Source organism: Gossypium hirsutum, chromosome D03 (assembly GCF_007990345.1).
Source record: "Gossypium hirsutum isolate 1008001.06 chromosome D03, Gossypium_hirsutum_v2.1, whole genome shotgun sequence".
Classification (NCBI taxonomy): Eukaryota; Viridiplantae; Streptophyta; class Magnoliopsida; order Malvales; family Malvaceae; genus Gossypium; species Gossypium hirsutum.
In genome coordinates, this window is record NC_053439.1 from 12,298,951 (window position 1) to 12,371,039 (window position 72,089).

The window sequence follows — 72,089 nt, forward strand, 5'->3', positions numbered from 1 at the left end:
TTACGGTTTCCTGAGAGGATTAATTTGTTGATTATGCGTTCCTAAACCCTAGGCTTGACAACCGTAGTAAGTAATCATAGGTTAGATAATGTCAAGAGATAAGTCTAACCAAGTAAATTGTAGTTTATCCTGGTTGAGAAAGTGAGGTCGGGAGATCAGTAAGTATCAACCAATCGAGTTATTAGTTAGAGGCTGGAAGGTAATAATTTGTTAATCGGTAGTTAATCCAACATAAAACCCTAATTCAAAGTTAATTACAAACCTTGAAACAAGCTAATCTTCCTGATTGGTTTTATCAATTTAGTCATTTTTTTATTTTCTTGTTTATTTATTTTAGTTATTTAATTTCTCTTATTAATCCCTTTTATGATTTGTCATAATATATGATTTAATTATTACTATCTAGACTTATTATTGTAAAGAGATTTTCTATAGGTTTATTCCATCCTCCCTTGAGTACGATTCTCGAATTACTTATCATTTTCCATTGTAAACACATATACTATATTACAATTTGACCTGTATACTTGCAGACACCACTGCTTTAATTTCTTATATTTTTGGTGTGATCTTTTTACTATAAACAATAACACATTTATAGGCGGTCAGCCTCAAGTGAAAGAGATAGAAGATAATGATAAGAATTGGATAGGATTGTCAATCCTTCCTCTTCCACCTCTCTTAAGTTCGATCAACAACATTAAGAAGAGATAAAAACATAACTTGAGGATCATTTGTCGACTAAGTAACATATCATGGAGATCAAAGTAAAGAATGCTAGCCTTAAACTGCACATAGGTTGTCCTGAACAGATGTTCAAACTATTGTCGCAATTCTAATTCCGTTAAAGTCATGACAAGTTTATCATAAAAGAATCTATGAGAAAATATATTTAATTTCTACATTCAACGGATTCATAATTAATGATTAATTTAATTTTAGTTTTAAATTTCAATTATTTAATTAAATAATAATTCAAAAAATTTAAATTAATTCTCAAGTCATTTTCATACTTAGTGAGAAACCACATTCATTTCTGAATGTAACCCATTTCTCTAACTTTATAATTTCTATCCAATTATGTTCATTTGATTCAACATGCAATTCATTTATGGTTTCAACGAGCTAGCTGAGGGACTGATTGGACATATGTAAATAAGGTTCAAATGATTTAAAATTAAGTTTAAGCTTTTCGCCTATTAATTATAAACTAATTTAGACACAAAGTCATTTCACTATTGTATCGTGACTGAGCTCTCCCTAATAACATACCCTTACAAAAACTACTCGATCAGTGTTCATCCAATGACCTTGTCATAAGTGTGTTACCCTCATAGGATATCCTTAATCTCTTTGGGATAAATACATTCTCCTAAAATGATATGATTTTATCTCAAGGTAACCATTACATCTTCCTTCATGAAAAGTTAATTACTATCAAATAATAATTAAGTCATTCATCACAAATACAAACGATCCATGACCACGTTTACTTTTCATATATCATGTAATGCTAATGAAAGGATATCATTTACCCATGTCTTGGGCTATGAATTCCACTATTGTGAATGATGCTACATACTGCAGAAGTTGTATACATAAGCACCAGCTTTCAATTTCTTACCTATTTGAACTCAAGCTTTTACTTACATCAAAGTATACTAGTCACGCATACATTGAAGAACTATTCTACTTGGGTCCTGTCCGATCTACTGTCAGTCCAGTCAGTCACATCTATGTTACTATCTTTTGGGAGTCATCCACTATGATACTCAAGATAAAGCCTCTCCCCAATTGGACTTGATAGACAATATATTATTTTTTCAATCGGTTTGTTCATTTCCAATTAAACTAAGGATATGTTTAGGTTTATCTACTAATATAAGTTATCTTTTTGTATTACAATTCGACCACATAATATTACTTAGTATTAGTTAAACATTAGATAACTGAGCTAATATTTGTTTTCATTTTGCTTTTCATGCGAAAACCATTAAGGACAACATATAAAGTGTATTAATGTAATTCATGAATAATTTTATTCAACCAATCTGTTCACGAAAATACAAGTTTACAAACAAATATACTACACTTAGAGCACCAAATCCAACAGTCTCCCACTTGCACTAGGAAAGTAGATGAGTCATATTTTGCATTCCTATGCTTTCCACATGCTTCTCAAAACTCCCAGCTAGTAGAGTCTTGGTAAACGGGTCCACAAGGTTTTCTTCTGATGCGATTTTAACTACATCCACGATTTTATCTGCAATTTCCTCCCTTATGATATGATACTTTTGATCAATATGTTTTGTCCTCTTATAGTTTCTTGTCTCCTTGGTATTAGCTATTGCCGTACAATTTTCACAATACAGTGTGATAGCTTTTTCCATAATAGAAATGACTCCAAGATCTGTAAGGAATTTTTGAAGCCATATTGCTTCTTTTGTAGCCTCAAAAGTAGCCACATATCGGCCTCTATTGTGGATTTAGTAGTACAGCTCTACTTGACACTACACACGATGGACCTACCACCTAGGACAAAGCCACAACCTGATGTCAATTTCCTCGAATCCCAACACGTTTGGAAATCTTAATTGGTATAGTCGATAGAAGTAAGATTTCCTTCGAAATACGAAAGCATATAATCCCTCATTCTCCGTAAATACTTGAGTATAAGCTTAACTGCTTGCTAGTCTCTTAGATTGGGATTCGCCTAATATCAAGTCACCAACCCTACTTTGAAATAGATATATCAACGTGTGCATAACATAGCATACATGAAACTTCCTACTATAGAAGCATAAGAAACATTCTGATGTTTTCTCTTTCTTTTGTTGTTTTAGGAAAATCCTCTAAAGAAAGATGAAGTCACGATATAGAAGGTTGAGTTCCCTTCTTAAAATCAATCATTGCATAATGTTCCAATATCTTTTCTATGTATGAAACTTGTGATAATGCTATCACTTTTTTCTCTCGATCCCTTAGGATTCAAATAATTAGAACAAAATTAGCTTCCCCAAGTCCTGCATGCTAAATTATTGAGTTAACCATAGTTTAACCAATGAAAATGTCTCTACTTATTTCCAATTAGTAGAATGTCATCGATATATAGAACTAGAAAGACCACATTTCTATCCCCAATAAAATTATAAACACAAGGTTCATCTACAATTTTCTCAAATCTGAAATTTTTGATTGCTTGATCAAATCTTTGATTCCATAAGCGAGATGATTACTTAAGTCCATTGGATCTAAGTAGTTTTCAAACTTTATGCTCTTTTTCTTTAGCTATATATCTAGTGGGTTGCATCATACAGATGTTCTCTTCAAGATAGTCGTTCAAGAATGATGTCTTGACATTTATTTGCCAGATCTTGTAATCGAGAGTCGTCGTAATGGATAATAATATGTGGATTGACTTGAGCATGGATATCAAAGAGAAGGTTTCTTTGTAAGTGATACATTTTTTCTAAATATAACCTTAAACTACAAGTCTGGTCTTATAATTTTCCACTTTTCCATCCACATTTATTTTCATCTTATAGATATACTTACACCCTATTGGTTTTATCCCTTCTGGTAACCCTACAAGTTCCCATAGTGAGTTTAATTGCATAAAATTTATCTCAACTTTCATAGTTATTTCCCAAAGCTTGGAATCAGCACCCTGCATCACTTCATCAAATATGAGTGGGTCATCATTTTCTTGTTCGACAGACTCAATGTTTAAAACACTTCCGCCGGGTTGGTAGAACTAAGGCCTGCAAGAGACCCTCCCCCTACAACAAAGCTCCCAATGTTGTTGGTTGTTTGAAGGCCTACTATTAGGAGTTGGTTCTTGAACCATTTCAATAAGACTTTTTGTATTTCCTGAAAGTTCCTTGAGTACTTATTTACTTCAAGGTTTAAAGTTTTTATGTAACTTTTCTCAAGAAAAGTTGCATTAGTCGACACTATCACTATTTTTGGGGGGTTATAAAACAAACCACCTTTTGTTCCCTTAGGATATCTCACAAACATGTACGATTATGTCTATGAATCCAACTTCCTCGCATCTTTATCCAATATGTGGGCTAGGCATCCCCAAATCTTTTAATGATTTATATTTGGCTTCCTATCGTGCCAAAATTTGTGAGTTTTAGTTGCAACCTTAGTTGATACATCATTTAGAATATAGCAAGTTGTTTGCAAGGCATATCCCCAAAAGGAAATTGGTAGCTTCAAATAACTTAACATCGATCGAACCATGTCTAACAAGGTTTAATTTCTTCTTTCTACCATGCCATTTGTAGAGTTTTCGATGTGATTAATTCGGATAATATCTTATTCTCTATGAGATGCCCTAATAACTTGTCCAATAAATATTCCCCTCCTCGATTAGACCGAAGTGCCTTTACGGGTAAACCTAGTTGTTTCTCCACTTCCACGAAACTCTTTGAATTTATTAAAGGTTTCACTTTTGTGGTGCATACACATAGCCATATCTGGAATAATCATAAATAAAGGTTATGAAATAATCATAACCACCTCTTGCATTAACATTCATGAGGCCACATACGTCAATGTGCACAAGTTCTAATAGTTTCATGACTCTCGTTCCTTTTTCATTAAAAGATCGCTTGTTCATCTTATCTTCTAAGCAAGATTCACATTGTGAAAGATCAACTTCTTTAATCAAAGTTAAAGTGTTATCTTTTACAAGTCTAGTGATTCTTTCTTGGTTAATATTTCTAAGTCTCAAATGCCAAAGGTACACCTTATTAGAGTGAGAAGATTTAAAACTTTTATTCACTAATTCAGCTTCAAGTAGTGTGTACATATTTAGTTTAATAAAATAGAGATTATTAGACATCCATTCATTATAGATAAGATTACAATTTCTAAATATTGCAACACTATTATTAAAAGTCACGGTCAAGTCGTTTTTAAATAAACATGCAATAGTCACTAAGTTTTTGTTGAAACTTGATACATATAAAACATTTTTCAAAGTAATATTCCTAAAATTATCAAAATAAAGGCATACATGTCCCACTACTTCAGTCACCACACTTGTCCCATTTTCGATCTGAGCAGTAGGCTCTTATCTCTAAGATTTTTCGTTTCCTAACACTCTTGTAGATAAACACGTACATGATTAGTGGCTCCAAAGTCATTAACACAATGGTCTATTGAATATTCCACTAAACAACTTCTAGCATAAAAAGTTTTATACATTTTCCCTTATTGGCTAGGTAACCCTTCCACTCTTTGTAGTTGGCCTTGAAGTGTTCTTTCTTGTTGCAGAAGAAACAATTAGACTTATATACGTATTTAGGCTTCTTGTTTCTCTTCCTTTCCACTTTAGGTGGCTCAATGGACTTAGTCTTGTTTCTTTTAGCAATTTTCCATTCCCTTTAATGAAAGAAGCAACTGCTAAGTTTGCTTCTACTTTTTAAATCGATTGACCGATTCAACACCAACTTAAAGGATTGTAATTCCTTCATGCGTTGTGTAAGCATCAAATTATTATTTCCAAGGTTATATGCGACCCTAAAGCCTACAAAGTCCTTGGAAAAGATTTTGAAAACCATCTCTCTCCGAGGCTTAGGAAAAGTACCCCATAAGAGTAATCATATGGTCTTTGACTGGAGTGTTAGACTTTTGCTGGGAATTCATCAAACTAGTTATAGCTAACTATTGAGCCAAGGTAGCTTGGGCTCTGAACATGTCCTTTAGTTTTTCTAGAATTACTTTGGATGTCTTACAGCTCTCCAGTTGCTTATAAAAGGCATTGGTCGCACTCGTCATCATATAACAATGAGCTTGTAATACCCCTAAAATTATTACAGTAAGAGAGTGAGATATTATCCTTGATATAATAAAATAAGGAAATAAAGTGATAAAAAGGGAAATTTTGAGTTATGTCAACATTGGGAAGTATATTATGATATATTAATTCAAGAAAGGACTAAATCGCAAAAGTGAGAAAATTTTTTGTTGCCTAAGAGTAAACACTCAAAATTTAGGGGTTAAAGTATAAATATGAAAATTTTGAAGGACTAATAGTGTAAATATTTTAAGGGTGGAACGGTCTAAAAACTAAGGAAAGTGGATGAATTAGGACCAAATTGAATAGGTGAAGAATTATGAGGGACTAAATCATAATTTTACCAAATTAAGTGATGACTCAAGGATGGAATTTTAAAAGATCATAAAGGGCAAAATGGTCAATTAGAAAGAGAGAGAACTTTAGAAGGCAATGGTGATGTTGGTGATATTTTAGATTAATTAAATAAATAAATATTAGTTTATTAATATTTTAATTTGATTTTTAATTATATTTTATTATTTTATTTAGTATATAAGGAAAGAAAGATGAAAAATTCTCTTCATCTTTCCATGCACCCACGTGAGACGAAGAGAAAGAACAGAAATTTTCTTTTCTTTACAATTTGGTCATTTTACCAAAAATTTACCATTTTCACTTAGAAACCAAAAGAAATTACATAGCTACCAAGAGAGAAAAATAATAATGAGACTATGGGGAGCTAGAATATCAAGTTAGATTCAAGAAATAGAAGCTGAAGGAGAGAGAAAATCAAGTTAAAGATTGAAATCGATGGGATAAGGTAAGAACATCAAGATTTCAATATAATTTGTAAGTTTGATATTATTGAAAAAGCATGAAAATGATGTTAAAGTAGAGTTTTATTATATAAGGTTCTATGTTCTTAATATGTTACTGAAGGGAAATAATAGGAAGTGATGAGTTTTATTGTAGAGAAAGGAAATGAGGGTGTTATAAACTTAGTTATCAACATTTTACACTAAAACAGTTTTGGATAGCAGTATCAGTCTGACTTTGAAAATTTACCAAAAATTTTAGAAATTGAATTAGAGGTTAATTAAAGTATTAAATTAAATCTTATTGATTCTAGTTTCACATAGAAGAAATGGTGTAAGCAAAAGAATTTTATATTATGAGATATATGAATTTTTGTGAGATAAGGTCAGATTGATTTCGGGTTCCCCTGTTCTTACTTTGAAAAATCATCAAAAATTTTAAAAATAAATTATGGGTTTAAATTTATATGTTTAAATTCTTAATGAGTCTATTTTCAAGAGAAACAAATGGAAAAATAATAAAAACCTTGTACTAAGAGATAATTAATTTTTAGTAACGAAAGGTCGAAGCTGTCAAACAGCTTTGATATGAACATAAGTAAATAGTGAAATTATAGATAATATTACATATAAGCATGTTATATACATTAAGAATGTGGAATGGAGAGGAGGAGGAGAAAAATATATGAATATTCAGTTGGCATGGGTTTACATTAAAAATGGCTAATTTGCATGTTTTAGGCTCTAGGACTAAATTGAATAAAAGTAAAATTTTAGGGGCAATTTTGTAAAATGTCAAAAATGACCAAATTGCATGAAATGAATTGTTTTATTGTCTAAATTAATACATATTGAAAGAAATTATTAATATCAAGTGGGATTAGAGCTTTAATTTTTTTTGTATGATGATATTATAAAGTGATTTTGTTAAATATTAATGTTAGTATCTAATTGTGAAAATAGTTAAAATATTAGGTTTTGGTATTAAATTTATGTTTTATTAAGGGTCGTATGATAGCCTAAAATATTTGGACAAATTATTAATTGAGAAAAAATAGTTGATTTGATAGATTAATTAGTTAAGGGACTAAATTGTAAAAGTTGTAAAAGTTGGGGCAATTGTGTAAATTTGAAAATTTGAAGGGTATAAATTGTGAAATTAATTAGAACTGAAATATATGCTAATAAATGAGTAATTTTATATTTTAGATCAAGATTCCGTAGATACTTGTGAAAAAGGAAAAATAGTGGAATAGTCCTTGAACTCCTGCAATTATTACAATTCAATTCAAGTTCATATGGTTAAAGTTTAATAATTATATTGAATTGACGAATGATGTTAGGTATTTAATATATTGTTGAAAAATGGAATGTTGTTAAATTATTATGTATTTAGCATATTGTTAAAAAATGAAATATTGTTAAATTATGAATTGAAAAGAATATCCGGTTAAAGTGGAACGCGGGATTGAGTAAAACCGTTCAATGGCAAAGGATGAATTGACAACAAATACAAAATATGAATTGACGGCAAATTACCCAAGTAAACCGACGTTCAACATTTGTTGCCAACTTTTGTGTTTACTTTCTGTTTAGCTATCATGAGCTTCTGTTAACTCATATGAGTTTCAGTTTAACCCTTATGGGTTTCCGTTCAGCTCTTTTGAGCTTCAGTTTAACCCTTATGGGTTTCCATTCAGCTCTTACGAGTTTTCCTTCAACCCTTATGGGTTTCTGTTTAGCACTTATATGCTTTTGTGCAGCCTTTGAGCTTCTGAATACAATGTACTCATATTCGTAAGCCGTTCCCCGATTCGGTAAGATTTGATAAGTGACATATGAAATTAATGTTTGAAGACTTAACGTTATTATTGGTCTTGATCTGATATAAGTGTATTCATCGATTGAAATTGTGATAAGTAATAAACTCAAGTGTGATATGTTGATAAAATAAGTTTATCAATGTTGAATTTATATAAAATATGTTCAAGTATGCTCACAAATGTTGTTTTTGATGCTTAGAAAACTGCCAAGCTATTGGTTAAATTTATTTATATGATGCGTTGAAAGGGAAAGTGCTCAAATGAAAATATACTTGTGCTCATGAAAGAGTGGTAAGTTTTAAGTTATGCAATTTATTATGAAATGGTTTATCATGTGATTAATTTTAAAAAGGGTTATGTTCAAATGCATTAGCTTGTGGTTATGGTGGTATGGTATGTATATGACTAGTGAGTTATGCATATGGAATGAGTGAGGAAAGTAAAGAAATGCAAATGAAAATTTAGAAATTTGGAATACTTAAAGTTATTGAATATACTTTATGAATATTGGGGTATCAATATTGGATTTTTCTAGATATGTATAAAATTCTTATTTAAAATGAATTGATATGATTAAAGTTTATATGAGCCTACTAAGCATTCATTACTTACGTAATTTTTTTCCTTTACTTTTCAGATTATCAGAAGCTCGATTAGGTTGGAAGCTTGTCAGAGATATATCACACTATCCATCGGTTCTATTGGTATTTTCGAATGTTTTAATTTTAGTCATAATGGCATGTATAGGTATTTTGTTTAATGTTGGTCTATATGTAAATTGTTGAGATTAGCCACTTATTTTAGCTTGTGTTGAATGCCATGTTATAGTTTGTAGATTTGTGAATTGGTGGAGCTAAGTTAGTAACAAATTGGGTGAGAAATATGGCTTGTAAAATGGTCTATTTTCATCCACACGGGCAGAGACACGGGCATGTGTCCCCTGTATCTTAAATTTGCACAAAATAGAATGCTCACACGGCCAGCACACGAGCGCGTGACTTGGCCATATGACCCAAGTCAGTATACTCACACGGGCACGGACACGAGCTGAGACACGGCCATGTGTCCCTATTTTCAATGCCCATACGGCCTGAGACATAGGCGTGTCTCCAAACTGTGTGAGTCACACAACCTAGCCACACGACCGTGTGACCTCGACAATGTTGAAAATTTTAAATATTTCCAAAAAAATTTCTGAGTTTTCGACTTAGTCCCTATTTGTTTGGGCCTCGAGGGCTCATTTAAGGGACAATATGTATAACTTTGATTGGTTTCAAATATGAATGCTAGATGAAATGAAATGTCTAATAATTAATTTTGTAAACTCTAGTAATGCTCCATAACCCTATTCTGGCGACAAATTTAGGTTAGGGGTGTTATAGAGCTATATCATCAAACTTGACCTAGTGTTTTCTAGCCTCAACTTCAATAGTCGGAGGGCATTTTTTATCAAGGACTGATTTTAGTATCTCACAACTCAAGACAATTATGAGGTTTCTTTTTCATTCCTTATAGTTATTTTCATTCAGTTAATTCTCAGTAAGAATGTTTAGTAAGGGAGTAGATGCCATTTTTCGAACTAAAAAATAAGTTTTTCATTAATATTATCTTTGTACTTAAAAAATTAAGAAAACATTTTGCAACATTTGATATGCATTAAGATCATGCATGTGTCTTACATTAAACCTTGAAAACATTTGTAATTGCAATAATAAATCCCACACCCATTGAATTAAGTTACTATGGGGGAAATCTTAATTAAGTAGTAAGAACATGAATTTCCATCCAATTAATACATGAACCAAAGTCCTTAGGCATAAACACGTACTAATAATCATTTAACATTTTACTATAATTCTAACTTAAGTAGAGTTTTAGGGAAGTTACTTAACTAGAAGATCCTGAGTGTATAACCATCAACTTAACACCTATCAGATCATGTACCACGAATGAGTCATCGTGGGACAATCTCATCGAGTGACATGCTATTACTAGTTCTCATCTTTAAAAAGCTTCTTGTTATATCACAGAATAATACCTACAACATGGTCGGCCAACTATCATATGATTACAAGATAATTCTTCTTTCTTTTTGAAAATCTCCTCAGTGAAATTCACATAAAATCTTACCGTGGGGTAGTTAAATTGTCATGTTATCACAAGAGACAATTGATGGAGGCCATAGGTCTTGTTTAGAGACTTTGTCCCACTCAATCTTTTAAAAATATATAAGGCCTTTAATGTCCAATTTCAATAATGAATGATTAATAAATGCATGGCAAGTACATGTGACATTTTTTTCTTAAACAATATGGCATGCTTATCATAAATATCCATGAACATACTTTTGTAGTGAATTTAAATATCATCATGCTATCATATAGAAGCATAGAATTAAATGACTCTGACCAGCCAAAGCTTCCATGATTCCATCCTAGAAAAAAAAATTACAATGTTTACCCCAAAGCATACTTTAGGTCTTTTGGTTGAAAGCCAAATATCTTGATCTCTAGAGTTTCTTCCCAAAACCACTGATGACTTGTAAAACACCAAAGGGATCTATTTTCAAATTGTTATGGCCACCACGAACTTTTGTTGTCACCAAATTTGAATTCATTGTCATTGGGACATCGTCATTGCCACCTTTAACCACCGCCAGACCACCAAATAGCTTCGCAGTCGAACCACCATCGACCTTTTACTGGTTAGCTGGATCAGGTTTTCATTGTCTTGATCAGTCTTGGATGTGTCTCAATTTTTTGAGATTCATCAAGAAATTCAATTAAATAATACTTATGTTCGTTTTCGGCTCACATGAATTATTCTAAAGAAAACAAATAAAATAATTCTTACATAAAGATGATAGTCTACAATTTTGGCAAAATTACTTTATCATATAACTAATAAAATAATAAAAGTACATTGATTCACATACATAATCAAAAACATGCTAATAATTACAAGAATGCCACATCTTAAAAACAATTAACCAAACATGAAGAAGAGAGAAAATTGGTATAGAATTATACTATAAACAAAGTACAACCTGGCTTTGATACCAATTGTTTGAAAAAGTTCAAGTTGAAAATGCTTCTCTTGCACAGCAAAAAAATAAAAAATTTTGAAAACCTAGCCGATTTGTGATATTTATAGCAATAAACTTTTTCCCGAAACAATACTTGTGTTTTGAGCAAGATAGATCCTTGACATTCTCGGCTTTCAACCAAATAACCTTCTCCGCTATTATCGTACCACGAATTGCCTCGAGTGTGGGCTATAACATCCTGTCCGACAAAGTGTAGTGATCAAGTATTGTTAATTGAACTAATGCTTATAGTGTGACCCTTGAGTAAGGAAAGGGTTACAAATTTATTAAGTACTTAAGGTCTGCGAATGCGCCATTGGGTGAAGCCTTGATTAAGGCGAGCCCTGAGGTTTGGCAGACTCTTCGATAGAGTATATGCCGCCCTAGTGGATAGATGAAAATAATAAGTCCTAATGTTAAACCCCTAGTCTGATAGGAATGATAAATATGTTGTTATATTATTCTCTGATTAAATTATTTAGTTGAGCGAATGATGACTAATCAGGATTGGAAAAAGTTTCTAAAAATGAAAGGGCATGCATTTAAGATGAGAGAAAACTATTAGTCATTACTACTGAAGTAAAGTTAGTAGAAGGAAATAAGCTTGTCCACTAAGTTTTCCTTCCGTGTGCACCTGCATAAAGCCAACCTTAACTTCCTAAACAAGTTATATACTTTCTTTGACAATTCATATTTCCTTTCAAAATTCTCACTACGTTTTTTGGGAAAGTGTTAGAGCCAAAACCTATTTGAAGAATTAGAGTTCTTTGTAATAAGTTAACTTCACTTTTGTGAAACCTAGTAAATAACGATTAAACTCTAGTTATTTTCGTGATTATTTACGGGAGCTTAGGGTTTCATGCTTTAGGAATAGACTAAATATTTAGGGAAGGAAACTTCTAGATTTTAGGTTTCCTGATTAAGTGTTCTTGAAAGGTCTCGACACAAGGGTAAGGGACCTGTTGTTTAGTCTCTACTGCATGTTTTGGTGAGTTCTTTCATACCCCATGTGTGTGTTATACATGTATGGTTCAAGGTAAGTTTGTCTATCTGGTGAAAAGTCTGGCTTTACATGTTTTTGTAAGAAAAGATAAGATTTTACTTCGTGTTGAGTCATTACCCACTCTACTTTGAAAAAGGAACCATATGGTCAAAACAAAAGAAGTGAATTCATGGCATTACTTTCATTACAAAGAGTAATAAATTGGTAGGTTGCAATCCATGAATGATGTTATATAGTGTCTAGTAAGGCAAGTGTAATGGAAACAAGATTGGAAAATTTTAACAGAGGAAAAATAAATGAACAAACGATACAATCTCTGAACACAGACTAGGGTTTTTGGCTAGCACAAAGAAGGTTGTCTACAAGAATGCATGGGCATAGTGTATGCGCCAAAATGAGTCATATGATATTAAAGTCTATGTAAGTTTGGTATTTACCAATAGACGAGCTACATAAAGTTAGTTTGTGTGGTGTATTCGCCAATGGGCGAACTGTATGTTCCACTGAGTTGGGAAGAGTGCTTATGTCTGTGTGACGTATAGATATCCTAATGTTTGCTCCAGAACTCACTAAGTTCTATGAACTTACTCCATTTATCCTCATTTTTTACGACCACCGAAGAAATAAAGGAACATTCAAGGACTATGCCAGAGGATACATTCAATGTGAGACTTCTAGTAATTTTGTATTATGCATGATAAATGTGGGTGGTGTCAAGGCTTCAAATTTGAAGAATAATATTTTGTAACTAAAATTGTATTCCCCAAACTGTGCTTTTTCCTTAAGTTTAAATGTTTCATATATTACTACTATAACATATTGTCGCATGTGAAATGATATGCAATTTGTCCAAGTGTACACGTCAGTTCAAGGAATAAAGTAATGAGTGAGTATCATTCCCAAGAGGATCAGATTAAGGCACAAAATTGGTCAAGTTATTGTAATATGGTTAATGTTATGGCAAGATTGATGAATAAGATGCTATGGTAAACTAAGGTAAGTATGCAGTGTTAATTCAAAGGAATGATGATGTATGTGATAGATGAAATTGATGAATTGGAAATGCTATAGCAAAAGTGAGAGCAAAAATGTAACGGTAATAACGAGAGTGTTTATCCGAATAGAAGGTAAACAAAGAAATAAACAACTATATATGTTGTGGAAAACTTACTACGACAGAGAATAAGGATAGAGTGATGTTGATTTAGAAGGTCGGGATTACCCAGAATCGACCCTTACTATCAATAATGCCTTGGAAAATTTGTATCTACTTTATTGTACAAAAGAGTTCTAAAATGGCCTGCCTCTCATGAAAGCAAAACCTCAAGTTACCTTGCCCGTGTTTAAAGGCTTTTTAGATATCTTGTATTGGTTCCTTCTGTATGATCGTGACTCCATGTCTAGGGTTGACTACAAGTGTCTATTGAATACTTGCTCATTTCATTAAATTTTAATCCAACCAACCCAATCCTTTCAGAATTAGAATCAGTTTATAAGTGTGCGAATAGTGTTCTATGTCTAGAGATCATTTTGCATTTTAATTAAGAAATAAGAACAATGACATGAAACAGTAAAGTAAATTGGATATATATTGCATCCATAAAAATAGTTTAAAGTTTCATCAAAAGTAATCCCAACCCTATTAGATTTAGCTCATGAGCTGGGAAATAAAATTCCAAACCAAAATATTATCCGACATTGTGTTCAACTACTTCAATTCAATATTTCAAAGGAACATTAATGGAAATAATGGAAGAACTTCGAGAAACAGCTTTTGCTTTCCTAGCCTACACTTCGATAGCACAGTGTCCCGTGATGGCTAAGAAGGACTACCTTCGACTTTCTTTCCTTTGCGCAGCCAAACCCTTATTCACGCCTAAGGATCTCCCCTAGTTTTTTTTTCCACCAGTTGTGAGATCGCCTTCATTGGCTTTTATAAATAGATTAGGCTAGGGTCGACTAACAGCTTGTGACTATCTTCTCCTTTTTTTTAGGGGGATTTATCTGGTACAAGTTTGAATTTGAACTGGGACTGTTGCGCGAAAAATTTTGACTTGGTCTTTTTGGCATTGCCACGACATCCATACTAGCAAACTGTCTGCACTTTTGCCCTGACAAAACTTCACTCCTTTATTTCCTCGTTCTAAAACATGTTCCTACCACGCCAACATACAAAAAACTTTACCACAGTCCAAGTATTAATGCAATATTAAAAATGCTAACTAAAACATCTTAAAATGCAATAAATGTACTTAAGTACAAGTAATTAGCTAGGTCTAAAGGCATGAAATATAAATCTTTTCAAGAGTTATCACACCCCCAAACCTGAGTTATTGCTTGTCCTCAAGTAAAATACACCTGAATGCATGAATACACCCATTTTCCCTTGGAAAAAATGTTCTACTACCTAACTATTCGAAAAACAATTTATACATTTATTCTCAACAATATTCTCTTTTCCTAAAACTGATTTGAATGTCAAAGATTTGTTCAGCAAAGGCAGTGCAAAAATTTCTCCCTAAAAACAAAATTTCCCAAGAACTCATGCATTCTTTCTTTCGTCCTATAGCAAATATCTATTTATTCACTTAGTTTAACCGTTACCTAAACAGAAGTCACTTGCTTTAAGCCCATATCAAAATATATTATTCACATTTTCATATATTTATTCTCTTTTTTCCTTTCTTTTTTTCTTTTTTTTCTTTATTTTTTAATGGAAACCATATTAGGGGATTTAGTCATGTCACAAAAATGTTTTCCACTTGACAATCGCAATAGAGCTTACACCGAATTGCCGAGTACCTTATCATGTCGCAATTTAAACCAAAAGTTACTCATGAAGCTAAGGCCTTTAACTAAAAAGTTGGATGGAGCATACAACTACCTCCTTAGCTACTCAGTCCTTTTCTACAGTGAAATGCCCCCAAAATTATATCACACACTCTTACGCAACCCCTATTTTCTAATCAACAGCATGATGGAGCAAACAAAGTAATGCTAACCTATTTAGCAACTCTAAGCATTGGAGTGCATACTTATTTAAGCAAAATACCGTAGCAATTTAGCTAATGTTTGGTTTCAAAAATCCCTAAGGGCATAAAAAGATACTTACTATATTTTGAAAAACCAAAAAATAGAGTATATGACATCCCATTTTTAGAAATTAATTTCCAAGCACTTAGCCTAAGCTAACTTCACCCAATCCATTGTTACCAGTTCTAGATATATCGAAAAAAATTAAGCTCATCATCGTACATTATAAAGAAAAACTGTACTTCTTATAGACAAAGCAGTATTTCAATAGTTATTATGCCATGACAAAATATCCTACATCCAAAAATGAACATACTAAATACAAAATGCAACCTAGATGCACAATACACCCCCAAACCTATGGGATGCATTGACCTCAATGTATGTAAAATCATGAACAGTATATAACAAGTATGAATATTCATACAAACGATAAACAAGAAAAAAATATGCAATGCATGAGAGAAAAATTGTAACAACTCATTTTTTAGTGGTGACGGAAAAGTGGTTTTGGGACCAAAAATTTATGTCGTGTCGACTTGTAGATATTACTTTTAGAATATTTATGGAGTTACTAGAGTCATATTAAAATTTGGTTAAGAAATTTTAACGTTTAGATAGTTAATTTAAGAAAAAGGACTAAATTGTAAAAGGTGAAAAACTTATTAATTAATGCACTAGGATGATTTAATGGCCTAATTAATAAAGGTGGAAGGACCAACAGGGAAATTAGTCCTTATTTTAGATAGTGGACAGTAATGATGTTTAATTTAAAGAAAACAATTGAATAAAGATTAAGTATAATGGTAATTTTGTAATTAAAACAAAATCAAAACAAAATTAAGTGAGAAATTAAGTCTTTATTCTTCATTTTTTGTTTCTTCCATAGTCGAAAACACTAAAAACCTAGCTTGGAGAATCAGCCAAACTTATTGCTTTGCATGTGAGTGATTTCTATACTCGTTTCTTGTAATTTTTATGTTTTTGATATCGCTGCAACTAGGTCTAGCTAGCCCGTACCTTCGTTTTTTAATCTTTTAAAAATTTTAGAAGTTGCCATTGATGAATCTTGAATTTTTTATGATAACTATGTATTTGAAGCTTTGATTGTGTTATTTGGTGATTTTGTGAAATGATTTTTGTTAAATTTTGATTTCGAGGTTAAATTGTGAAAATGTCAAAATTTTAGGGTTTGATAGTGAATTTGATGTTTAGTAGGGACTGTTTAAGGGCCTAGTATATTTAGCTAAAATGTTGACTTGAGAAAAATGGTTAATTTGATGATTTTCTGGTTAAAAGACTAAATTGCAAAAGTTGTAAAAGTTAGGGGTAATTGTGTAATTTTGAAAATAAAAGGGTATAAAATGTAAAGTGGACTAGAGGGTGGAATGTAAGCTGATAATTGATAAATTTTATATTTTAGATCAAGACCCTATTAATATTCGTGGAAAAGGAAAAATTATAGATTTGTCCCTAAACTTCTACAACTACTACAATTCAATCCAGGTAAGCTCGTACGGATTATAATTTTATATCTATATGAAATTCTTGATGATATAATATGATATAATATATAATTATTTTGCTATTAATGTTAAGTTGTTTGAAAAATATTGAAGAATTTCAATACTTAAATCGGATGAATGCAGGATAGAGTACGATCAATTGACGGCGTGTTATGTGGGGGATTGGAGGGGAGATTGATGGGGTGTGAAATATAAATTTTTATCGAGTAGGCCAAGGTTCAGTATTTGTTGCGAACTCCCTATTTTGGCATGTTTTCGGTTGGACTAGCTTTTATGAGCATCTGGCGTGTTATCGGGTGGATTAACTCTTATGAGCATTTGGTGTGTTATTGGGTGGATTAGCTCTTATGAGCATCTAGAGTGTTATTGGTTGTATTAGCTCTTATGAGAGATTGGCGTGTTTCGGTTGGATTATCTATGTACTCATATCCGTAAGTCGTTCATCAAATTGTAAACCTCGGTGTTTTAACTTGTTTGGTGATTTTGATGGTAATGACATGTATTTGAACTTTGAATTGAACTATGCAATTCACCTGATTGGGTTTTTGGATGACAGGGAACACATATAGTTGTATTATTATTGAACGATTTGTTGTATTTACGTCGGTAAGATTTATCGTTTTAGTAAGTCGAACTTACTAAGCTTCAATGAGCTTACTTGTGTTATTTTCTGTTCTTGTAGATACTTTGAAGGTTGGATGGTCGAATCGAAACTCAAATCATACTATCCACCTATTTTCGGTAGTTTTTGGAACGTTCATTTTGGATTATATGGCATGTAATAGGCTTATTTCTCATTTCCATTGTTTTAATATGTAAAACTTTAAAGTATGATCTTATATACAAGTGTTTAACCTAATATGATATATGCGAACTAAGAAAGATGTTGTAGATATAAGTTTCTGGTAGGAGTTAATGAAATGTTGTGATTGGCGTACCTATGATAGGCATATTGGATGAACGTTAAATTATACGAATTAACATGCTTAGGGTGATAGTTCATTTGTTGTGAAATTGAATATACTTGTAGTACCAATGAGGGTACATTGGTTAGACACTTAGAATGATTGATTTAGCATGTTTTAAGCTTGTTTAATGTCATTTTAAGTAGGTCTTTTGGTTGGTAAATGGATTACTTAGGGTTCAAGTAAACTTGAAATGGTAAACTTGTCACTTAAGGTTCATTTGGATCCACACGGACTGACACACGGGCGTGTGACTAAACCGTGTGAGACACACAGCCTAGTGACATGGCCATGTGTCATATGATGATTCTTTTATGGTACAAGTCAGTGAGTTACACAGCCTAACACATGGCCTGGCACACGGGCGTGTGACACGAGCATGTGGCCCTACTCAAAGAGTTACATGGGTGAGGACACGGGTTGGGACACGATCTTGTGTCCCTAGTTCAATTGTTACACATCCTGAGACACGAGCGTGTGTCTCAGTCATGTGAGGCAAACGGCCATGTGACCCCTGTTATACAAATTTTGCATCTTTTTCCTTAACTTTCCAAATTATATCAAGTTGGTCCCAAATTGTTTCTAGGTTATTTTTAAGCCGCGAGGGCTCGATTTAGGGACAATATGCATGCATATGAATGGTTTATGATGTGATTAAAATATTAAATGGTATAATGTAAAAATGTTTGTGATTCTTTAGTAATACTCCATAACCTTAATCCAACAACGAAAACGGGTAGCGGTTGTTACAAAAATAAAAACAAAAACTTAACTTTCTTGGACTTGAACTTTGACGCTTCATTCAATTCTTTTTTTGTACTTGCGAGCACTAACTTTGTATCACGTCGCCCTTTTTCGTAGGTCAACTTCCTCACCTTCTTTGTCGGTCTCCGTTAGTTCATCGATCAATTGATCGATTGTTTGATCCTATACAATCATGGAGGTGGGTGAAGATGTCGATACAGTAGTTTTACCTTTTTCAATGACAGTGGCTGGGACATTTGTTTCTTCATTTCCTTCTTCTACATCCTTCTCTAGTTCGGCAGAGGTTCACTTTTCTAGCTCCTCTCCAACAACTTTTCCTTTATCTATAGCGGCACCTTCAGTCACAGAGTCAGTTCTAGCAGCAGATGGAACTGGCTCTTCTCCGCACTCATTAGACGAGAGCAAAGTAGCTGGGAAAGCAGGAAATTCTGGCATGGGTCTCAAAAAAAATTTCTAGATGAATCTTCTTAATGCCAAATCCCTATCTTTCACATACGACCAATATTGAGCCTGGCGTTTGTTGCTTTGTTCCAACTCTTCCATCATTTAGTATTTTTACACCTCAAACAAAGAAAACCTTTGCTCTAACTACTTTAGGGAAGTCAAGATTTTTTGTTCATGAGAGGTCGGAGATGTTGTTTTGGGAACATGTGTGGTAGGGGAAGCTTGAATGTGCTAGGAAGGCAAACTCAGTTCCTCGTAGCTTGGCAAAAGTTACTTACGTTATCCCACCCTTATTTGGGGTAACATCCTTAGCGTCAACTAAAGGCACATTTGCTGTCTTACATAGGGTAGAAATAAGAGAAGGAAAATTCACACTCTTGGCATTCTTATCAGCACACCTATGGACCTCTTAGAAGATAATCTTCCCTATATTTATTTGTCTTCCTTGTAAAATAGAATGCAACAACAACTTTCTTTCTTTTGAAATATTCGTGTTATGCATAGATGGCATAAGAAGACTCTTTAAAAAGTGGTACCGTACCTTCTCAATTGGTTTTAATACAGCTCTTTCAACCGTGTAACACTCCTGGCTTGAAATTATCCACTGCGCTCCTTCAACGCATAAATCTTCCAATACTTTTGCCAACCCCTCCAATGTAATATTCTCGTCAAATTCAGAATGCTCATTTCTAACCTTCTCGATGCTGAACTGGGTATTAATATGGTCTTTGTCGAATGGCACAAATTTACCCCTCACATAAATGGAGAATCTGGGGTATTTACATGAGCGTAAAACTCTCTTACCACTTTACCCACAACATCCCCTGGGTGTAGACAAAATCTGCTCCAGTTGTGCTTTTCTACAATCGAGGATATTAATTCATTGTACCTCTTATGGCTGTAGCAGCCTTAAAGAATATCTTCAGTTGTGGGGAGCCAGCACGCGAAAATTCTACTATTTTAGAAATACTATTTACACGAGTCATGAAGAGAAAGTCAGGGAAACAAAAAAGAATAATGGAGAAACAAAAAATAGTAGAGAGGTTGAATATGAGAAAACCATAAAAATGTGAACTTTGTGAGAAGTGGGAAACGTGAATAGTTTGAAGAAAAAAAAGGGATAATGATGAGAATTTTTAGGGAATAGGAAACGTGAGGAAGAAGGGTTATGACATAGAGGAAAAGTTAAAAATGGAAAAGAATTTTGGAGGGGAAAAATGAAATAATCGAGCCCTATATTGTGGGCTTCATACTTTGGGTTTCCCAATATTCACTTTATACAACTACCTAAAAATCTTTCCTTTGGAATTTTCTAACCGGTTAACTCTTTTATTCTCACCTCATCATTCAGTTTTTCACGGCATAACGTTTTTTTGTAATTTTGTGACGAACTGCTGCTCAGTACACACTAACAAATCCTGCTTCTTGTATTCTACTCCTGTTCATAATAATAATAATAACACAGAAATGAAATTGTATTAAAAATAAATAGAATGAAAATTAAAATGGGAAATGAAACGCAAAAAGTACTTATTAATGAAAACAAAAAATTCAAACATCATGAAAGCTAACGCTTTGCTTGTCACGCTCTGTAGGAGCACCACAGTAATGCTTCAAGTGTTGTCCATTACCCTTGAATGTAGCCTTTGTTCTTAGGTCTTTAACAACAACAAAACCATGCGAATACAATTGAATTACTTCATAAGGACCTGACCATCTAGATTTTAACTTACCAAGAAATAATTTGAGCCTAAAATTGAACAATAATACCTATTGTCTAGGTTTAAATTGCCTAAGCAAAATTTTGGCATCATGCCATCGCTTTGTCTTTTCCTTATACAAACAAGCATTCTCATATGCTTGTGTTTGAAACTCTTCCGTCTCATTCAATTATAGCAATCTCTTGCCACCAACAACAGCCCAATCCATGCTCAGCTTCTTAATTGCCCAAACCGCTTTATGCTCAAGTTTAACAGGTAAATGACAAGGCTTACCGTAAACAAGTTTAAAAGGTGACATCCCTAATGGTGTTTTAAACGCAGTTCGGTATGCCAATAGAGCTTCATCCAATCTAGTAGACCAGTCCTTTTGAGATGGACTCACCACTTTTTCCAGAATTTTTTTAATTTTTCTACTAGAGATTTCAGCTTGGCCATTCGTCTGAGGGTGATATTCTGTGGCAATTCTATGTTTCACCCCATAACTACGTAAGGCATTGGCCATTATTTTGCAGTCAAAATAGGATCCCTTGTCACTCATAATGGCTCTCAGTTTACCAAATCGTGTGAAAATGTTCTTATGTAAAAATTTCAATACCGACTTAGCATCATGAGAGGCTAAGGCTATTGTTCTACCCACTTAGAAACATAGTCTACTGCTGAAAGTATGTATAGCTTGCCCACAAATGGTGGAAACGGGCCCATAAATTCTATTCCCCATACATCAAACATTTCAATCTCTAATATACTTTGCAACGACATTTCCTATCTCCTAGACACATTTCCTGTTCTCTAACAATGGTCACACAACTTATAAAATTCATGAGCATCTTTAAATAAACTTGGCCAATAGAATCCTGACTAGAGTACCTTGGAAGCTATTTTCATTCCTCAAAAATGTCCTCCATATGGGGCTGAATGTCAATGTTGTAAGATACTATGCATCTCATCGTTGGGGATGCACTTCTGAATTTTTTGATTTGTATAATGCTTGAATAGGAATGGTTCATCCCAATAGTACTATTTGGCATCGTGAAGATATTTTCGTCTTTTATGATAATTGAAGTCGAGTTGTATTACACCACATACTAAGAAGTTTACTATGTCGGCATACCAAGGTAATGCCTTGGTAATGAGCAACTATTCATCTGGGAATTCTTCCTTAATAATTTTCTTGCTTTCATCTTCATTTCTCGATTTTATTCTTGACAAATGGTCAGCCACTTGATTTTCGGTTCTCTTTCGATCTCTAATTTCCAAATCAAAATCTTGTAACAAAAGTATCCACCTAATGAATCTTAGCTTGGCATCTTTCTTCCGTACCAAGTACTTGATGGCCGAGTGATCTCTGTAGACTGTGACCATTGTTCCTACTAAATAAGAACGAAATTTGTTGAATGCAAAGACCACTGCTAGTAATTCCTTCTCCTTAATGGTATAATTAATTTGAGCCTCTGTCAACGTCCTACTAGCATAATATATTACATGTAGTACCTTGTTTCTCCTTTGCCTCAACACTGCTCCCATAGCATAGTCATTGGCGTCGCACATGAGCTCAAAAGGCAAGGTTTAAGATTTTTGTAATTTTTCCCTTTTTATATTTATTATAGCCCTCCTAAAAATATAAGTAGGCCCTTCCAATATTTTTATAGGATTAAAAATAATTTTAAAAAAATTATTCTTGATAAAAACAAAGAGAAAATCTTCTTGAAGAAGCTAAATTATCCATGATGACTTTTGAATGATATTTTTATTAAATAATAAATTAATGTTTATTTAATAGTTTCCTTAAAATAATAATATTTTATGAGTAATATAATAATATATATAAAAAGAAAGAAAAGATGAAGAGACTTTTATCATATTTCTTCTTCATATTGGTGCTTAGTAAGAAAAGAAGAAAAAATATCTTTTATCATTTTTCCTCCAAATTTGAAGTATAAGGCATGTTTTTTTTCAAACTTTTCATAGATGTTGAATATTTGAAACTTGTTTTACATATATGTACCTATATCTTTTTGTTTTATCAAATATATGAAAAGTTGCCATTAAAGGATATTGATAGAACTTGGAAGCTTATAAAATTAAATTAAATGTGTATGTTTTTGGATGGAAAATGATTAGGAGATGGTTTCTAACTTGTTAAAATTGTAAAAATGAACAAAAATAGTTAGATAATGTTATAGTAAGTTTCAGCCAAAGTGAATGGGAGGAAGAAAACCTTGGTTACTTTATTTAAAATTATGTCAAATGATAGCTTGTGAAGTAGTGAGCATTCCTATGAAAACAAAATAAAAAATGGTTAATCGAGTCAAATGATAGTTATTTTGTTTTAATTGTTGGAATACTACTTCTTTTGAATATATTTTTTATATGTTTAAATCAATTGTCATGTAAGAATACTACTTCTTTTGAATCGATTAATTATATGTTTAAATCGACTGTAACATAGCACTTCTAATTTTACCTTGGCTCCCCAAGATTAATATCCTAGCTCTGTCGCTGCCAATACCTCTTGAGAAGTGTTGATACCTAGGCATGAGATTCTGATACCTCATCCCAAAACCTAGAAATCTGAAAAAATTTGATAGAATCCACTTTACCAAGTCCCAAATTAGTACCAAAAATGCTCTAACATACACAAAACTATTCACACACATTTGGCATATCAAATCAAATCTAAAACACATAAACACATGCACTAACATATTAAATCAAAATTTAGATATCTAAGTAAAATTCATGCATTAACGACTTACTCAACATTAAATTTAAAATCCAAAATTCACATATCTTAATAAAATTTTAAGGTTTTCACTTTGACCACATTTTATTAAGATATATTATTACACCATATACTTAGTGGAATATTATTACAGTCAGTTCTTTACAATTCATATAAAAATACCTTTTTAATACGTACTATTACAGGTACTCAACACTTTTTTTTCATGGCCATTCTCATTAATCAAATTTTAGTTCATTACACCTTTAGTAAGCTTAGAGACATAAAGGTCGGATGCACAGGACCAACCAACCAAACACACTATAATAACATGTAGAAGCGCTCATGTAACATCTCGCCCGACGAGGCCCTAGTGTTTGAATACTGTTTATGGAAGAAAGGCATGTAGAGTAAGTTTTGAATGTGTATAGTATTGGAAGCTAACTAAGTATAAGAATTCCTTGAGCACGCCCATGATGCCCCAGTTCTGGTGAATATAAAATTTGGCGCATAGTTTTAAAGAAGTGTGATTGGTGAAATAGTATTCGCCCAAATGCAATTGTGGCATGTAAAGAGGGCAGACTCCAATATGAAAATAAGCAAATGAGGGTTCCATGTTAGGTTACTATAATTTGCGCAATAAGATTTGCGGTCAAGTAAAACAATTTTGAGGGGATAAGTTACATCAGTGGTATAGTGCACCCTGTAATTGTTGTCTCGTGCCAGTTAGGTTACAAGATAAGCTGGTTAGGAACTAACTAAACGTGAACTAGAAAAGTTAAAAGCTAAGGAGATAATCTAGTAGTTTTCTTGATAGTAGTGGATTTTTTATAAGACAACTCAATATGGATGTGACATTTATGAAGTTCCAATAAAGACTTGGGTTAAGTTAAAAAGAATACTTAGGTTTTGGTTAAGGGGAGTTATCTTCTTCCCTCTTTCCTTAAAAATATTAAGATCTAGGATTGGAGGAAAATTGAAGCACTTCTTTGAGCTGGACTTGAAATTCTGGATTCTACTAGTGATTTCTCCGTGTTGAGGTTAGTTTTTATGGCTCTGAAAAGTAGATTTGCATGAATGCCTGAAAAAGCAAGTAAGACTTTGTTTATGAGTTATTTGTGTTTAAGATGATGGAAAGGTTATTTGAATGGTTTTTATGGTGTTCTTTTATCTTAAGAGGTAGTGGTTGCTGCAATTCTTGAGAGAATCTTGGATTTGGAGCTCAAGCTACTATACATTCCTGTTAGGTGAGTCCCTAAGCCGACTCTTATATGTGTGATGGTGCATTTTAAAATCTCTGTGAAAAGTGAATAAACTATGGAACTAAAGTTAGAGAAGCATGGTGTGACGATTCTTTGTAGAATGAATGTTAATATATTGTGTATGTATCAGTGGCATGAGATATGATAACCTAAGTATATGATGTGAATCTTGAAATCAAAGGATGTTTGTATGTGAACGATTGGAATGTATAAGTGTTGAGAGCATGTTTTGAGTTATATCTTCTATATGTGAATCAAAGCATGGATAAGTCCATGTTTGTCTCCGCGGAGTCATCTAAAGGGGTTTATCGATACTGTAAACATGATTCTCTAAAAGAAAAAGTCCATGGCACCATACTGAGTAAGACTATAGCTGGTAGGCTATGACATCACCATATCATGTAAGACCATAACTAGTGGGTTAGGGCATCATATGGAAAGAACTAAAGGAAAGATATTACCAAAAAAAGATTCTCTCTATGACCCAAGATGATAAGGGGCAAACCTCAAAACGTTTGAGTTTAGAGAAATCCCTATCATGAACACTCCAGTAAATGGAAAGCCTTTATGGCATAATGAGAAAGAAAAGCCTCTATGGTGGTTCTTAAATGAAATGACTTTGTGGCATAATGGGAAAAAAACTTCTGTGGTGATTCTTGAATGGACAACCTTTGTGGCATAATATGAAGGAAAGCCTTTGTAGCGTAACATGAAGGAAAAGCCTTGTGGCGTATCATGAAGTGAAAGACCCTTATGGCGAAGCATGAAAGAAAAACCTCTATGGCGAACTCTGAAGAAATTACATGTAAGGCAAAATTTTAAGGAATGACAAGTATAGTGAAATTTATAGAAATAGTTCCCATGGAGACCTCAAAAGAGGGTGACCCCTGGGGCACACTCTATTGGCCCTACTTTTGGTGGAGAACTTAGAAGGAGTGCACCCCTAAAATGAAAAAAAAAGGGAGACTCTAAATGGTGCATAGTAAGGAACGTCTCTTATGGCGAGCTCTATAACAAAAGGTATATGGCACGACCAGTAAGAATTCGTAAATGTAACAAGTATAAATTTTATGACTCAAGATCTCAATGGACTTCGGTAAAACAGGGTAACAATTTTTGGTCTGAAGTGGATAATGGATTGATTGTAGATAGAAAAATCATATGTTAGCTTATGTAAGCATATTTCCAAGAAATAATTTACATGGTGTAATTGGAAGGAATATTAACTAACTGTGTATAACATTTTATGAGTTCTGATGAAATGATGAACTAGGGGTTATGAATGATAAGAAGGTATAGCTCTGGGCAAATAGATCACTGGGCAAGGAGAAAATAAGAAAAGGTAAGAAAGTATTCACTAGAATATGTGGCAAAGTCAAAGAATGATTTGAATAAATCTAAAAGACAAAATCCTAGTAAAGGCTATGTCTGGTAAGACGAGGACTGAAAGCTTTATTTGTGTATGTGATCTTCATGACTAGTTAAAGGAAAGATAACTTAGAACATGGACGCAAGAATGTCAGTACTCTGTCTGTATGGACTTCAAAAATAAGAATTGTAAAGGAAATTTGAAAGGGTCAAGTGAGGAGTGTAAGTAATGAACCGAAGGTGAAAAGGGCAAGGTATGATATCCGAATAAGACACGATGTTTATGGTATAAAGAATGACATCTCAGATAGATTTTTTCCAAAGACGAGTTGAAGAGTAAGAACAATGAGATGGAGAATTAAGTTACCAGACACAATGTATAAGTACGAATCAGGTGATTGATGGGTTATGTCACTAGGTTCTCATGAACTTACTTTTATGCCTTATGTTTTCAGGAAAACTAGATTGGAACTGTGCTTAGAGGGACAACGCCAAGACTTCACCAAAAGAGTGGCAAGATAGGACTATTATGCATACATAGCAAGTTATGCAGCGTGTTCAAACTTAAATACATGGTTGTAAATTAGGTTCTTAAGGTACTTATGTTAGATTTGAGATTTAACCATAGGTATCACTAAAATTTAGCTATCATACGTCTTACTAGAAATTATGCATTTTATATAGGTAATTCCATTCGAAGTTTTCATAACTATGTAATAGTAATAAATATAAATTTATTTAAGTAAAAATTCAAGTTATTATCATACTAGGGCATGACACCCAATATTCGGATCTGGTTCATCGGATCAGGTTTGGGGTGTAACATCCTGATTTTGGGCCTAGTCAAAATAGTGGTTTCGGGACAACAAATTCGATGTGATAAAATTTATTTTATTATATTTTTGTGGTCTACGATTTCATGGAATGATTTTATGAAAATTTCGTTCAAAAATTTTGACGTTTGGGCACTCAATTTAGGAAAAAAGGACTAAATTGTAAAAAGTGAAAAAGTTGAGTTCTATATGTTAGAGGTGTCCAATTGTTATGAAATTTTAAATTGGAGGCCCTTATATGGTAATTAGACCATTGGTTAAGTTGGTGGACAAAAATGGACATGGTTAGGCATGTTTCCAAAGTTTTTCATTAAAGGCATTTTGGTCATTTAGTTATTAAAATGAATTAAAAACAAAATTAAAAGCCAATTTTTGTCCATCTTCAAGCTTTGGCCGAATTTCACAAGGGGGGAAGCCATACTTAGGGTTTTCAAGCTTCCAAGCTCCATAGTAAGTGATTCCAAGCCCCGTTTTTAATGTTCTTTACGTTTTTAGAGTCCCGATAACTTGATTTAGCTTATTCTAGCAATAATTTAACCTAAGGTTTATATTTGGAAAAATACCCATAGGTGAAATGTGTTTATTTTGATGTTTTATGATAGAATATGAATCTACAAATTATGTTAAACAACTTTTACTAAGCGATTTTAGTGAAAACGAGTAAAACGACATAATTGGTAAAAATACCTAATGTTCATAAGTAAGCGTTAGAGTGGGAATTTGATGTTTCCATAGAAGGGAAAAATGTTAAGCATGTCATAAACCATAAGAATAAGAGATGAAGTTTAATTTCTGAGCTTTGGGGAAAAAGTGTAAATATGCAAAAGTTTAGGGGCAAAATCATAATTTTTCCAAAGTTCGAGTCAAGGAATGTTTTGATGAATGTGAGTATTAAATAAGTTAAATTTACTGTTATAGATCAAGAAAGATGTGGAATCGACCTTGATCGGAGAAAAGAAAAGATTGTGGACTGAACTGCAAAATTACTATATTTCGTAAGTTTGTATGTGATTAATACCTTGTTTTTACTTATGTTTTAACATTTTTATAAGATATGATTGAATATGGGTAATTACTTGAGGTGAATTATGAATTTTGGTTGAATATGGAAGAGTTGGAAAAATGTTAAAAAAAAGTGAGAATTCATGGTTGAACCTTCGGAATGGGTCGGATATCGTTGGAAATATAGGTGGATGCTATGTGTTGATTCCACTTGATATTAATTAAAATAAAGGTGGTTGCTATGTGCTGATTTCATCGGATACCAATGGTTATATAGGTGGTTGCTATGTGCTGATTTCACCGAGTACTATTGACTATAAGGGTGGTGTTGTGTGCTGATCCACCGTGTAATTGAGATTATTTCGAAGTGTTTATCAAAAACTAATTAAGTGAAAATATATGTGATGAACAATGTGTTTGATCTTTAATCGACCCTTTGGTACGATGAAATGAAGTAATGAAATTAAGAAAGAGTAAATTTAACGACAAATAGTTTACGACAGAAACAGTTGTGTGATTTTGAAAAAATCACCAAAAATGGTGTAAATTGAATTAGAGGTTTGATGAATTATTAAATTAAATATGAATGAGTCTATTTTCACATAAAGGAAACAAAGTAAGCAAAAGAGTTAAATATTTTGAGATATTCGAATTTTAGTGAGACAGGGTCAGAATGATTTCGAAATCCCCTGTTCAGACATTTGAAAATCATTAAAAATTGTACAAAAACAATTATGGTTTTTAATTTACATGATGAAATTTCTCAATCAGTATATTTTCAATATAAACAAACGGGAACATCATTTGAATTCTGTACAAAGAGATAATTAATTTTTAGTGAAGAGGGGTTAGAGCTATCGAGCAGTGAAATAAGGGAAATTTAAAGAATAAACTGTACTAATTGGCTAAACCAAAAATCCTAAAAATTTTATGTTAAAAAGATATATGAGTCTAGTTTTAGGAAAAATTTACAGATCTTATTTTTGAGTTCCGTAGCTCCAGCGAAAAATAATTTAGTGACTATGATGCGAATAAACAGCTTGCTAGAACTTGAATAAATAGTGAATTTATGTGTGATTATGATTATATTATTTATGGAAACATGCTAGAAACTTATTTATTAATTACATGCTTACTTACTAGGCTATATGCTTACTCTCCTCTCTTTTCCCTTGTTTTATAGAATCACCAAGCTAGCTCAGGATTTGGCGATCGTTAGAGATCCATCTACACTATCAACTTTCTTTTGGTATTTTGAAAACATTATTTTGAAATTATGGCATGTATAAAGGACTTGGTCATTTTGTTATGTGTCATAACTGGTTTAACCCATATTATTTGATAGTCCATTTTTTATAAAGCTGTCAATGTTGGCGAATATTGTATGGGTTGTACGTGTTTCATAATGCCATGTTGAGTTGATAAATCTAATATAAAAAAAAGAAAATTTTAATTTGGACGAAATTTCAAGTCTCGATTTTGTATGATTGATTATGTTAAAGTCTAGTAATGCCTCGTACCCTATCCTGGCGTCTGACACGGGTAAGGTTTTGATTGATTATATTATGCTCGTTTCTTTTTCTTGTTTTGAGCATATTTATAATTTGTTTGTTCTTTTCTCTCATAATGCTTTTGATCCTCACTTTTCTTTCTTTCATGTTTTTCTTTTCTTTTTATGCACAATTTTTAGCTAGAATCGCTTATAAGCTAATTCAACCCCTCTTCATTAATCACTCTACACTTTGTAAGAAACCTCCATAATGTTCCAACCTAACCCTCGATGTCCATGGCCTGACGTCTATTCGATAATGCATTACAAAGTTTAGGGACTATGAAGGGCTGAGTTTCAAACTCAACTTGGGCTCAAGGTTTCAAACACAGAGGCTCATTAAGAAGGGGCAATGTAAGGCTCAAATTCGAGAACTAGGGATAATATAGTATTTAAGGTTGGTCCTTTAGGCTCAAGGCTACACAAACAATGCCTAAGGTCTTTCCCGAATTAGTCACCTAGCAACAATTCTATTAAGCATACATCTATTTAAACAGATAATTAGTAATTCGAATTATTTATCTTCAAGGATCCATATAGTTTATTCGTCCTATGGTACATTTTATACCTTTTTCATTTTGGTTATTACCTTTAGCCTATTATACATATTAACTAAGTGAACTAATTAATCTACACTTAAGAGTAATAAATTATATAGTATTATTCAAAATTTAAAAGTTTGACAATTCTATATACTCATTTGATATGTACAACTACTAAATTCTTACCTAATTACAGTCCATGCACTATACATTAAAAAAATAAAAATGAGAACAAGAAATATTTTTAAATTTTTGGAAAATTAAGAAAAAACAGAAAATATTTTTGGGATTTTTTGAATTTCTTTTAAAAATGTATAAAAACTAAAATAAACACACGAATAAACATAAAAACAAGAAAAAAATAAACACATATAAAGCTTATGTGCACCTCCCCACACTCAGACTACACATTGACCCCAATGTGTTCAAAACAAAAGATAGGAGGTTACCAGACTTCCCTAGAATGAAGCATCAAACTAGCTCTGGCGTCCACCTTTTCGTTGAAGCTCTAATTGTAGTGTAGTTTTCCAGGGTACTTGCTACACATAAGACAAATAAATAAAGAAAAACAAAAACAAACAACAACCACACACAAAATAAAAATATCGAAAAACAAAATAAAAAAAAGTGTTTAATAGTTTACATGCTGCATAAAAAGTAAATAAAATGCTAAGACATTAACTACTTAGAGTCTTCCTCGACACCTTCGCTTGGTGACACAATTTCTTTACCCTTTTCGCTCACGACGGACCTTGAGAATTGTATCCAAGGTTGGTTACTTGGCTCACGTGTGATGAGTCCCTCTCTTTGTTGCCTTGCGGATGCGAAGGCATTGTCGAAGTTTCCTTGATAGGATGCGAAGTCGTCATCCTCTATGGCCTTGTAATCTATTTCCTTATCATCCTCCTCTTGTTGTTCTATCTCGCCTTCATTGCCCTTGGATGAATCTCTCAACCATTCGGGCCATTCCATACCTTGCGCCCCTTGACTCCTCATGAAACTTTCCATGAATGACTTCATGGACTCTAGGGGTCGTATGTTGTAGTGCTCGTCCCTACCCAACCTATGTTCCCACCGCGTAGGTTCATCGTTGGTTTTCTTTTTGGCGTTTTTTTTGCCATGGCTGAAGGCACCTCCATTTTCTATTTCGCAGCTTATTCCGTTCCTGTATTTATTTTCTATGAATCTCTTGGAATTGATGCATCAGGGTATCTCCAATAATGCTAGTGGTTGGATGATGAAATTGTTCCGTAGTCCCCATCACCATTCCAACTCGACGACAAAAATCAATAATCAAGTGAGGAAAATATATTCCAACCTTAACGCCCAATACACATTTCTGGATCTTTTTGATGACTCACTTCTCGAGGCTAATTCGCTTACGTTACAAAATACAATATAACAAAGCAACTTGAAAAACATTAATTGTATTAGTGTTTAGCAGTAGTAAGATGCGAGTACAAATAAACTGCATCCACATCTTAGTGATGGGAAACATTGTAGCCTATTTAAAAGATAGGGGTAATTATTATACCCTTATCGTTTCCATTCCCCCCCCATTCCCTCGGCTAAAAATGATAATATAGCATCCATATTGACATTTTCAAATTTATCAAGATCCATAGCAGATAATAGCAAGGGACACCATAATATTCACTAATAGCTCTAGGGGATACATTGACCTTCTTATGTCTGTAATGGGATTTGTGCAAGTGTGCACAGCCGTTCAAGTAATAAGTAAGTAAAAATGACTTAATGTCTCCATCGGGACTGTGTATGTTAATCGATTAATTGCAAAATTATAAGTTCACAATTTGATATAAAAACTCAATGATTCGATTTTTTATGTTTAAAATAAGTGAAATTTACTAGATGAAACGATTGATTCCTAATGCAATTTTAATCTAAATGCAAATTATCTAAATGTATGAACAAATGACTTTAGCAATCAAAACAATCAACATAAAATAGGTGGAACGATGGAAATATGCAAGTGTACAGAATCACATCAAGTAATAAAATGACAAGTAAACGTCAAGTTATCGTACCCATAGGGACTATGCAAGAAAATATTTATGAAATGCAATTAAAAACAATTTGGTGAAGGAAATATTTTATTTTGAGAGAAAACGGTTTAATAAAACCAAATTTTAACTAAGAAAATCAAATTAAGAAAATTAAAAGATAAAATTCCAAAGCACGGTTTATGAAAAATAAGTTTAATCAATTGACATAATTGTGTTAGATCAATTACATTTCTTAACTTAATATTACTAAAACAATGTTCATGTTGTTATAAATAAATTCATGTCAACTTGGTAATTTGTTAACTATAGCACATATAGACTTACTAAATTAACTAATCTCTTGAACATATTACTATGCCAATTCAAACAATTAATCAATTTAAATAAGCAAGTAAAAGATTAAGTGAGGTAACAATATATTCCTACGTTGAAATAGTTTAATCACAATAATATTGCAAGTTATGTAAGACTAATGTACCGTTTAATACCATCGCTAATTTAACCGTCAGCTACCTTAGAAGATTAAACATGCACTGATTAAGTATTGTGTCAATTAATTACAATTTCCATATGATTAATAATTAATTAATTAATTAGTTACCTTACAATTATAATGCAAGTATATCATAATCATGGTTTTACTTAATCAAACAATTTACCAAGACCTATAACAACACAAACCTGATTTTAATAACTTAAGTAGACGAAATGAAATAAACCTAACACGAATTAAATTTAAGCCATGTTAATTAAATTTAGAATAACAACATAACAAATATTCATAGACATGTTCATAACAACGACAAGAAAGTTAAAGGATAGGAAGCTAGAATCAAATTTAGTGTTTCTTCGAAGCCAGACTAGTTTCTCCACTCATCCTTCTCTGCTCATTATGTTAAAATGAGGCTTATATAAGCACTTGAATGCTGCTACCCAAGGTGGTTGAAGTACTTGTTTCAAACAGGGAAATCAACAAAGGAAAGTAGAAGGGAAAAATGGGAAACAAAAGAGAGAAAGTAAGTGAAAGAGAGAAAGATGTGTGAGATGAGATGTGTGTTGAATGAATAGGTGAAAGGGGGTATTTATAGGTGGGAGTGACTTCTAAAAATAGAAAATAATTATCAGCCACACACTCCCTTTGGCCGACCACCACTCATGCATTTGTTGAAGATTTCAACTTGCTATATTTAGCTAGGGGCAAATTTACAAAAGCATTATAAGTGGAGGGGTTTGAATGCGATTTCAAGGAGACTTCAAGGGATGATTTGCAAATTAATAAATCAGCTGACTTGGGCTGATTGGGTTTGCATTTTAGACAGGTTTGGGTAGCCCGATTGCTCGGTTGGATTAGTCTTTCGTATTACCATAACTTGGCCTCATTTCTATAATATAATCAATAATAATTATTTAACCCAAAATATATTGGATTAAAATGAAAATTAATTATATTATGTATTAATATTCATAATTTGGACCGTTTTAGGCTGAAAAATTAATTTGCCTGAATGCTTCATAAATCACTTCACGGTTTTGAGCTTCTAGTAGTGTCTACCAAGCCAATTTTTACCAATTGTGCAAATCTATCAAAAATAAATCGAAATTTATGAAAATTTATTATAAAATTAATTAAAATTCAATATGTTTATAATTTAAGTATAATTTAATTATTTTTTAATTATATTATAGTTTTTTGACAAGAATTACTACGAAACTACATGAATTTGAGTTTAAAAGGGCATAAAAAAGTCTATATATTTTGTGTTTCCACACCCCCAAACTTTGTTTATTGCTCGTCCCGAGTAATGCAAAAATTGAAAAAAATTTCATGGAAACACCTTTGAAAAATTCATTCAGAAAACATTCTTCTTAAAATTATGAATTTAGTATACTTATGCTCAAGAACAAAAATTTTAAGTTTTATGCTACATAAATATACATATCATTCAAATTAATCTCAATTATTATTATAGAAAAAATAAACTAAATGCTTTCTCAATAAATACATGTTAAATCCCTACCAATTTTATTTTAGTCCCTTATTTAAGATTAAGCTGTAATCATTAAGTTTAATTTATGCCTTCATATGTTGAATATAGCAATTTCTCTCCACTAATGTAAGTAGCACGGAAACATGAACCAATAGGTCTTTTAAATACGTTGTAACATGGCTAGGCTAGGGGTAGGTAAAAGATAGATAAATTTAGGTTAAAACCCCTAGATTGAGCTTGCATCGAACCTTCGGAATAATTTCCTTCAATACACCAACTCATTTTTCTTTTACATGCTCTTTTGTACATCTATTTCTTTGGAGTACATATGCTCTCTCTCTTTTTTACAAGCATTTTGTTGTATGTACTAAAATTTTTTGAGCATCTGATACTTCTTTTCAACTCCTCCATACTTATTTTCGAAGAATATTCTAAATAGACTGAGTCTAGTGTTTGAGACAATTTAAAGATAATTATGGGAGAAGTGATGATTAAATATTTCAAAGGTTGAAATAAAATTAGGCCATATAGTCTTAAAGTTAGGTTTCAAGGGATAAAAATTCATCAAGGTTGGCTTGAAAGGCTGGAACAATGCAAACAAAAGTTTTCCTAAATCATTTTCAACATTCTATGCTTCTTAGGATTTTGCCTCAAGAAATTACTAAGTTAATTCTAGAGACTTAAACTTTCATGCATGCCTAACTTTCCTAGGGAACTAAAAATTTTATTGTATGATTTACATACTTTATTAAGAGTAAATTTATTTCATAATTTAGCTAACATAATAATTATTGAAATAATAGAACTTTATTCATATTGAAGTTTAGTATACTTAAGAAAATTTCAAATTTTTGAATAAAATAAAACCCAACCATAATTACAAGAAAAATTTATTTTGAAAGGAAATAATTTCAATTTTTCAGTCCCCCTACTTAAGATGAACAATGTCCTAATTGTTAGAAGTGAATAGATACTATACACTAGTTAGGATTCTAGAAAAGAGGAGGTGAGTCAATTTGACTGCTTAAGTACCAAGCTCTCTCTAGATGCAATCCTAGACATGTGCATATCTATTGCCACACTTCGTACTTTGCAACTTGTTCATTTTTATTTATGATTTCCACCTCTTATTTTATTATGCGAGAAATAAAAATCCTAGTAGAACCTAATCCTAAAACATTAAATAACACAAGAAAGAAAGTAAAATAAAACAAAGATCCCTCCTTTAATTTATTTGTAGATCCCTCAGAATCTGACTCATGTTTTGCTCCATCGTCTTTGTTTTTGCATGAATCACTTTGTTCCCTCTTTGATTTTGGACTTCATGGTTCAAATATAAAATCTGGAAACTCAGACACAAAAATAAATGGGTCATTGAATATTTTTGTAAAAGCGCTTCTCATTGAGTCATCCTGTATTTTTTAATATCTCCAGTAAGCTTGTTGCTGCCACTACATATGTTGTATTAGGTCCATCAAATTTGATAGCTCATCACGAGGATCTGGGTGAGGCGATTGAGTTTTGAATGCTGAGGTCACCATGTCAGTTTCAATTATTGGTTCAATTGATTATGCCTTATCAGAGATTTCAGCTGACTGCATTGGTTCGATCTCTATGGGATGTTCTTCTTATTCTTTGAGATCCTCGCTCAATTCAAGTTGTTGCTATGGAACAGAGTCTTAGGCTATTCGGTAGAGGTTCCAAATTGTGATTGTGCCCTGGCTATAACCTGTCTTCTTTACGTTTGCAAGAATTTTAGCTTTCAAGCACAAAATTGTTATTGTAAAGGGAAAGTATGCCGGGCCAGAACGTCTAGCAGCACAATTTTGCATTTCTCTCAGAATGATTTTTCCCACATCAATAATCTTTGCCGTTAAAATTGAGTATAACAAGACCATTCACTCTAATGAAATTGTGGTCCCGTGTGAAATAGGCATAAGGCTAAATTGAATGAAATAGAACCATACCTTCGCTAATGGTGTAAAATATTCTCTACGACAAGTGTGAGTTCCATTCTTGGACACAGTCTATTTAGAACCCAGAACTGTAAGTTTCTCAAGAATTTTTTGTAATTTTCAGCCTCAAAGTTTCTCATCAAAGAAGAATATTCATCGTCTTCAAAATCAGGTAATTCAAAGAATTCATTAATAGCGTTTGAGCTTATTGGTACCTTGATTCCTTGGACAGAAACTTCTGTTAATTTGTTTGAGGTCAAATTCGCATAAAATTCACGAACTAACTCTTCATCTACACTAGGTCTTTTCTCACAAAATAATTCCCAATTCAGGGCTTCAGCAATTTGTCGAATGCGCGCCATGAAATCGATATAATTGCTCTATTTCAGTGTAAACCCTTTTTTTGGGAGCATTTGTTGATTTTTGAAGATGCTATCGTATCTTGCTTTGGCTTATCCATAGTGAAATTTGTTTTGTGATTCTTCAACTTGGACAGAGGAACGAGTTCTTTTTCGAGGCATGATTAACCTGAACATAAGATGGAACAAATATTTTCTAAAAAATTTAATTAGTATAAAATATTAATAATTTAATAAATTGAAAAATTAAATAATTAAATAAAATTGTAATTTAGGAGAAAATTTTTTTACCACTATTGTATAAAAACTAAAGACTCAAATAAAATAAATAAAATTTAAAGCTAGAGATTTTTATCAAGGGTTGATTGGAAGGGTGACTGGTTGGTGGCTAAATGTGATGGAAGTGTGGTGAAAAGGTGACAAGGGGTGTGCGATTTGTGCAAGAGTGCGCACGACTTTAAGAAAGGAACGACAGTAGTGTGCGAGGGCAGCAGTGACACGAGCAAAGCTAGTGCACAAGTAAGGCGCGAGCAGGGGCAGGCGTGAGTGAGCAATAGAGTACGCGACAAGGATGTGCGCAAGTTGGCTAGCGACGTACGCAAGCGAGCAGGTTGTGAGGTGTCCATGGTGATGGCTACTGGCTGTGCGGGCTGGTGGATGCGATTGGAAAGAGCTGCAGGGTTGTTACGTACATCTCCAGGCATTCGAGCGGTGCAGAAGCAGCTAGGTGATTGAGCTGCTGGTCGACGCAGGGACAATTCTTTATGCTGCTGCTTGTAGCTTAGAGTGTGGAGTTGCTACTAGGGGCGTGTGATTCTAGGGTATTTAGAGGGTGAAAGGTGCTAGTTTTGATGGAAAAGAACAAGTATGTGAGTGTGGTATTTAAAGTGATAGAGGGTAGGAGTTCCACTAGAAGTCTTATAACAAATTAACCATAAAATATTCCAAGTCCTAATGTTATATAAAGTTAATAACAATTAATAAATGATATAATGTATATTTAAATATTGTTTGCTATTACTTTTTTTATTAAAATAAAAACTCTTGATTAAAAAAAGATAAAATTTAAACCAATCCTAATTCTATACAAAGTTGATAATAATTAGTATACATTATAATAAATATAATTATATATTAGTTATTATCATCTTATTTATTAAAAATTAAATTAAAATTTTTATTTTAGCTGCTTTTAAATATATTTACAAAAGAGATAGCTAATTTCAATATTTACAAAAAAAAGTAACCAAATTTTGTAAATAATTCAATTAAGTACATAGGCTTAAAGAAAGTTTGAAAATTGAGCTGCAATTAAAACTTGGATCAAAATTGACCCTTTTATTTGAAAAATTAAACAATTATTTTGCCATTTAATGAATAATTTCTTAGAAGATTATGTTAAAATCAATTATCAGGAAAGATTTGATGGGTCACAAGCGGTCCCGCTTAAGTTCCAGTCTCTTAGACATAATTTATTTTAACATACTAATCTAAAAAATATACCCTAAATCTTTTATTTAAAAGAAAAAGAGAAAAATTAAGTATCTGATAAAATGAACGAGACTTTATCTCGCTCAATTTTATCTCCCTGGTAATGTTTTAAGCGTTGAGCATTAACTCCAAATTACCTCCCTTACCTTGAATTTCAACAACTCCATATGGGAAAATTTGGTGAATCGTAAATGGACTGGACAAACGTGATTTTAATTTACCTAGAAAGAACCTTAATCTGGAATTGATAAACAAGACTTACTGACTTGATTCAAATTCTCGAACTCAAATGTGCTTGTCATGCCATCTTTTAACTCTTTCCTTGAATAGTTTTGCATTCTCGTATGAGAACATTCGAAACTCTTCTAACTCGTTGAGTTGAATCCGTTTTTCTTTAGCAAGCTTAAGATCCATGTTAAGCTATTAGAAAGCCCAGTAAGCTTTATATTCTAACTTTAAGGGAAAATGACAAGCTTTCCCAAAAACCAACCTATAGGATGACATCCCTAAAGGTGTCTTGTATGCTGTCTTGTAGGCCCATAAAACGTCATGCAGTCTTTTGGACTAATCTCATCATCCAGTCAGCTTGCCCATTCATCTACAGATGGTAAGCTGTGGTAACCTTATGCTTCACTCCATGTTTATCGAGTAACTATTTCAACCATTTGTTCACAAAATGGAACCCATCATCACTGATGATGGCCCCAGGAGTACCAAACCTTGTGAACACATGCTTCTACAAAAACTTCATCACAACCTTGGGATCATTTGTCGGATATGCCTCGGCCTCAACCCACTTAGATATGTAGTCTACTACTACCAAAATATTCTTGTGACCAAAAGATGGAGAGAAAGGACCGAGAAAGTCAATACCCCAAACATCAAATAATTCTTTACGTAGGCATACATTTCTTTGAATAGCGTTGGCCAAAAGAATCTGGCTTGCAATACTTTGGCTACAATACGTGTAGCTCTGAAGTGTTCCCCAATTGGAGCTGTGTGGCAATGATATGAAATCTCATATACTTTATCTTCTGCCACACATATCCTAATAATTTGATCTGCGCACTTTTTGAAAAAGTAAGGTTCTTCCCAAAAATAGCACTTCACATCATGAAGAAACTTCTTTTGTTGATATGACTTATTAAGAGGCATTTAACCACAAGCTAAATAGTTAGCAAAATTAGCAAACCAAGGGGTATTATGGGTATGATTTACCTTAAGTATGTGTTCATCTGGGAATGTCTCCTGAATGTGTATAAGTAGAGAAGTCTCTTTTTGCGGTTCTAATCTGGACAAGTGGTCTCCTACTCAGTTTTTTACTCCTTTTTGATCTTGAATTTCTAGACCGAATTCTTGGAGTAAAAGTACCCATTTGATCAACCTCGATTTAGTGCCTTTCTTGGCAGGTAAGTATTTAATTTCTGAGTGATCTGTATAAACAGTCACTTTGGTACCTACAAGATAAGATCAAAGCTTGTGAAAAGCAAATGCAATAGCAAGTAATTCTTTCTCTGTTACCATGTAATTTAATTGAGCCCCTGTTAGAGTCCGACATGCATAGTAGATGAGATGAATTTTTTTTCCCTTCACTGGCCCATCACAACTCCTATGGCGAAGTAACTTGCGTCACACATCAATTTAAATGGCAAATCCCAATCTCGTGTGACGATGATTGGTGCCAAAACTAACCGAATTTTCAAATCATTAAAAGCTCTTAACACTCCTCATTGTTTTATCTACCACGATTCCATGTCTTGTTATTCGGTGCCCCAGAACAATACCTTCTCGTACCATGAAATTGCACATTTCTCAGTTGAGTATGAGATTTGTTTCTTTGCGCTACCTTAGTACCTTGGCTAGATTGGCTAAGCAATCATCATAAGTATCTCCAAACACTAAAAAATCATCCATAAAACCTTCTAAATACTTTTCAACCATGTTAGTACAAATAAACGTCATACATCTTTGAAATGTAGCAGGTGCATTACATAAGCCAAATGGCATGCATCTAAATGCAAATGTACTGTACGAGCATGTGAATGTTGTTCTATGTTGATCATCTGGCTCTACTATAATCTGATTATACCTCGAGCATCCATCAAGGAAATAGTAATAGTCTCACCCGACGAGTCTATCCAGCATTTGATCCAAGAACAGTAAAGGAAAATGGTCTTTCCTAGCCGCTTTGTTCTACTTTCGGTAGTCGATGCAAATTCTCCATCCCATAACCGTTCTGGTTGGTATTAGTTTGTTATTCTCAATCTCAATGATCATAATACCTCCTTTCTTGTGCACGCATTGGACCAGACTTACCCATGAACTATCTGAGATGGGATAAATTATACCCGCATCTAACCACTTAATGATTTCTTTCTTTATCACGTCTTTCATGATGGGATTCAGTCTTCGTTGTCTGTCAATCGACCCTTCTCGCCATCTTCTAATATGATCTTGTACATACATACAGATGGACTAATGCTGTGAATATCGATTATGGTTCATTCGATAGCCTTCTTAAATTGTTTCAATACTAGGATGAGTTTCTCTTCTTGCTCTTTGGTGAACTTTGTTGAAAAAATCATAGGAAAAGTAGAAGCGTTACCTAAATAAACATATTTTAAATGTGAGGGAAGTACCTTTAGTTCTAATTTAGGTGGCTCCTCAATTGAAGCTTTTGGCTGGGTATAATCTCTACTTTCTAACTCCAAAGACTCAAAGCAGGATTGCAGATTAAATCCCCTTTGATTAGCTTCTAGTAAAGCTAAGTATTTCTTCCCCTCTTCATCACTTGCAGAGTCTGATGTCAAAATTCGCTGCAATGAGTCCTCAACAGAGTTGAGTTCCTTATTGATGTGTATAAGGGTCATTCCAATTGGTAGGAAAAGCCTTCCTAGGATGATTGACACATCTTTATCTACTTCAAATTCTAGAATAACAAAGTCAGGAGAAAAAATAAATTTGTCTACACGTACCAATACATCCTTGATTTTTCCTTCTAGATGTCCTAAAGATCGATCTGCTAATTGAAGTGTAACCATAGTAGGTCTAACTTCATCTATCCCTAACTTTTTGAATATAGGCATGGGCATCAAGTTAATGCTCGCACCCAAATCGCATAGTGCCTTACCTTAATACGTTGCTCCAATGTTGCAAGGTATGGTAAAACATCTAGGGTATTTCATCTTTGGGGGTAGTTTATTTTGACGATATGCACTGCATTCCTTTGTCAAGGCTATCGTCTCAAATACTCCAAGTCTCCATTTCTTGGACATGATATCCTTCATGAATTTGACGTAGTTTGGCATCTTCTCATCTTCTTTTACCAATGGGAGGTTGATATGAAGTTTCTTAAGTACATCTAAGAATTTCTTGGACTGGACTTCCTGTTTCTACATCTGAATCCTTTAAGGGTAGGGTGGTGAAGGATTCTTTACTAGAACCGGTTAATTCATCTTTTGTGGTAATTTTTTATCTAACAAAGTTGTTAGTTTATCAGAATTAACTGGTCTGGAAATTACCTTATTGGGTTTTATAGATTTTGGTTCTGGTGAAGCTGGAATTTCAACACTGGGTTGAACTTCCACTGAATCTTGAGCATAAGCTGGCTCCTCTTCAACTTCGACAGTGTTGGGCTCTAATGTCTTTCCACTCCTCAATTTCAATGCTTTACAATGATCTTTCCCCAAATTTCTTGGATTTTCTATATCACTAGGCAGAGCACCTTGTGGTCGATTCCTAAGTTTAGTAGCAAGTTGACCCCCTGATTCTCCAAATTCCTTAAAGTGGCGTCATTCTTTGCCATATATACCTTCAATTGGTTCTCTAAGCTATTGGAAGGTTTAGCTTGAGTTGGTTTTTGACCTTGTTGGGTAAGAATAGGTGGCTGGGTCAATCTAAGTTGTGCATAAGTGTTACTAGTTCCAGCCCTTTGGTTACTCCAAGAAAAATTAGGGTGGTTTTGCCTAGATGGGTTATAAAAATTGGATTGCAGTTCTTGCCTTCCTCGATTTTGGTTTTGGTTTTGGTTACCCATGTAATACACGGATTTTTAGTTTGATGGATATTCTTCGAACAAATGCCCTCCCCCACAATAAACACAGTCTACATTTTTGAATTGAAATGGTGGCTGAGTTGCAAAATTATTAAACCTATTAGTAGTAAAGTTTTTAAGCATTGAAAATATTAAGGATGGCTGAGATGCAAGTGAAGTGAGAGCGTCCACTTCATGTACTCCAACGACTTGTGTTCCTGACACTGCTCGATTGGTTGACCATTAATAGTTGTTGCTGGCAATCGTCTTAATCATTTCATAAGCCTCGTTATAAGACTTAAAAAGGAGAGCACCATTAGCAGAAGCTTCCACTACCATCCTCGTGTGAGCATTTAGCCCGTTATAAAATGTCTCTAATTGGATACAATTAGGGATTCCGTGATGAGGGCATCTTCGTAATAGTTCTTTAAACCTCTCCTACGCCTCATACCAGGACTCATCATCAAACTGTTGGAAGGTAATAATCGCGTTTCTTAACTAAACATTCTTGCTAGGTAGGAAGTACTTCACAAGAAATCTTTCTACTAACTCTTGCCATGTGGTAATGGAATTTCGTGGCTATAAGTTCTATCAGGCTCGAGCTCTATCCTTCAATGAATACGAGAAAAACTTTAACCATAGTGCATCTTCAGGTACTCTGGCTAGCTTGAAAGAATCGCTCACCTCTATAAACAGTCTTAAGTGAAGGTGAGGATATTCGGTAGGCATTCCACTGAATTGGCCTACAGTCTAAAGCATTTGTAACATAACCAGTTTCAGCTCAAATTGTTGTGCCTCGATTTCGGGTCTCCTAATACCCAGATTAAGATCATGAAACACTGGCACGACGTACTGTCTTAGAGCTTTATCCTTATCATCATCAATAAGGATAGGATTTTGTGTAAGGTTTGCTCCATTTCCTTGATTTCAATTTTTGAAGTTCATCTCTTCAGTCCTTCTTTGAGCTACTTCTCTTTTTTTTTGTCAAAAATTTCTTTCAATTTTAAGATCTACGGGGAGTAAATCGATAATTCAAACAGTACTCATAAACACCTTAAACAAACACAAAAAAATTAACTAAGTCAAAATTGAACAGAAAAAATAAACGAAAATGCAAAATTAACAAATTCCCAAATGTTGACTTTTAAAGCAGTCCCCCCGATAATGACGCCAAAAACTTGGAACGATGGAAATGTGGAAGTGTACACAATTGAAACAACTAATAAAGTGAAAAGTAAATCTCAAGTTATCGTACCCACAGGGACTGTGTAAGAAAATATTTATCAAATGCAATTAAAAACACTTTGGTGAAGCAAATATTTTGTTTTGAGAGAAAAGGGTTTAATAAAACTAAATTTTAAGTAAGAAAATTAAACTAGGAAAATTAAAAGATAAAAATTCCAAATCACAATTTCTAAAAAATAAGTTTAATCAATATGATATAATTGTGTTAGATATATTACATTTCTTAACTTAATATTACTAAAATAATGTTCATGTTGTTACGAATAAATTTACGACAACTTTGTAACTTGTTAACTGTAGCACACAAAGACTTACTAAATTAACTAATCTCTTGAATATACTACTATGCCAGTTTAAACAATTAATCAGTTTAAATAAAAAAATAAAAGATTAAGTGAGGTAACAATATATTCCTACATTCAAAGAGTTTAATCACAATAATCTTTCAAGTTATACAAGGCCAATGTATCGTTTAATACTATCACTAATTTAACCCTCAACTATCTTAGAAGATTAAACATGCACTGGTTAAGTATTGTGTCAATTAATTACAATTTCAGTACGATTAATAATTAATTTACAATTATAATGCAAGTATAACATAATAATGGTTGTACTTAATCAAACAATTTACCAAGACCTATAACAACATAAACATGATTTTAATAACTTAAGTAGACAAAATGAAATCAACCTAACACGAATTAAATTTAAGCCATGTCAATTAAATTTAGACTAACAACATAACAAATATTCATAGACATGTTCATAACAACAACAAGAAAAGTTAAAGGATATGAAACTAGAATCAAATCTAGTGTTTCTCCAAAGCCAAACTAGTTTCTCCACTCCTTCTCCGATCATTCTATTGAACTGAGGCTTATATAAACACTTGAATGCTGCTACCCAAGGTAGTTGAAGGACTCTTTCCCAAGAGGGAAATCGGCAAAGGAAAGTAGAAGGGAAAAACGGGAAACAAAGTAGAGAAAGTGAGTGAAAGAGAGAGAGATGTGTGAGATGAGAGGTGTGTTGAATGAATAGGTGAAAGGGGGTATTCACATGTGGGAGTGGCTGCTAAAAATAGAAAATAATTAGGAGCCACACACTCCCCTTGGCCGGTCACCACACCTGCATTTGTTGAAGATTTCAACTTGCTATATTTAGCTAGGGGAAAATCTACAAAAGCATAATAAGTGAAGGGGTTTGAATGTGATTTCAAGGAGATGTCTAGGGATGATTTGCAAGTCAATAAAATAGTTGATTTGGGCTGATTGGGTCACTATTTTGGACGGGTTTGGTTAGCCCGATTGCTTGATTAGATCAGCCTTTCGTATTAGCACAATTAGGCCTCCTTTCCATAATATAATCAATAATAATTATTTAACCCAAAATAAATTGGATTAAAATTAAAATTAATTATATTATCTATTAATATTTATAATTTGGACCGTCTTCAGCCAAAAACTTAATTCGCCTCAACGCTTCAGAAATCACTTCACGATTTTTAGCCTCTAGTAGTGTCCGTCGAGCCAATTTTCACCCATTGTGCAAATCTGTCGAAAATAAATCAAAATTTATGAAAATTTATTATAAAATTAATTGAAATTAAATATTTTAATAATTTAATTATAATATAATTATTTTATAATTATATTATATTTGTCGACAAGAATTACTATGAAACTGCATGAATTTGAGTTAAAAAGGGCATGAAAAAGTCTACATATTTTTGTATTTCCAACAAGCTAGGAGAATTATATTAATTAACTCAATTCATTTTCAACATGCTTAATAATATTTGAAAATATTCCATGGCAACTCGATCTTTCATGAGTTTAAAAACCAAATCAAGTCCTCTCGAAATCTGTTACTCAGTGAAATATGTTAAACTAATGGTTTCTTTGTATTTATGCGAGGTAACATGGACATTTACTTTTGAAACAGTTTAATCACATAAACCTAAAATCTATGCAAGATAATAGAGCTAACTAAAGATATTATGAAGCTCCAATTTAGTTGGGTTTAATGATCTAAATTGAGCATTACATTTTTCAATTATGCATCTACTAGCCATCGCTTGGTTAGGATCGCTCATCTAATTTGATTGTATCCAATCACGTATGAATAAAATACATCTTGATTTTAATTGAAAACATGATCGACTGAGGCTGAAGCATGTTAAACATGAATCAAATAAATATTATTGAATTAACATAATCATGCTAGCAAATAGAATTAAGCTAACATTGTTGATGTAAAGAACAATAAACACATAGCAAACATAATTAAACTAAATAACAAGAAGGAAAGAGTAAACTCTAATTTTGTTTAGCATTCTTTCAGTTCTTTTTGATTGATGTGTTCCTTCGTTCTACTCGTTGTTCTTTTGCTAAGGTTTCTTAATGTGGCCGACCAAGGTAGTGTCTTGACAAAGCTTTTGTTAGCTAAAGAATGGAAGGAAAATGGAGTGGCTAGGCATGGAAACGGAGAAGGGAAATGAGAGAATTCTTGATGAATGAATGGATTTTGGGATGAAGGATGCTTTGAAAGGTGAAAGATGTGTGGTATTTATAGGTGAAGGTAAAGGTGAAGTTCACTAAAAATAGAATTTGAAATTCCACCTTCTTCTCTCATGCTTGGTCAGCCACAATTTGTGGAAAAGAGGATGACTTGGTTGCTTCATTTTGAATTCAAAACTTTGCTATTAATAGCCATAAGGTGGACGGTTTCAAAGGGTGAACTTGTGTGTCGATTTTTGACATCTTTTCAACGGTAGGGACCTTCAACAAAATATCCCAATGCTTATTTTTGGGAAACCATTTGCTTGTGCCGAAATTAGGCTTTAATTCCTTCTTGTTGGACAGTTTCTTAGTCCAATAAATAATCAGACTTTTACTGGGTCAATTTAACATCCTTATGACCCAGTTGTACACGGCTTTGCCTTCCAAATAGAATAGGTATGTGCATGTCCATGCAACATTTATATTAATCTCGTTTTCCATGGTCCCACTGCAATGTGAAAATTAGCATATTAATAATTAACATGAAAATAATATAAATTATGCATAAAAATCATGTAATAAAACATAATTTCACATACTTTATAAATTCATGTCCAATATTAATATTTAAGTAAAATTCACTTAATTCAATAATAATTACTCGAGATTAACATATTTATAAATTCAAAAAGGTGGTAAAAATATATAGAAAAATCCTATAAAATTTTGATTTTACAATGTCTAACATACACCTTATTTTTTAAGAAAATTTCAAATTGGAGTAAAACTCTAATACTACCAGAATTACGACAAGTGTAGTCGGCACCATAGCGAGGTTTATCTATCAATGAAAATGGACTACATCTCGAACTTCCTCACAATTCAAGGTCAAAAGGTCGAAGCCTCTTTCAAGCATAAATGATCGTCCTAGGATATTTGAGTAAAAAGTTTCGACCTCTTTTGATTTAAGTTTATCAAGAACATACCCTAGTTCCAAAGGGGGTTCAGGTTAGGATTTCGTTTTTCTTTTTTGATCAAGGAGGCAAGTTTATCACTTTCTAAACTAAGAAAATGGTTTACTAAGTACTACCCAAATATTTTCCAATAAATTAAGGCTAATAGTAGAACAAGATAAAAAAAATAATAACAAAGGCAACAATATCACGTGCAACACAAAGGAGGAAAGGGAAACTTAAACCGTGTTATGGGTTTAATGATAGAGTCGACGAAATCTCATGTTTCTCAAGTAAAAAGAGTGTAAAATCTACAAAAGAAGAAATTAACAAGAAAAAAAAAGAAGAAAGAAGAAAGATTTCAAAGAAATTTGAAAGGACTTGAAAGGAGAATTGAGAGAAAATAGAAGGGGGAGAGTTTTTAGGGATTTAGAATGAAGGTTTTGAGGGAAACTGAGAGAACTGGAGGTTTTGGGGTCTTTGGAGGCTTAAAAAGTTCCACAACACACGAATTGCGATATCTGAAACCGAGTATCGCCTGACTTGACTTAGATATCGCGATACCCTGTAGTGGATATTGCAATATCCCCTATTTTTGGACCCCAATATTCTATTATGTTTAAGATATCTCGATACCGAAGGCTGGGTATCGCAATATCACTGTGTAAACCAATTTTTTTATTACTTTTAACATTCCAGGGGTATCGCAATATCAGGGGTCCGATACCGCGTTACAAAAAATATTTTTGGTCCCCTCTCACAACTATCCAGGAAATTGTGATATCCCCCCTTAGGTATTGTGATTTCACTTAACTAACCCCCAAAACACTACAAAATTATAAATTTCCATCTCAATCCTCAAAAGCCAACCTATTAGTTCAAACTTAAACCAACACAAATTAAAATCCTAATCTAAATGCAGAAAATATGTGGAGTACATGTTCAATAATTAAAATATTTACAAATTTTTTGTTCATTTTCAACGGGTGGCAATTAAAAATTCAACTCGGGGCAGTCGACCACACCACCGAAATGATGCTTCCTCTATGTTCTCGACACTCAGGTATGCATATTATTTAACATGCAACTAAGTCTACCCAAAAATTGTAAAGTCCTTTTTATCCTCGTTTGCTTCCGTATTCTCTTACGTGGCGAGCGGACACCTAAAAAACTACAGCATTCCATAAAAGTTGCAAATTGGTTAGCATGATAAGATCTCATCTCACCTATCTGACACTCATACCCTTGTGAATGCAACATCTCCTTAGACTTGGACTCGGTCTCAACACATTTAAAAATTTCGGTCTCTCCTTTGATTTCCATAGTTAATTCTCCTCTTCCTACGTCCATAGTAGGCCTAGAAGTAACCAAGAAAGGTCTCCCTGAGAGGATATGAATTTCGAGATCCTCCTCCAAGTCAAGCAGGATAAAGTTAATAGGAAAAATAAACTATCTAACCCTTACTAACATGTCCTCAAGGACTCCCTTGGAACATACCAAAGATAAGTCGGCTAATTACAAGGTGACTATCGTTTCCTTAAGCTCTCCCAAACATTGACAATAGCATGAGGTTAATACTTGCACCTAGGTCACATAGGGCCTTCCTGAAACTCACTCCACCTATCTCTATGGGAATGGTAAAGCTGTGGGACCCTTTAGTTTGAGAGGAGCTTTTCTAGACACTACTTGCTACATTCCTTATTAAAAGTGATTCGTTCTCCTCTCCCTATTCTCGTCCTGCGAGAAATAACATCCTTAAGGAAATTGACATATTTGGGCATTTTCTCAAGGAGCTCTAGTAAGGGAAGATTTACATTCAAGGCCATAAACATATTGAGGAATTGCAAGAATTCTTCACTTTCTCTCCTTTTCTTCTCCTCTAGATGCAAAGGAAATGGTATAGGAATTGAACTTGGTAGTGGTAGTGGAATGGTTTTATCCTCTAGTTCAACTTGTGTGGGTTCACTCTCAGGTCTTTCCTTCTTTACCACCCAATCTGCAATGCTACGAGTGCAAGTGCTCTCATCCTTCTCACTCACTTCTTTCTCCCCACAATTTGGTCAGATAGGTTCCTTAACCATATTCCTTGATCTGAGGGTGACCACCTTCATTCTCTCTTCGAATTAGGTTCTATTTTACTGGGTATAATGCTCCAAACCCAGTTTGATAAATCAGATCCGAATATTGGGGGTCATGCCCTATTACGAATGTAACTTAACCCTTTTAATTAAATAATTTTTTTTATTCATGACTATTACATAGTTTCACTTTGAATCGAATTTACTAAGTATGTACAATGAATGGTTTCAGGTTCGATGCATGGTAATTAAATCTTAATGATGCCTATGTTTTCAATTTTTTGCTAACGTAAGTAGCTTAATTCACAAATATACAAACATGAGTTCATTCTTTGATCACGCCACTTAACTTGCTCTGTATTCATAATAGCCTAGTTGCCACTTCGTAGAGTAGTCTTGGCGTCGTCCCTCTAGGCGCAGACTCATACCAGTTAACTTGAAAACACAATATACTGAAGTAAGTCCATGAGAACTTTCTAAGGGAAAACTTTATTTACCTTAATAATATTTATCCTTTGTGACAGATGTAACATCCTATCGATCTTATCTATCGCAACCCTTAAACTCTATTTCTGGCGAGTACCTTAGCACAATCAATCCTTCGTATATCACTTTTGTACTTCCGTCTAATCTTTCATATACTTATACCAGTTTCCTTTCTAGAGATCCACACGCATCTATTACATTATTGAATTTACCTAATTAATTCTAAACCAACGTATTATCATAATCGTGCATAAGCACGTCACAGGTGGTAGAGACCTCCTTCAAGCTTATATAGAGTCAAATCCTTATTCAGACCACCCTTTAAGTATTACCTGGTATTTCTTTATGATTCTTCAACTCATTATTTTCAATCGATTCTTGGTCATAAGTAGTACTAAAAGTAAAGATGAAAAATAGTTTGGGCATGTTGAAATTACTAACACACTTATGGGTCTTAATAACCAATCCTTCACTCATAAGGATTCTTTCGATGGAAACTCATTCACTCCACTATCTACTTGATTCATGTTCTTCAGTTGTTCCTTATCTTCATATGGATTCTTGAATTACCTTAATTCATTCCAATCTTTCTATTTGTACTTAAGGGACATACAAAATACGTCATAAGAACTATACATCTTGTAATCGTCGTAGGGATTAACCTTCCTATTTCACTGCAAGACATTTCCCTCAAGCATTTCTACGAATAAATTAATTTTAGAGTTCACCAAAAGTTTCAATACTTTAGAACTCGCCACATCACTATTCCTTCAGGGTTCATTACCCTTACCATACCTTCAGATTTCGCTAGACATATATTTATTGTTCGCCGTACATATGATTCCTTCAAAGTTTGTTGTACATACTATGCTTACAAGGAACCATACATGTCGTTCCTTCTTAATCCGCCAAGAATTCCTTTCCTTTCATTCAAGGTTTGCTACCGAGACTCTTCCTTCAAATGGTTGCCACAAGGGCCATCCTTTAGATTTCGCCACAAGGGCATTCCTTTCATCTTTCGCCATAAAGCTTCCTTTATTTAGATTGCCACAAAGGCTTTCTTTACGTGGTTAGCCACAAAGGCTCCCATTACAGAGATTGCCACATGGGCTTTCTTTCCTAATACGCCACAAAGACTTTCATCTTCGAAGGTTGCCACAAAGGCTCTCCTTTCAGAAGTTTGCCATAAGGGCTTTCCTTTCAAAGGTTCATCACAAAAGCTTTCATTTTTGGAAGTTCGCCACAAAGGCTTTCCTTCTAGAGGTTCGCCAAAAAGGCTTTCCTTTTAGAGGTTCACCAAAAAGGCTTTCCCATTCTGTTAGGTAATAACCTTCCTTAAGTTCTTTCTATATGATGCCATAGCTCAACTATGGTCTTACACAATATGGTGCCATAGACTTTTCTTTTCAGAGAATTGTTTTAAAGTCCTAACGAACTCTTTTAGACAACTCCGTGGAGATGGACTCTAACTCATTATACATTGACCTACTCTTATCGAACATAGTTCAAATCATGCGTTTAAGATACACAAATATTTTCAAGCATTCATATACAAGCATCCTCCAACCTTGAGATTCACATCACATACTTAGACTATCATATCTCATGTAATTTATACTTACACAGTCCCTCAAACATTCATTCTACTCAGGATCATCACACTATGCTTCCCTAGATTTGGTTCCATAGTTTATTTAATTTTCATAGAAGATTCTAGAATGCATAATCACACATACCAGAGTTGGCTTAAAGACTCACCTGATAACCTCGAAGGGTAGCTTAGACTCCAGATCCCGCACTCAGCAAGATATTACAACAACCACTGCCTTGTACAATAGAAGATCACCATTAAAACCCATCCGAGTAACTTTTACAATCATTTCAAACCTAAATAACCCATAAAAAAAGCCTTACTTCATCAGGCATTCATGCAGATCTACTTTTGTAGAGCCATAAAACTCACCTTGACATGGAGAAAAACCACTTAGTAAAACCAAGAATTTCAGATCTAGCTTAAATAAGAAAAATGCTTTTTGTTTCCTCCAGCTCTAGATCTTAATATTTTAGAGGAAAAAGATAAGAAGATAACTCCCCTTAACCAAATCAGAGTACTCTTTTAACTTAACCCAAGTCTCTATTGGAACTTGGTAAACGTCACATCCATACTGAGTTGTCTTATCCAAAATCTATCATTTCCAAGAGACATACTCGATTATCTCCTTAGAATTTAACTCTATAGTTCACATTCAGTTAGTTCCTGAGCAGCTTACCTTATAACCTAACTAGCATGGGACCATAGTCACAAGGTGCACTATACTACTAGTGTAAACTTATACCATAAAATTCATTTCAGTTAACCATAAATGTCATCCTACTGATCATAGTAATTTGACTTGGAACTCTTATTCACTTATATTCATTTCGGAGCCCGCCCACTTTATACGCCAAAAATGCATTTGGACGAATACTACTTCTCCAATCATACTTCTTTAAGACTATGCACCAAATCTTGTGTTCACCAGAACTGGGGCTTTCTAGGCGAGCTCATAGGATTCTTATAATTAGTCAAATTCTAACACTATATACATTCGTGACTTACTTTATATGCCTTACTACCTTAAACAATATTCAAACATCAACGCTTCGCTGGGCGAGATGTTACACTAGGTATGCTAAAGGTGAAATTATTTTGCAACAATTGCAAAACTTGGTCTAATTGACCACAAATTTGGTGCACATTGGCTTGCACAACATGCAAACCTTTCTTTACTTTACTCACCCTAATTAACAATGGAAGGTCATTGCTACAGGTTGGTTTTCTCTCTTGATCTTCAGGTGCCCTAAAAGGTAAAAGAGGTTGGTATAATGTGTTGGCTTTCAAAGGATTAAGGTTTTGGTTCCTTTGGTTTGAATGTCCAACTTGATTTCCTCGCCACCTAAGGTTAGGATGGTCGTGCCACCAAGGGTTATAGGTGTTGGAGTAAGGGTTATATCCTCTATTCCCCACATAATTAACTTCTATATTGTTTCTTTGATCATCGTGTCCTGCATTAATATGGCTTAGATTGGATTGGTTTTGGACTTGCACCTTGGTTGCACTAATCTCCAGTTGATTAAGCTTTTCGAGTACTTATTGATACTTGTCTTTGCTTCCAACAGCGTTCACTGCTGATTGTTTGGCCTTGTACGTGAGCTACTCATCCAACCATATATAAGAGCTCATCGCCATGTCATCGATAAGTTAACAAGCTTCGATGTAAGTCTTTGACATGAATTCTCCTATGGTTGCTCCATCAAGACTAGAGCGTAAGTTTCCGTCAAGTCCATTGTAAAAGGCTTGAAGTTGCAACCAATCTTATAAATCATGATATGGACACTTGCGTAACATCAACTTCAAGTGCTCCCATGCTTCATATAATGACTCTCCTTCTAATTGTAGAAAATTCATAATATATATTCGAAGTTTCATGGTCTTGCTTAAGGGAAAATACTTTGCCAAAAATTTTCTTTTTAGCTCATCCCAAGTGTTGATGGAATCTACCAGCTACGAATCTAACCATATAAAAGCATCATCAGTAAGAGAGAAAGGGAATAATTGAAGACATATGGCGTCATCAGATACCCCATTATATTTGAAAATATCACAAATGGTAAGCAACTATTTGAGGTGTTGATTTGGATCCTCATTCATTGACCCTCAAAATTGAAGGTTTGATTGTATCATTTGGATCATGGTTGGTTTGATTTCAAAGATTTTAGTATTAATAGTCGGGAGATTAATGCTACCTTGAACAACATTCAAGTTGGTCATCGTGTAGTCATACAAAGTTCGTTGCTCCATTGGTAGGTGTGGTGGTTGTCAAATCTCTCCTTTTGGATTTTCGATAGGTTGCTCTCTTAGTGGAGGTTGTGCACCTCTAGAATGTTGCGCCCTCTTCGCATGTGTGATGATACGTTCCGGTTCCAGCTCCAATGGTAAGACACTGATACCGGTTCAAGTTATACAATGCCTCCTACAAGCACAAAAGAGTGAAGACAATTAATGAACTAAAAATTGTAACAAAATAAAAACAAACAAAAAACAAGGTTGTACCTATAAATCCTACTTTGGCTACTTATATCTACCTAAAATTGTGCACTAAAAATTACTCAATCTTACATCATCTTCCCTAGAAATGGTGCCAACAACTTAATTAGCTGCGTGTGTGTGCATTAAAACACTGAATTTATAAAATTATTTTTAAAGCCCAGTTTTACTACAAGTGTACAATGTTAGCAGTAATATTTCTAGTTCTGATGGAACACGAAGTATTCCAAGGGGTCGAACCCAAAGGAAGAGGCGATTGAGCAATAGCTAGCATATAAAAATGAGTCTAAATGGCTACTAACACGATTTTCTAGTACGACAACCAATAACAAGAAGAATTTGCAAAAAAAATTAAATATTCTATTCTAAGGACTAAATTGTAAGAAATGTAAAACTAGAGGACTATCTAGAAAATAACTAATGCGGTTGGTTAACTTCGATGTGGTTCACTGAACCTCGGACAAGGGACTTAAATCATATAAATTACCAAGTGGCGATTTCATCTTCCGATCTCAATTTTATCGACTTAGCCCAGTTAATTTGGGACTAATGAATAAGAGAGCAATAAGATTACCTTCTAGTCTCACTTTATCTTGATGTTCCCTTAGGAGCGTCACTACCTAAGTTATTAGTTCTATTCAATTTAGACCAATTAATTACGATTTACTCCGTGGTAAGATTTTAATTTACCGACAACTCTATCAACCAACCTCCTTCAAGGTTTAGCTACTCATGCTCAAAGTGAAGAAAATAAACATGAAAATGGAAAACAAGGCATCCATGAAAGTAAAGCTTCAGAAAAATATAAAAATTGAGATTTTTCTGCAAGAAAAATTAGAGAGCAGAAAACTAAAAGCATTCAACAAGAAAATCTAAAGCAAAAAAACATAAAACGAACCAGAATTAACATATTTAAATTAAAATAAATTGACATACATTAAACTAAAGCTTAAAGAGTTTTGAAACCAAGGTACTGACCGCCTTTAGACGTATTAACATCTAGAGTGTGAATACTAGTGTAAAAGATATATATAAGAGGCGGTAACCGCAAGTGTATAGGTTTAGTTGAAATATAGTTACAGTAGAATAGGTGAGTACTCCAAGGATCATACCTAGGGAAGGCTAGTGCTAGATGAATTTTAACCTAAACAGCAAAAGATGTAATTAGTACTCGAAATAATTTATAGTGCAAAAATATAAATAAAAAGAATTTTTTTAGATTTTATATACTAATAAAAATATAACATAATAAATAAATAGATATCAAGAGATTGAAAAAGTAGAAGTAACCAAATCTAGTCATGGGTAATTAGCTAGCTTTGGTAATCTTCATCAATTGTCGCTTCGAGTTCCTCTTCAGTCAACTAGTTGCTATCGTAGCAGGATTTTTCGATCTTCCATTAAAATAACGATTCGACAAGAATTACTTATCTTTCAACCTCACTGTCCAGACCGGCTTGGGGTGAAGGTCTTCACGGATAGGCCATACCAATTTTGGGTTAATTCCCACCTCGATGACTTCATAAGGTTGTCAAGCCTAGGGTTTAGGTTTTTCCTTTTCTAAATAGTTGGTCCGTTGAGTAACCCTATAAAATAGTTAATAGATCATACCTCCACTCGCTAATCCCCCATAGAAGGATTAGTTCCTCATGGTTTTCATAAACAATATAGAATCAATATAAAGAGTAAACATGATAAATGAATCAAAAGTATAAAGTATAAGAAAAAGCATGATTTGTATTAAAGTATGAATGTGAATCGACAAAGTTTTCAAGCTAATTTAAATAGTATAAGAAAAAGCATTTACATGATTTGTATTAAAGAATTAATCCTTTACGAAAACATAATGAAAACCTAATGTAAATGCTTGCTTTCAAGCTCTTAAAGTGCAAATTAATTTCGTGCACATGGCTAGGTATTTTATATTCACGAATAATTTTGACATGATGAATAATTGATTTACCACTTTTGACCTTAAACGTCTAAGTTCAGTGCATTAAAAAGTATACAAGCATTAAGGGCCTCACCTGTAGGAATCCATCAAAAATCATAAAAGTAATTTGATTATCCTAGCAGAATACAAACAACAATTTATGTAATTGTTGATTATAATGTCCATTTATGCATAAGGATATTTAGGTCACATAAGACTTTTCGGCTTGTAATGTTCTAAGACTTAGGATAGGTATGGAATTCAAAAACATTAAGCATCAGAAGGGTTACAAATACAAAAATAGTTTGGCACATCATATCAACCCCTATTCTTCCCCTTTACTGACTTTTACCCGCTCACCGCCTTATTTCTCCTTCTCTCACCTGCCTTGTTTCTCCACATAGGAAACCGTAGCATGACATAGTAACTATAGCTAACCCTCGAGCTTTTTTACACTAATGAACGAGTTTTTCTCATCTTCGTGACTTTGTCACTTTCTTTTTCAATTCATCTCACTCACAAAGGCTTTTTCACTTTTCAAGAACTTTTTCTACTCATATTGATTTTTTTTTTAATTTTTCTTTTTTTTTTCAATTTTAGGCTAACCTATAGTTCCTATATCACACCAATCTTTCCTATTTCACTTTGTTTTTACAAAATTCACCATAATGTATCTACTTAACTCTTAATACGTATAATGAGATGTATATAGTCATGCAGTTCAAGACCAAAGAAAATGAGAAACTACAAATTAACATTTCAGGTTGGTTTTTGTAAAAAGATTCATCAAGAATTGTTTACATCTAAACAATGCCTTAGGTCATCCCTTAAATACCTACATATGCACAAATTTAGTCAACCAAAAAAATCAGATTCAACCATTTATCATTTATACGAGCATGCTCGTTTCCTTGTATTTTCTATATCATTTGGTACAGTTGGTTACTTAATGTCTTTTTATAGTGTAACATATAGAACTTAGTAGCCTAATAATCAAAAATTTAAAATCAACTATTATCATGCCAAATTTATTTGTAAACACAACCAACCTATGTACATGCTCCTAACCAATCTCTTGTATTTCTATAAGCTTAAGCACACCAATGACACGAAAAATCAAAGAAAGGCATAAAATAAAAATTTTCTATATTACCCCCTCACACACTTTACATAACACATTGTCCTCAATGTGTAGCCCATAAGAAGATAAGAAAAAAAGTTACCCAATTGATCGTGGTCATTCCAACTGATAATGGTGGGTGTTTCCTCCTTTACTCGCTGATAGTTCAATTCGTTTATGTCTCCTTTGTGCGAGGTTCCTACATAGAAAATCAAAATCGATCACAAAACAAAACAACTAAAGATATATTTCCATCCTTCTCCTAGAAAAAAACTTAAATCATCCTTAAAGAAATTAATACAATCTTTGTTAAGAACATAAAAGAATATTCAATTTAGAAATTAAAAAACAAATCCCTAATAATAAGAAACTAATTTAATTTTCCTAAATCCATCTACTTTTAAAAATTAAAATCCTATTAAATTAAATCTAAATATTATTCATCATCTTCTTGAAATCCTCTTTTTCTCCATTCCTCTTTTTGTTTTGTCTACAGAAAAATAAATTGCTTGAATACGTCATCTCCAAGCAGTTTCCTTGGAGGATTCATAGTCTTACCCAACCGCTTAATATGGACTTCTACTCTTTTACACAATTCTATAATTAAATGAGGGAAAAATACTCTTTCCTAAATTTTTTGCGCATTCAACCATATTCTTGTATATCCATGTACCAATAAATATTTGTTTCTTTTGGAGGATTCCATATGTTATGATAGCATGGATAGGACCAATCTCGAACATCTCTACTGTAGGCCATATTCTTGAACAGACAAAATTCATCCACATCTTGGCTTTTAGTGTCATTAGCTCTTGATTGAATGTTTCAAGTATTGTTGCTCCTGTTTGATATGTCCACATCTCTTTTTCTTCCATTAAAAATTTCAATATTTCCTCCATATCCATATTTTTGAATTCCTTCAAATCTATTTTATATAGATAGTTACGATAATAATATGGTGCATCATAAAATTAGCAAATACTCATTTCAGTTATCGGAACATTGACCCTCTGACTTTTAGAAAAGACCGTGTCTCGTACAATGGTCTGGTTGCTTCCTTTTGTTTCATTGCTAGATAAAATTCCTGTACAATGGGCTTGAAGCGCTTACATTGAAATTGGCCACTTGATAATCTATTTTTACTTAAATCCTTTGTACAATCTTTTACGTCTACAAATTGGTTTTCTTCTTTCTTTGTTGGTGGTAAATAAGAGGATTAATGTGATCTATTTATGCATTAAAAGAAAATAATAAAGTGTTTAAGAGTTCTAATTCATTTATACTAAGCAAGAACTTAAAGAACAAGAATCCTAATATAATTAAACTACAAAAAGGTCAGTAGTTAATGTTAGTTCGAAAAACAGAGTTACACAGTGGTGTCGCGACATCCCTTAGTGGTGTCGCGGCGTCGAGAGTAGGTTCCATGATCTGAATGTTGTTCGTCGTCGCGAAATTTAGGAATGGTGTCACGACATGCAAGCCAGATTCCTCTATTTTTCAATTGTGTTGTGGAATCAACACTCTGCTCACTTTCTTCATCATCACTCTTTTCATTTGTTAATTTCTCCTTGTTTCCTCGTAAATCCCATAGCGCATTACATTGCAAGACTTGTTCATCATCTACTATGTTGGTCATTCCTCCAATATAATGTTTTAATCTTTGGCTATTTACAAGAAAAATTTTTCCTCCTTTGTCGATCAGCTCTATTTTCCCATGAGGAGTCACCTGGTGTATGGACTTGTCCATCTTGATTTAAGCTTGCCAGGAAATAATTTTAATTTTGAGTTGAATAGTAGAACTTTCTGTCCAGGGAAAAATTCACTTTTTTGGATCTTTGCAACGTGTCGAAGTCTACTCCTTTCCTTATACATTTTAGTGTTTTCGTAGGCCATAAAACAAAATTCTTCCAATTCCTAAAGTTGAAATAGTCTTTCTTCCTTAGCTAATTCTGGATCCAAATTTAATTCTTTGATTGCCCAATGTGCCTTCCTTTCCAATTCAATTGGTAAGTGTCAATTCTTACCGTAAACTAGCTTATATAGGGGCATACCTAGAGGAGTCTTATATGCTGTTCTGTAAGCCTACAGTACATCGTCTAGCTTTGCTGCCCAATCCTTTCGACTTGGGTCTACTGTTTTCTCCAAAATCTATTTAATTTCACGATTAGACACTTCTGCTTGCCCATTAGCTTAAGGGTGATAGGTTGTTGTCATTCGGTGTCTTATGTTATTTTTAGCCAAAGCTACTTCAAACTGTTTGCTATAGAAATGAGATCATTCATCATTAACCAATGCACGCAGTGTACCAAACCTGGCGAATATGTTTTTTCTTAGAAATCTCACTACTGATTTTGTATGAGTGGTAGGTAAAGGAACAACTTCGACCCATTTTGAAAATAATCAACAGCTAGAAGAATGTATTGATTCCTGAAAAAAATGGGAAAATGTCCCATGAAATCAATCCCTCAAACATCAAATACTTCAACCTCAATTATCCATGTTTGTGGCATTTTGTCCCTTTTTTATATAATCCAAGTTCGCTGACATCTATCACACCCTTGTACAAATTCATAGGCGTCTCTATTCATAGTGGCCAATAAAATCATGATTGTAGCATTTTCTAGGCTGTCCTTTTTCCGCTGAAATACCCTCCACACAGAGATGTATGGCATCCTTGTAAAACGTAATGTATCTCTTCCTCCGCTACACACCTTCGAACCAATTGATCTGCACATTTTTTAGACATATACGGATCTTCCCATATGTAATTTTTTTATTCGTGGACTATCCTATTCTTTTGCTGCCAGAATGCATATGCTGGAAAGACCCCTCTTGTAATATAGTTGACATAATCTGCGTACCATGGTGTTATATGTTTTCTAGGCCTGGTCTGATGGATGTCTACCCTAAATAATTGATCATCTGCGACATCTCTTTAATTTTTTCAATATTTTCTACTTTTAATTTATTCTCAATTATGGATAAATGATCTGTAATTTGGTTATCAGTCCCATTCCTATCCATTATCCATAGATCAAATTCCTGAAGCAGTAAAACTCATCTCATTAGTCTGAATTTTGTCTCTTTCTTCTTCATGACATATTTTAACGTAGAGTGATCAGTATACACATATACTTTGTTCGCCATTAAATAGGGTTGAAATTTTTCACAAGCGAACACCACCATTAATATTTTTTTTGGTTGTAGTGTAGTTACATTATGTCAGATTTAGCATTTCTTTTTGCATAATGAATAGCCCCAAATATATTATTCCTCTATTGTCCCAAAACTACACCTACCGTATAATCACTAGAATCACAGATGACAATAAAAGGTTTTAACCAGTTCGAGGTAATGACTATTGGTACAAATATGAGTTTCTTTTTTATTACCTCAAAGGTTTTGACACAACTTTGGTCAAATATGAAAGGTGTCTCTTTCTGAAGGAGTTGATTCAGTGGTTTAGAGATGTGAGAAAAGTCTTTTATAAACCTCCAGTAGAATCTTGAGTGGCCCAAAAAATTTTGAATACCTCAAACATTGGTTGGATTGGGAAGATTTTTTATAACCTCAATTTTGGCTTTATCAACTTCCATATGTTTTCTAGATATCTGATATCCGAACACCAATCCTTCTTTCAACATGAAATGGCATTTTCCCAGTTAAGCACTAGATTAGTCTCTTTGCACCTCTTTAGAACTTTTTCAAGGTTACCCAGACATTCTTAAAAAGAGTCTCCGTAAACTGAAAAGTCATCCATGACTACATCCAATCCCTCTTCTAACATATTAGCAAAGATAGCAACCATGTATCTCATAAAGGTTGTTGGAGCATTGCATATGCCAAATGGAATTCTTTTAAAAGCATAAGTACCAAAAGAACATGTGAAAGTAGTTTTCTCTTGGTCATCTGGATGGATTGGGATTTGATGGTACCCTGAGTATCCATCAAGAAAACAATAGTAATCTTTACCTGCTAGTTGATCAAGCATTTGAGTAATAAAGGGCAATGGGAAGTTGCATCATTCAATTTTCGATAGTCAATACATACTCTCCAACCAGTAACCGTTCTTTTCAGAATTAACTCATTTTTATCATTCTCGACTACAGTTAGACCTCCCTTCTTTGGAACACAGTAAGTAAGGTTCACCCATTCACTATCAGAAATGGCGTAAACAATACCTACATCTAACCATTTAAACAATTCCTTCTTTACCACTTCCTTCATAGCTAGATTAAGTCTACGCTGAGCATCAACTACAAGTTTTTTCCTTCTTCTAATCTGATCTTATGTTGACAGAATACAAGATTAATTTCTTTAATATCAAAAATCATCCATCCTATAGCTTTTTATGCATTTTTAGGACACTCAATGGGGCCTCCTTTTGATTTGCATCTAAGCATGCAACAATAATCACCAGCAGAGTATTTTGTTCTCCTAGGTATCCATATTTTAAATGTTCAAGTAATGGCTTCAATTCTAACTCATGACGTTTGATAACAGATGGCACCATTTTTGTTGGGTTCGGGATAATTGGTTCCAGCTAACCCTTCCTCTGCCTCCACCAATCAAGTTGAGATATCATGTGATCATTCTCTTCCTTAGCACCATCCTTTTATTCTTCTATTTTGTAACCATTTGATTCTTCTGCAATTAACTCCAACTGGTTACATTCTTTCTCTTTGCTTCCTACATCTTTTAGTCCCTTAATTTCCATTTCATGACATTCTTCCCAGGTCGATTCATTAATGTTGAATTTCTCCAGTATTTCTATTACTTCCTCCCGAGTTCTTATCTACATGCTTCCACCAATCATGATATCGATTTTTCTTCTATTCTGGCTATCCAACCTATAGTAAAAATGTTGAATTTGAACTGCAAAGTGTATATACCCCCACCTAATATAGATATAAGGATTATCTTAAACCTCTCACATGTCTATCCCAATGTTTCAGTAGTACTTTTCTGGAAATAAAATAATTGTGTATAAATGCTCAATACATTAGTCATAGGCAATATTCGGCGAAAAAATAGTTGCACAAACTCAGTCCAAGTAGTAATGGTGTCTGGGGGAAGTGTTTCTAACTATATTTTTGTCTTCCCATCCAACGAAAATGGAATTAATAGTAATTTGATAGTATTTGGTGAAATCCCAACGTAAGTAACAGTACTGCATATATGATCAAATTTCTACAAGAATACTATAGGGTCCTTATATTTATGATTAGCGAATCTGACATTATTAGAAATCCATGTTAGTATTTTATTTATTTCTAAATGAATCGTATCTATAACCTAAAAATTTCCTAAATATTCTTATTGAAGTGCAAAAATTAAAATTAAACTAATGACGTTGCCTCCCTGGCAACGGTGCCAACAACTTGACCGCCTCCGGACGTACTAAATTCTAGAGTATGAATACCCTAGTAAAAGATATATATATATGAGGGGATATCTACAAGTATATGAGTCTAGTTGTAATATAGTTACAACAGAATAGGTGAGTACTCCGAGGATCGTACCCAAATGAGGCTAGTGCTAGATCAATTTTAACATAAACACCAAACGATCTAATTAGTACTCGAAATAAGTTATAGTATGAAAATATAAATAAAATGAATTTTAATATTTTTATAATAATAAAAAAATAATGTAATAAAGAAATAGATATCAAAAGATTAAAAAAGTAGAAGTAATCAAATCTGGTTATGGGTAATTAGCTCATTTCAATAACCTTCATCAACTATTGCTTCGGGTTCCTCGTCAATCAACTAGTCGCTATCCCAGTGGAATCTTCTGATCTTTCACTAAAATAATGAGTCGACAAGAGTTACTTATCTTTCGACCTCACTATCTAGACCGGCTTGGGGTGAAGGTGTTCACGGATAAGCCATACAAATTTTGAGTTAATTTCCACCTTGATGATTTCCTAGGGTTGTCAAGCCTAGGGTTTAGGTTCTTCCTTTCCCAAACAGCTAATCCATTGAGTAACCCTATAAAATAGCTAATAGATCATTCCTCCACTCACTAATCCCCATAGAAGAATTAGTTCTTCATAGTTTTCATAAACAATATACAATCAATATAAAGAGTAAACATTATAAATGAATCGAAAATATAGAGTTTAAGAAAAATTATGATTTGTATTAAGTATGAATGTGAATCCAAAAAGTTTGATTGTCTCCAAAAATCAGATCTCTCGAGATAAAACAAAGAACAAACTTGAAAGTAAATCTAAAACCTAAGAAAAGAGAAATACTAAACTAAAATCAAAAGAGAAAATTTAAGCTAAGTAATTAGTGTCCATAATGTGTGACAAATGAGCCTATTTATAGATCTCAAGTGGCCATCGTCTATAAACTTAGGTTAGTTTACGATCTTGAGCTTTAAGTTTGATTGCCTGAACCAAAACGCCCCTTGGCTCGTGTTAATTCCCATCCAGAGTCAATGTCACGACACATCAGGACCTATGTCGTGACATAAAAGTCAATATACTCCTCTTGGGATGTCTTTAAGGGTATGTCACGACACCCTTGGGTTGTGTTGCAACACCGAAGGCAGTCTCATAATTTATCCATTTTACTCAATATGTTTTGACATTGATCATTTTGCTTAATTATGTTTTCATAATAGTCTCTTGCACACTTACAAAGTTCATTAGCTCACCCTTAGGCCACATTTGGCCCCTAAGGTCAATAAAAGACTCAATTTGCACATTTTATTGACTTTAAGAAAACATATGAAAACATAATTAAAACCTAATGAAAATGATTGCTTTCAAGCTCCAAAAGTGCAGAAATTAGTTTAATTTGTTACGCCAAATTACAACAGATCAAGCTCCCGTACACTTAAGTCATTGCTTATCCTTAAGCAATACAAACAAAAATAAGAATTAAAAGAGACGACGCTTGACAAAATATAATACAAGTATTGACTTCAGATCACATGACTAGGCATTTCATATTCACGAATAATTTTGACATGATGAATAATTGATTTACCACTTTTGACCTCAAAAATCTAAGTTCAGTGCATTACAAAGTATACAAGCATTAAGGGCCTCACTTGTAGGAATCCATCAACAAATCATAATTGTTGGGTCAAAAGTAATGATATTTATTTTAATTAAATAAAAAATAAAGTGTTGGGTCAAAAGTAATTACAAATTTAATGTAATTAATTAAATTAATGATATTTATTTTAAAAATAAAAAATAAATATTGGTTTTATTAAATTATAAAGTGTTGGATCAAAAGTCTAGGAAGTACATATAATTGGACCTAATACAAGAAAGACCTATACCCCCTCATATTACATGTAAAGGGAAAAAACCCTAAGGGAATTTAAGAGAGTGTGTTGCCCCCTTCTCTCCTAGTTTGACTAAGGGAGTTTTTTATATTAAGTAAATACTATTTGTGTTATTCTTATTTAACTAGGATTCTTCTATCTCTCTCTATAAATAGACACCTTTGGTACAAGAAACTATAATTGATTCATACATTGTTAGTCTGTTAAAAATAGAGAGAATTTCTTCCTAAGCATAAATTATATATTTTTTTAAAATAACAATCTTTTCAGTTTATAGAGAAAGAACTTACTTTCCCATTGAAAGTAATAATTCAGTTTTTGGTTTTGTTCTTGGTTCATGTTGCTCGAGCCCATACTTAGCGCAATTCAGGGTACGAAAATAGCGGAGAAGGTCATTTGGTTGAAAGTTGAGAATGATCCAAATCCGTCTCGCACAAGGCACAATTGCTTTTCGAGAAAAGGTTGTGCTTTGTGCATAGTATTAACCTACACCGAATTTTCTTTCTCCTTCATATTTGGTTAATTTTGATAAGATGTGTCATTCTTTAATTATATGCATGTTTTGGGTTATGTATGTGAAATAATATATTTTATTATATTATTATATATATGATAAAGTAATATTGTCAAAGTTGTGATTCTTAGAAATTACATTACGTGTAATTTTAGGTTTTAATAAATTTTGGGATGTAACTAGATTGTGGACTATCATATCCATGTAGGTTTTATTTTTATTTTAATTATTTGAATAACTCATATGAGCCGAAAACAGACTTATGGTTTTTGTAACCATATTTTTTTTGGTGAGTCTCGAAGTATCGAGACGAACCTAAAATTGATCGAGAGGACACAAACCCGGCCCAGCCAACCGACAAAACATCGATAATGGGTTGACTGGCGAAAGCTGGCTGATGGTGGTCTGTCCAACAGTGGTCAACAACTGTCAGATAGTCTACGATGGTGGCCAATGATGGTGGCCCGACTATGGTACCAGCAATGAACCGTGTTGGTGATGGTGGTTTGATAGTAGATCCTTTCAGTGATTTTTCAAGTCTTTTGGGTTTTGGGAAATCCAAAACTAGGATATTTGGCTTTCACCCAAAAGACCCAAAGAATGTTTTAGGATAATTAATGTAATTTATTTTTTTTCTTGGTGGAAAAATGAAAACTTTGGCTAATTATAGTTATTTAATTTTATGCTTTTATATGATAGCATGATGATATTTAAATTGATTGAAAAATATGTTCAGACATATGTATGATAAGCATGCCATATAGTTTAGGAAATCAATATGACATGTACTTGGCATGATATTTTAATCATTCATGATTGAAACTGTATATAAAAAAAATCCTTGCATGGTTTCTAAAATACTGAGTGGGAAACGATCTTTAAACAAGACTTATAACCTTCATCAATGGTCTCTTGTGATGGCATGACAATTTTTCGACCCTACGGTAGGTATTGTCGTGTGGATTTCACTAAAGAGATTTCCTTAAAAAGATAACTATCCTATGAGAGCATATGATAATTTTCCAGATTTGAGGTAGATATTATCATGTGGAATTTTTTGAAGAAGTTTTCTTTTTTTATAGAGGACAACTACGTTGGAAAAAATCCGATTTGAAAACGGTTTTCTTATATAGTTGAAAAATAAAATTTTGAAAACCGAGCCAGATTGTGATATTTAAAGCAATAAACTTTTCCCCGAGATATACATGTGCTTTGAACGAGAGGATCATTGTTGTTCCCGACTTTCAACCAAACAATCTTCTCCACTATTCTCAAACCACGAATTGCTTTGAGTGTGGGCTCGAACACTTTTGAATCAAACATAAAACTAGAGAATATTTTATTTACTTTCAGTGGAAAAGTAAAACTTTCTCTCTTATATAAATCGGTAGAATTGTTATTTCTAAAAAATAGAATTTATACTTAGAAATAAATTCTCACTATTTTCGGGCAGAATAACAATATCTCAAATTTGTATATAACTTGTTGTATCTTTAGCCCTACTGGTGTCATTTATCTATAAGGAGAGAAAGTGAAACTCTAGTTGAATTAGTAGGGTTCATTTAATACCTATATAATAGAAAAATAATTCCCTAGTTGAACTAGGAGAGAAAGGGGTGGCAACCCTAGTTAAAATACTAGGGTTTTTCGTCTCTTTATATTCAATATGAGGGGCTTTGGACCTCTCCTATATCAGGTCCAATCATAAGTGCTTCCTAGACTTTTAACCCAGCACTTATAATTCAATTCAACCCAATACATGTTTTTCTATTTCCCAAAATAAAAATTATTAATTAATTTAACTAAATTAATTTTCCAATTAAATAATTTTCTTAACCTGATTCTAATTCCATTAAAACCATAGCAACTTTAACATAAAAAAATCTATGAGAAAATGTATTTCATTTTTCTACATTCAGTGGATTCAAAATGACCAATTAATTTAATTTCATTTTTGAACCAAAATGACTAAGCTTTCCCTAATGACATAACATTACAAAATCTACTTGATCATTGCTCGTCCAATGACCTTGTCATAAGTGTGTTACCCTCATAGGATATCCTTAATCTTTTTGGGATAAATCTGCTCTCCCAATACAATCCAACCACATAATACCGCTTAGTATTATTTAAATATTAGATAACTAGTGAGCTAATATTTGCTTCTATTTTGTTACATACAAAAAACAAGTGAGGACAATATACAAAGGGTATTAATATAATTCATGAATAATTTTATTCACCAATCTGTTAAAAAAATTACAAGTGTACATAAACTACCCATTCTCCCAACAATCATTAATCTATTTAGAATAAATTCATTCTCTCAATATGATCCTATTTTATTTCATGGTAACTATTACATCTTCCTTCATGAAAAGTCACCTACTATCAACTAGTAATTAAGTCATTCATCACAAAGAGAAACAATCTGTGACCACGTTTACTTTTCATCTATCATGTACTACAAATGAAAGGATATCATTTACCCATTTCTTGGGCTATGAATTCTATTGTTGTGATTGATGCTACATACTGTAGAAGTCATACACTCAACATACTAGCTTTCTGTTCCTTATCTATTCAAACTCAAGATTTTACTTAGATCAAAGTATATGAGTCATGCATACATAGTCCATCATTCACTCAGCATTAAGGTATGTCACACTATGAACATTACAAGTGAATAAAACCATAAAAAGATTTAAGATCTATTCTGCTGGGGTCTAGTCCGATGTACTATTAGTCCAGTCAATCACATCTATTTCTCTATCTTTTGGGAGTTATCCGCTACAATGCCCAAGACAAAACATCTCCCTAATTGGACTTGATAGATGGCATATCAGTCTTTCAATCCATTTGCTCATTTCTGATTAAACTAAGGACATGTTTATATTCGTCTACTAATATAAGTTGTCTTTCCGTATTACAATCCGACCATATAATACCGCTTAGTATTAGTTAAACATTAGACAACCAGTGAGCTAATATTTACTTATATTTTTCTTTACATGCAAAAACCACACGAGGACATTATACAACGTATATTAATGTAATTCATGAAGAATTTTATTAACCAATCTATTCGAAACAATTACAAGTCTACAAACGAATATACTACACTTAGGGTACCAGATCCAACAGTCTCCCACTTTCCCTAGTGAAATAGATGAACCGTATTCTGCATTCCTATGCTCTCCACGTGTTTCTCAAAACTCCTAGATAGTAGAGTCTTGGCATAAGGTTTTCCTTGGATACGACTTTGACTAAATTCACGATTCCGTCTGTAATTGCCTCCCTTATGATATGATACTTTCTATCAATATGTTTCGTCTTTTTGTGGTTTTTGACTTCTATGGCATTGTTGGATTTGGTGCCCTAAGTATAATATTTTTGTCTATGTAAACTTGTAATTGTTTCTAAACAAATTCGTTAATAAAATTATTCATGAATTATATTAACATACTTTGTATTATGTCTTCATGTGGTTTTTGCCTACAAAGAAAAAAAGAAGAAAATATTAGCTCACTAGTTTTCTAATGTTTAAACTAATGCTACGGCATTACGTGATCGGATCATAATGCAAAAATACAACTTGTATTAGTAAAAGAACCTAAACATGTCCTTAATCTAATCAAAAATGAGCAAACAGATTGAAAGACTAATATGATGACTATTAAGTCCAATTGGGGAGATGTCTTATCTTGGGCATCGAAACGGATGACTCCTAGAAGATAGAGACATAGATGTAACTGACTTGACTCACAGTACACTGAATTAGACCCAATAAGAATAGATCCTAAATTTTTTTATGGATTTATTCACTTGTAACGTTTAAAGTGTGGTATGCCTTAATCCTGAGTGGATGACGAGCTATGTATGCATGACTAATATACTTTGATGTAAGTAAAAGCCTGAGTTCAAATAGATAAGGAACCGAAAGTTGGTGTATTGGGTATACGACTTTTGCAGTATGTAGTGTCATTTGCAACAGTGGAATTCATAGCCCAAGATATTGGTAAATGATATCCTCTAATTTGCATTACATGGTAGATGAAAAGTAAATTTGACCACGGGTTATTCGTCATTAAGATAAATGACTTGATGACTATTTGATCGTAATTGACTTTTCATGAAGGAAGATGTAATGGTTACCATGAGATAAAATAAGATTATATTGGGAGAATAGATTTATCCCAAAGAGATTAAGGATATCCTATGAGGGTAACACACTTATGACAAGGTCATTGGACGAGTATTGATCTAGTTGCTTTCGTAATGGTATGCCATTACATAAAGCTTAGTCATGATGCTATAGTGGAAGGACTTCATGATTAAATGAGTTTATAATTAATAGGTGAAAAGTTGGAACTTAATTATATATCATTTGAGTCCTACTTGCATATGTCTAAGCAGTCCCTCCGTTACCTCGGTAAAACTAGAAATAAATTGCATGTTGAATCAAATGAACATAAATTGATAGAAATGTTAAAGTTAGAGAAATATGAAATATTTGGAAATGAATGTGGTTTTCTCTAAATGGAAATGACTTAGAAAATAAATTTATGGTTTTTTGAATTTAATTAAGAGATTAAACAATTGAAGTTCGAAAATAGAAATAATTTTATTGGTCATGATGAACCCATTGAATGTAGAAATATTAAATATATTTTCTCATGAATTCTTTTACTGTAAAGTTGTCATGATTTTAACAGAATTAGAATTTGATTGAAAAAAATTATTTAATTGGGAAATAAATTTATTTAAATTAAAGTGTGTATTTTAAGAAATAGAAAAAAAATATCGGGTTGGATCGAATTATAAAGTACTTATAATTGGACATGATATAAGAAAGGCCCAAAAGCCCATCATGTTTAATGCTAGGGACGATTAACCCTAGTTTTTTTAACTAGGGTTGCTGCCCTACCTAATCTTTATTAGAGTATGAGTTCGTTTTTCCATTGAAGTAGGCTTCTACAATTCAACAAGGGTTTCACCTCATCTCCTTATAAATAGATGGCACTGGTAAGGCTAAATACACAACTTTGAGATATTATTATTCTGCTCGAAAATGGTGTGAGTTATTTTCTCTAAGTATAAATTCTATTTTCCGAAATAACAATTCTACCGGTTTTTTTTTACAGAGATTTTTGTTTTCACACTAAAAGTAAAGAAAATTATTTCTAGTTCTATATTTTATTTGAATTATTTGAGCCCACGCTCGAAGTAGTTCGTGGTACGAGAATAACAAAGAAGGCTATTCGGTTGAAAGTCGAGAATGACAAGGATTCGTCCAGCTGAAAATACAAGTGCAATTTCTATAAAAGGGTTTATTGTTGTAACTAACACAAAGCGACTCGATTTTCAAAATTTTTACTTTGCACTGTGCAAGAAAACTGTTTTCAAATAGAAATTTTTTTAACAATTGGTATCAGAGCCAGGTTATGTTATGTTTATAGTATAAACCAAGACTGAATTTTTCTCTTTTCTTCATGTGTGATTAATTTTGCTAATATGTGAAATTCTTGTAATTATATACAAGTTTAGGGGAATCTATGTGAATGAATGTATGTTATTATTTTATTGTTATGTATGATAAAGTAATTTTGCCATAGTTGTGATTTCTAGAAAATTAAATGTAATTTTATTAATTTTTTGGGAATTTATAAATTAGATCGTGTACTATCATTTCCACGTAGGGTTTAATTTTATTATTTTAGAATAAAATATGTGAGTCGAAAATGGATATAGGATTTATATAACCTATTTTTTTTACGGAACCCAGAGATCCAAGAAATATCCAGGCCGATGGAGACAATGCAAACTCGACCCAGCCAAACCAACAATAGACCGAACGTGTTCTGGAACTAGGAGGTTATCAGTGGTCCGATAATAGTGGTCGATGGTGACCGATAATGGTCTAATGGTGGCCAATAAAGGTGGCCCAGCGTGACCCGTGATAGTTCAGTGGTGCCGACGGTGGCAATTTGGCAATGGGGATAATGACATGAAAATGGCGAAAGAAAGACAACGTCGACAAGAACGTGAACCGGTACCGCAACAAAAGTTTGTGGTGGCAAAATAAAAGACCCAAAGTATGCTTTAGGGTAAATTTTGTAAATTATTTTTCTAGGTTGAACTCATGGAAACTTTGGTTGGTGAGGGTCATTTAAATTTTTATACTTTTATTTATGTGATAGCATGACGATATTTATTTAACTGTAAATGTACGTTAATGCATATGTATGATAAGCATGTCATATAGTTTAAGGAAGAATGTCACATGTACTTGTCATGCATATATTGTTCATTCATTATTGAAACCAGACATTAAAAACCTTGCATGTTTTTAAAATACTGAGCGGGAGAAGGTCCCTAAACAATACCTACGACCTTCATCAATGGTCTATTGTGATGGCATGGCAATTTAAGTACCTCATAGTAGGATTGTCATACAGACCTCACTGAGGGGATTTCTTAAAAGTAAGTAGAATTGTCTTGTAGTCGTATAATAGTTGGATCAACCCTGTTGTAGGTATTATCATGTGATATAACAAGAAATTCTTTCTTAAAAAAAGACAATTAGTCATAGCATGTTACTAGGTGAAATTGTCTCATGATGACTCATTTGTGATGCATCATGTGATAAGTGTTGAGTTGATGGTTATACACTCAAAATATTCTAGTTAAGTAACTTCCTATGAAGCTCTACTTAAGTTAGAATGATGGTCAAATGTTAAACGATAATTAGTACGTATGAATGCCTAAGGAATTAGGTTCATATATTGATTAGATGGAAATCTGTGTTCTTACTAGTTGATCATGATCACCCCAGGGTGGCTTGCTTTAATGAGTGTAGGAATTATCGTTGTAATGGCTTACAAATATTTTCTAGGTTTAATGTAAGGCGCATGCATCATCATAATGCATATCGTAATGTTGCAAAAACATTTTCAAATATTTGCTTCATACAAATATATTAATGAATGAATGTTTTATTTTCAATTTGAAAATGACACCTACTCTCTTATTAAATATACTCACTGAAAACAAATTGAACGAAAACAACTATAAGGAATGGAAAAGGAACCTGATGATTGTCCTAAGCTGTGAGAAACTTAAAACAGTTCTTAATAATATGGTGGCAAGCATGACTAAGACCTTTTATAAGAAATTGGAGAGTTGTAAGGCTGCCAAAGCTATTCTAGACAAACTAGAAGACATGTTCGAAGGCCAAGCTGTCTTGGCTCAACAGTCGGCTATTACTAGTTTGATAAATGCCCAACAAAAGACCGACACTCTGGTCAAAAACCATATGATTACTCTTATAGGATACTTTGTCAAGGTTGTGGATAATGAGGCTAATTTGGACCAAAACACTCAAATCGAGATGGTGTTCAAGGGCTTGTACAAGGATTTTATCGACTTCGGGCTACATATAACCTTGGGAACAAGACCCTGACGTGTAAAATCACATGCAACAGATGTTCATTAGAAGCTAATTACTAATAAAACCACTATAATAATTATTAATAAAGATACCTCAATAATATTTATTCATTATTTTAGAAAATGGTTTTCAAGTCATTTTTTTATATAATGCTTACAAGGAGTGAACGTTTGATCAAATCGAGTTGGAAAATCTTATTTTATTATCTTAACTCGATTTGAAATTTTTTAGAATCAAGTCGAGTGAAATGAAATTCGAGTCGAGTCGAACCGAATAAAATCTAGTGAAATTATTCGAGTTAAATTAAAAAAT

The 72,089-nt window shown here is 33.2% G+C and overlaps 1 protein-coding gene and 2 non-coding genes across 3 annotated transcripts; 2 read left to right on the forward strand and 1 right to left on the reverse strand.

The window, feature by feature from the left end:
• Window positions 1–21,140: 21,140 nt before the first annotated feature.
• LOC107950040 (uncharacterized) lies at window positions 21,141–21,473 on the reverse strand. Its single transcript, XM_016884787.1, has one exon. It carries the CDS (start codon window positions 21,471–21,473, stop codon window positions 21,141–21,143), a length of 333 nt encoding a protein of 110 aa, XP_016740276.1.
• A 21,023-nt stretch (window positions 21,474–42,496) lies between these two features.
• On the forward strand, window positions 42,497–42,602 carry LOC121215762 (small nucleolar RNA R71). The gene has a single exon (XR_005911737.1). It is a non-coding gene; the product is annotated as a small nucleolar RNA R71 (small nucleolar RNA).
• Window positions 42,603–52,724: 10,122 nt separating this feature from the next.
• LOC121215768 (small nucleolar RNA R71) lies at window positions 52,725–52,831 on the forward strand. The gene has a single exon (XR_005911743.1). It is a non-coding gene; the product is annotated as a small nucleolar RNA R71 (small nucleolar RNA).
• Window positions 52,832–72,089: the final 19,258 nt, after the last annotated feature.

What these genes read in the sequence shown, in the direction of transcription:
- LOC107950040 (XM_016884787.1), bottom strand. Translation starts at nt 21,473, where the DNA reads ATGGCCAATGCCTTACGTAGTTATGGGGTGAAACATAGAATTGCCACA.